Genomic DNA, 72,089 nt, shown 5'->3' with positions numbered 1-72,089 from the left:
TCAGACATGTATATTATACACATATAAAAACGTATGTATGTGTGGTTATATTTATATTTAGACATGTATATTATACACATATAAATACATATGTATGTATGGTTATATTTATATTTAGACATGTATATTATACACATATAAATACATATGTACGTGTGGTTATATTTATATTTAGACATGTATATTATACACATATAAATACGTATGTATGTATGGTTATATTTATATTTAGACATGTATATTATACACATATAAATACGTATGTATGTATGGTTATATTTATATTTAGACGTGTATTATACACATATAAATACATATGTATGTATGTGTGGTTATATTTATATTTAGACGTGTATATTATACAAATATAAATACATATGTATGTGTGGTTATATTTATATTTAGACATGTATATTATAAACATATAAATACGTATGTATGTATGGTTATATTTATATTTAGACATGTATATTATACACATATAAATACATATGTATGTGTGGTTATATTTATATTTAGACATGTATATTATACACATATAAATACATATGTATGTATGGTTATATTTATATTTAGACATGTATATTATACACATATAATTATGTATGTATGTATGGTTATATTTATATTTAGACATGTATATTATACACATATAAATACATATGTATGTATGGTTATATTTATATTTAGACATGTATATTATACACATATAAATACATATGTATGTATGTGTGGTTATATTTATATTTAGACATGTATATTATACACATATAAATACATATGTATGTATGTGTGGTTATATTTATATTTAGACATGTATATTATGCACCTATAAATACATATGTATGTATGTATGGTTATATTTATATTCATACATGTATATTATACACATATAAAAACGTATGTATGTGTGGTTATATTTAGACATGTATATTATACACATATAAATACATATGTATGTGTGGTTATATTTATATTTAGACATGTATATTATACACATATAAATACATATGTATGTGTGGGTATATTTATATTTAGACATGTATATTATACACATATAAATACATATGTATGTGTGGGTATATTTATATTTAGACATATATATTATACACATATAAATACATATGTATGTATGTACAGTATGTGTGGTTATATTTATATTTTAGACATGTATATTATACACATATAAATACATATGTATGTGTGGGTATATTTATATTTAGACATGTATATTATACACATATAAATACGTATGTATGTATGGTTATATTTATATTTAGACATGTATATTATACACATATAAATACGTATGTTTGTATGGGTATATTTATATTTAGACATGTATATTATACACATATAAATATGTATGTATGTGTGGTTATATTTATATTTAGACATGTATATTATACACATATAAATACATATGTATGTGTGGGTATATTTATATTTAGACATGTATATTATACACATATAAAAACATATGTATGTGTGGGTATATTTATATTTAGACATGTATATTATACACATATAAATACATATGTATGTGTGGGTATATTTATATTTAGACATATATATTATACACATATAAATACATATGTATGTATGTACAGTATGTGTGGTTATATTTATATTTTAGACATGTATATTATACACATATAAATACATATGTATGTGTGGGTATATTTATATTTAGACATGTATATTATACACATATAAATACATATGTATGTGTGGGTATATTTATATTTAGACATGTATATTATACACATATAAATACATATGTATGTGTGGTTATATTTATATTTAGACATGTATATTATACACATATAAATACATATGTATGTGTGGTTATATTTATATTTAGACATGTATATTATACACATATAAATACATATGTATGTGTGGGTATATTTATATTTAGACATGTATATTATACACATAGAAATACATATGTATGTGTGGGTATATTTATATTTAGACATGTATATTATACACATATAAATACATATGTATGTGTGGGTATATTTATATTTAGACATGTATATTATACACATATAAATACGTATGTATGTATGGTTATATTTATATTTTGACATGTATATTATACACATATAAATACGTATGTATGTATGTATGTATGGTTATATTTATATTTAGACATGTATATTATACACATATAAATACATATGTATGTGTGGGTATATTTATATTTAGACATGTATATTATACACATATAAATACATATGTATGTATGTGTGGTTATATTTATATTTAGACATGTATATTATACACATATAAATACATATATATGTGTGGGTATATTTAGACATGTATATTATACACATATAAATACATATGTATGTGTGGGTATATTTATATTTAGACATGTATATTATACACATATAAATACATATGTATGTATGTGTGGTTATATTTATATTTAGACATGTATATTATACACATATAAATACATATGTATGTATGGTTATGTTTATATTTAGACATGTATATTATAAACATATAAATACATATGTACGTGTGGTTATATTTATATTTAGACATGTATATTATACACATATAAATACATATGTATGTGTGGGTATATTTATATTTAGACATGTATATTATACACATATAAATACATATGTATGTGTGGGTATATTTATATTTAGACATGTATATTATACACATATAAATACATATGTATGTATGTGTGGTTATATTTATATTTAGACATGTATATTATACACATATAAATACATATGTATGTGTGGGTATATTTAGACATGTATATTATACACATATAAATACATATGTATGTGTGGGTATATTTAGACATGTATATTATACACATATAAATACATATGTATGTGTGGTTATATTTATATTTAGACATGTATATTATACACATATAAATACATATGTATGTGTGGGTATATTTATATTTAGACATGTATATTATACACATAGAAATACATATGTATGTGTGGGTATATTTATATTTAGACATGTATATTATACACATATAAATACATATGTATGTGTGGGTATATTTATATTTAGACATGTATATTATACACATATAAATACATATGTATGTGTGGGTATATTTATATTTAGACATGTATATTATACACATATAAATACATATGTATGTATGTGTGGTTATATTTATATTTAGACATGTATATTATACACATATAAATACATATGTATGTGTGGGTATATTTATATTTAGACGTATATTATACACATATACAGGGAGTGCAGAATTATTAGGCAAATGAGTATTTTGACCGCATCATCCTCTTTATGCATGTTGTCTTACTCCAAGCTGTATAGGCTCGAAAGCCTACTACCAATTAAGTATATTAGGTGATGTGCATCTCTGTAATGAGAAGGGGTGTGGTCTAATGACATCAACACCCTATATCAGGTGTGCATAATTATTAGGCAACTTCCTTTCCTTTGGCAAAATGGGTCAAAAGAAGGACTTGACAGGCTCAGAAAAGTCAAAAATAGTGAGATATCTTGCAGAGGGATGCAGCACTCTTAAAATTGCAAAGCTTCTGAAGCGTGATCATCGAACAATCAAGCGTTTCATTCAAAATAGTCAACAGGGTCGCAAGAAGCGTGTGGAAAAACCAAGGCGCAAAATAACTGCCCATGAACTGAGAAAAGTCAAGCGTGCAGCTGCCAAGATGCCACTTGCCACCAGTTTGGCCATATTTCAGAGCTGCAACATCACTGGAGTGCCCAAAAGCACAAGGTGTGCAATACTCAGAGACATGGCCAAGGTAAGAAAGGCTGAAAGACGACCACCACTGAACAAGACACACAAGCTGAAACGTCAAGACTGGGTCAAGAAATATCAGACTGATTTTTCTAAGGTTTTATGGACTGATGAAATGAGAGTGAGTCTTTATGGGCCAGATGGATGGGCCCGTGGCTGGATTGGTAAAGGGCAGAGAGCTCCAGTCCGACTCAGACGCCAGCAAGGTGGAGGTGGAGTATTGGTTTGGGCTGGTATCATCAAAGATGAGCTTGTGGGGCCTTTTCGGGTTGAGGATGGAGTCAAGCTCAACTCCCAGTCCTACTGCCAGTTTCTGCAAGACACCTTCTTCAAGCAGTGGTACAGGAAGAAGTCTGCATCCTTCAAGAAAAACATGATTTTCATGCAGGACAATGCTCCATCACACGCGTCCAAGTACTCCACAGCGTTGCTGGCAAGAAAGGGTATAAAAGAAGAAAATCTAATGACATGGCCTCCTTGTTCACCTGATCTGAACCCCATTGAGAACCTGTGGTCCATCATCAAATGTGAGATTTACAAGGAGGGAAAACAGTACACCTCTCTGAACAGTGTCTGGGAGGCTGTGGTTGCTGCTGCACGCAATGTTGATGGTGAACAGATCAAAACACTGACAGAATCCATGGATGGCAGGCTTTTGAGTCTCCTTGCAAAGAAAGGTGGCTATATTGGTCACTGATTTGTTTTTGTTTTGTTTTTGAATGTCAGAAATGTATATTTGTGAATGTTGAGATGTTATATTGGTTTCACTGGTAAAAATAAATAATTGAAATGGGTATATATTTGTTTTTTGTTAAGTTGCCTAATAATTATGCACAGTAATAGTCACCTGCACACACAGATATCCCCCTAAAATAGCTAAAACTAAAAACAAACTAAAAACTACTTCCAAAAATATTCAGCTTTGATATTAATGAGTTTTTTGGGTTCATTGAGAACATGGTTGTTGTTCAATAATAAAATTAATCCTCAAAAATACAACTTGCCTAATAATTCTGCACTCCCTGTAAATACATATGTATGTGTGGGTATATTTATATTTAGACATGTATATTATACACATATAAATACATATGTATGTGTGGGTATATATATATTTAGACATGTATATTATACACATATAAATACATATGTATGTATGTGTGGTTATATTTATATTTAGACATGTATATTATGCACCTATAAATACATATGTATGTATGTATGGTTATATTTATATTCAGACATGTATATTATACACATATAAAAACGTATGTATGTGTGGTTATATTTATATTTAGACATGTATATTATACACATATAAATACATATGTATGTATGGTTATATTTATATTTAGACATGTATATTATACACATATAAATACATATGTATGTGTGGGTATATATATATATTTAGACATGTATATTATACACATATAAATACATATGTATGTATGTGTGGTTATATTTATATTTAGACATGTATATTATGCACCTATAAATACATATGTATGTATGTATGGTTATATTTATATTCAGACATGTATATTATACACATATAAAAACGTATGTATGTGTGGTTATATTTATATTTAGACATGTATATTATACACATATAAATACATATGTATGTATGGTTATATTTATATTTAGACATGTATATTATACACATATAAATACATATGTACGTGTGGTTATATTTATATTTAGACATGTATATTATACACATATAAATACGTATGTATGTATGGTTATATTTATATTTAGACATGTATATTATACACATATAAATACGTATGTATGTATGGTTATATTTATATTTAGACGTGTATTATACACATATAAATACATATGTATGTATGTGTGGTTATATTTATATTTAGACGTGTATATTATACAAATATAAATACATATGTATGTGTGGTTATATTTATATTTAGACATGTATATTATAAACATATAAATACGTATGTATGTATGGTTATATTTATATTTAGACATGTATATTATACACATATAAATACATATGTATGTGTGGTTATATTTATATTTAGACATGTATATTATACACATATAAATACATATGTATGTATGGTTATATTTATATTTAGACATGTATATTATACACATATAATTATGTATGTATGTATGGTTATATTTATATTTAGACATGTATATTATACACATATAAATACATATGTATGTATGGTTATATTTATATTTAGACATGTATATTATACACATATAAATACATATGTATGTATGTGTGGTTATATTTATATTTAGACATGTATATTATACACATATAAATACATATGTATGTATGTGTGGTTATATTTATATTTAGACATGTATATTATGCACCTATAAATACATATGTATGTATGTATGGTTATATTTATATTCAGACATGTATATTATACACATATAAAAACGTATGTATGTGTGGTTATATTTATATTTAGACATGTATATTATACACATATAAATACATATGTATGTATGGTTATATTTATATTTAGACATGTATATTATACACATATAAATACATATGTACGTGTGGTTATATTTATATTTAGACATGTATATTATACACATATAAATACGTATGTATGTATGGTTATATTTATATTTCGACATGTATATTATACACATATAAATACGTATGTATGTATGGTTATATTTATATTTAGACGTGTATTATACACATATAAATACATATGTATGTATGTGTGGTTATATTTATATTTAGACGTGTATATTATACAAATATAAATACATATGTATGTGTGGTTATATTTATATTTAGACATGTATATTATAAACATATAAATACGTATGTATGTATGGTTATATTTATATTTAGACATGTATATTATACACATATAAATACATATGTATGTGTGGTTATATTTATATTTAGACATGTATATTATACACATATAAATACATATGTATGTATGGTTATATTTATATTTAGACATGTATATTATACACATATAATTATGTATGTATGTATGGTTATATTTATATTTAGACATGTATATTATACACATATAAATACATATGTATGTGTGGTTATATTTATATTTAGACATGTATATTATACACATATAAATACATATGTATGTATGGTTATATTTATATTTAGACATGTATATAATACACATATAAATACGTATGTATGTATGGTTATATTTAGACATGTATATTATACACATATAAATACGTATGTTTGTATGGTTATATTTATATTTAGACATGTATATTATACACATATATATACGTATGTAAGTATGTATGGTTATATTTATATTTAGACATGTATATTATACACATATAAATACATATGTATGTGTGGGTATATTTATATTTAGACATGTATATTATACACATATAAATACATATGTATGTATGTGTGGTTATATTTATATTTAGACATGTATATTATACACATATAAATACATATGTATGTATGTGTGATTATATTTATATTTAGACATGTATATTATACACATATAAATACATATGTATGTGTGGGTATATTTATATTTAGACATGTATATTATACACATATAAATACATATGTATGTGTGGGTATATTTATATTTAGACATGTATATTATACACATATAAATACATATTACAAAAAATAACTCAGCACACCTCAAATTCAAAAAATACAAATCAATTTTATTGTAAAGTATCTAAATACAATTCTATAGCATGAATCCACAACTTTCAGTCCATCCACACATGCAAGACACGTTCATTCATAAAACAATCAGATTCAACACAGGCGTCCCTGGAAGAATCAACAAAGGCTCTCAAAAAACCGCTATTATAAATATATATCTTAGAAAGTTCATTTAGATGTAGAAATGGACAGTCCCTTAGACATACAGAACTTTCACAGTTATATCCAAATGTATAATCTTTGATGCAATCTATAAGACAAAGCTGCTGTGAGAATTTTTTCTTTTGATTACAAACATATCCTCTTAAGCATGAGGTTTAAATAGCATTTCAAAAGATGTGATCATTCCCTTGTTCAGCATACACCTTTTCATGATAGGTATAAGCACATCTATATGTTAGTGCGAATTTCAACAAAACAGAAGCCGTTAGTTCATCCAGCATATGTGTTAAAGTCAATCTTGTGTTAACTCTCGGTATACTCCAAGGCTCTTTCAAAGTTCCCCTCTTTAAACCACACTTGCGGTAGGGTAATATTCAGCCTGAGTATCGATGCATAACTATTCTAACAGTTCATGTTGTAACATATGCGTAAAGTTTATAACACTTCCCAGCACTAGTATGTTAGTGAATTAGAGCGTCTCTAATGCAGTGGAAGCCGTGAGTTAAGTCAGCATGTGTATCACCAATCATCTGTATTGCGTCTGAGTTAGTATAGAAGCTGGCCAGTTAGAACATGCATGTTAATTAACTTTTATAATACTTGCGATTCCATGTCCTTTCGATCAAATGGAAATACTCCTGACATTTATCCACTTGTGCGGACGGGAGAACAAACACCACTTGATTAGGTCTTGTATCCTTATAGAACAACGGCTCTTTCTGTAATCCTTTGTCTTTAGCATCAAAGTCCTTGTATCGGAAAGCAGTTTAGTGAGCTGCCCTTACACTCCGACGCGCGTTTCGGGACTCCGCCCTTTTTCAAGGAGTATACGTCATCATGGAAACGGCCTCTTTTAGAAGGGCCCAAGCGTGATTCTATTGGTGCATTCACACACACCTCTCTAATACGTCACCCATTCAACTACCATATGAAACATAAACAATGTAACTAAAACTATATTAAAACAAACTAAATGTAATAATCTCACTTCAAGAGATTAATACTTCTTGATGCAGCAACGATGCAACAACATGACGAGGTCACAACATACCAATTAAACCTATGAAGATGAAAATTCATTCGTAACCTACCTGTTTTTTGTTACTTAAATGTATATAGACTTTCATATACGAAACAGACCTCTTTATGAGGGATTAAATTCTCACTCAACTAAAGGGATATTTTATTAAATTCAATCTACCTATATTGTAGCGAACCCAATAAAAGGCCCTATATCACAATTACTGTTTGCTGACTGAATTTATAACAAAGAAAGGGGGACAAAATAAATATCTGCACGGGGATTAATTTATCCAGGCTCTTTAAATGTTATTTTATTATTGTATTCTAAGATCCTATTGGACATTTAATCACCATAGGAAGATCCTATTCATACAAAATGACCCCAAGAGATGTCTCTATTAAGGCCCCTAGGTGACAGTGTGTCCAATTTTCTTATCCATTGGGCTTCTTTCTTAAATAGTACTTTTTGTCTATCCCCTCCTCTCCTAAAAGGAGGGACATCATCTACTATTTGAAACCGCAATTGGCTTTTATTATGGGATGCCATTGTGAAATGATAAGATACTGGAGCATCCCAGTCTGAATTGCCTATGGCTGCTTTATGCTGTCTGATCCTGTCACGGACACATTCAGTGGTCTCTCCCACATAGGCAAATCCACAAGGACACTTAATGACATATATCACATGACTTGAATTGCATGTGTATGTGTTCTTAATTCCTATCTTACGTCCAGTGTGTGGATGTGTCACAATATCCCCTTTTATCATAGAATTGCATTGTGCACAGTTATAACAAGGGAAACAACCTTTCTTTTGTAAAGATGGAGCTGGACTTCTAGTCCCTAAATCGGCTCTAACGAGTACATCTTTCAGGTTTTTATTTCTCATACAAGGTTTTTATTTCTCATACAAGAGAAATAAAAACCTGAAAGATGTACTCGTTAGAGCCGATTTAGGGACTAGAAGTCCAGCTCCATCTTTACAAAAGAAAGGTTGTTTCCCTTGTTATATCTTGTTATTCTTCAGGATTTATCAGTATTAGTTTTAAAATTGGGTTTCTTTCTTTTTGCACACTCTTGTTTTAATACAGCAAGAGAGTTCTGAGTTAAAAATTTAAAGGCCCAGTATAAATTAAAGGGCCAGTTTTGATTTTTTTTATTTTTATTTCATTATTGTCTGTTCTATAATATGGATCTAGAAGCTGTACAAAATGTTACTTGTGCCATGTGTTTGGATGCCAATGTGGAACCTCCAGTTCCTTTTTGTCCCTCATGAGTTGAGAGGGCTCTAAGCTATAGAGAATAAAATGTTCATGATAAAAAATTGTCAGGCGGATGCTTCTCAGGAGTCTAACGATGAGATGCAGAGTATGCCGCAGCTTTCTCCCCAAGCGTCCCAACCTTTAAGCCCGCTCAAGCAGTGCCCTGTACTACTTCTTTAGCTTCTGCCGCAGTTACGTTAAGACATAGCTGCAGTTATGTCTTCTACACTTTCTGATGCGTTATTTGCCTTTCCTATACTTCAACGCAAACGTAAAAGGAACTATGTGGTCAATGAAGTTTCTGATGCTATGGTGGCAATCTCGGATGTACCCTCCATACCTCTGAGGACTGTGACTCCACGGTAGTGGTCATTCCTGAGAAATCGAGTAAGTTGGACAGATACTTCGAAGTTCCTTCTTACTCAGATGTTTTTCCAGTTCCCAAGCAAACTTCGGAGATTATTTCTAAGGAATGGGAGGGACCAGGTATTCCCTTCTCTCCTCCTATCTTCAAGAAGATGTTCCCTATAGCTGACACTGTCGGGGAAACTTGGCAAACAGTTCCTAAGGTGGAGGGGGCTATTTCCACCTTGGCCAACTGAACTACTATTGGTATTGAGGATAGTTGTGCCTTCAAAGACCCTATGGACAAGAAGTTGGAGGGTCTACTTAAAAAGATCTATGTTCACCAGGGTCTGCTATTGCAACCGGCTGCATGCATTGCTACAGTCACCAGTGCGGCAGCTTATTGGTTTGATGCTCTCGCGGAGTCTCTTAAGACTGAGACTTCTTTAGAGGAAATCCAGGATCGGATTAAAGCTCTGAAATTAGCCAACTCTTTCATAACAGATGCTTCTCTGCAAATTACTAAATTGGCGGCTAAGAATTCAGGTTTCTCTATCCTAGCCCGCAGAGCCTTATGGTTGAAGCCTTGGTCTGCGGATGTATCATCCAAATCTAAGCTCCTGGCAATTCCTTACAAGGGAAAGACCTTGTTTGGGCCTGGCTTGAAGGAAATTATCTCTGACATCATGGGAGGCAGGGGTCATCTCCTTTCTCAAGATAAAAGAAACAAACAGAAAGGACAACAAAGTAATTTTCGTTCCTTTCGAAGTTTCAAGGGAAATTCCTTCTCTTCTTCCTCTAAACAGGAAGGAAGCTATTCACAATCTAAGTCTACTTGGAGACCCAACCAATTTTGGAACAAGGGTAAACAATCCAAGAAACCTGCTGCCGATTCCAAGTCAGCATGAAGGGTTTGCCCCCGATCTGGGACCGGATCTGGTAGGGGGCAGACTTTCCTTCTTCATTCAGGCTTGGGTGCGGGATGTTCAGGATCCCTGGGCTATAGAAATAGTGTCTCAGGGATACAAACTGGAGTTCAGAAATTATCCTCCCCAGGAAGATTTCTTCTTTCAAGATTATCTGCAGACCAGATAAAAAGAGAGGCGTTCTTACATTGTGTAAGAGACCTCTCCTCCATGGGAGTAATTTGTCCCGTTCTGTTACAGGAACACGGGCAGGGTTTTTATTCAAATCTGTTTGTAGTTCCCAAAAAGGAGGGAACTTTCAGACCTATCTTAGAACTCAAGAGTCTAAACAAGTTTCTCAGAGTTCCATCATTCAAGATGGAAACTATTCGTTCCATTCTTCCATTGATCCAGGAGGGTCAATTTTTGACGACAGTGGATTTAAAGGACGCATATCTTCATGTTCCTATCCACAGAGATTATCACAAGTTTCTATGGTTTGCCTTTCTGGACGAACACTTTCAGTTCGTGGCTCTTCCTTTCGGTCTGGCCACGGCACCCAGAATTTCCACAAAGGTTCTGGGATCTCTGCTGGCGGTTCTAAGACTGCGGGGCATTGCGGTGGTGCCTTATCTGGACGATATTCTAATCTAATCGTCATCTTGTCAGCAAGCAAGGTCCCATACCGACATTGTGCTATCCTTGCTGAGAACTCACGGGTGGAAGGTAAATCTGGAAAAGAGTTCTTTAATCCCGAAGACAAGGGTGACCTTCTTGGGGACTCTAATCGATTCTATATCCATGAGAATTTTTCTGACAGAGGTCATAAAATCAAGATTCTGGATACATGTCGAGCCCTTCAGTCCACTCCTCAGCCATCAGTGGCCCAGTGCATGGAGGTAATCAGATTGATGGTGGCGGCAATGGACATCATACCGTTTGCTCGGTTTCACCTCAGGCCTCTGCAGTTAAGCATGCTCAGGCAGTGGAATGGAGATTATACGGTTTTGTCTCCTCGAATAACCCTGGATCAGGAGACGAGGGACTCTCTTCAATGGTGGTTGTCTCTGGATCATCTATCCCAGGTGACATGCTTTTGCAGACCTTCATGGGTGATTGTGACAACAGACGCCATCTTTTAGGATGGGGAGCAGTCTGGGGCTCTCTAAAGGCTCAGGGAGTATGGACTCAGGCAGAGTCTCTTCTCCCTATCAACATCCTAGAGCTCTGGGCGATCTTTAATGCTCTTCGGGCTGGCCTCAGTTGGCTTCGGCCCAGTTCATCAGATTCCAGTCAGACAACATAACGACAGTGGCTTACATCAATCATCAGGGGGGAACGAGGAGTTCCTTAGCGATGACCGAAGTAGCCAAGATAATCTGGTGGGCGGAGGCCCATTCTTGCCATCTGTCAGCGATCCACATCCCAGGGGTGGACAACTGGGAGGCGGATTTTCTGCGCAGGCAGACTTTTCATCCGGGGGAGTGGGAATTCCATCCGGAAATATTCTCCAACCTGATTCTCAAATGGGGTCAGCCCGAGTTGGATCTCATGGCATCTCGTCAGAATGCCAAGCTCCCGAGATACGGGTCCAGGTCCAGAGACCCCCAGGCGGAACTGATAGATGCTTTGGCAGTTCCTTGGTCCTTAAGCCTAGCATATCTCTTCCCCACGTTTGCTCTTCTTCCCGGGTTATTGCTCGAATCAAACAGGAGAAGGCATCAGTGAACCTCATCGCTCCTGCGTGGCCTCGCAGGCTTTGATATACCCATCTGGTGGACATGTCATCCCTGCCACCTTGGAAACTTCCATTGAGGAAGGACTTTCTCATTAGAGGACCCTTCCTTCACCCAAATCTAGCTTCTCTGAAGCTGACTGCTTGGAGATTGAACGCTTAATTCTATCCAAGCAGGGTTTCTCTGATACGGTCATAGAAACTTTAATTCAGGCGCGTAAACCTGTAACTAGAAAGATTTACCATAAGATATGGCGTAAATATCTTTATTGGTGTGAATCCAAGGGCTACTCATGGAGTAGAGTTAGGATTCCCAGGATTTTGTCTTTTCTCCAAGAAGGATTGGAGAAGGGTTTATCGGCAAGTTCCCTAAAGGGTCAGATCTCTGCCTTATCTATTTTGTTAAACAAGCATCTGGCAGATGTCCCAGATGTTCAATCCTTTTGTCAGGCTTTGGTTAGAATCAGGCCTGTGTTTAAACCAATTGCTCCTCCATGGAGTTTGAATTTAGTTCTTAAAGTTCTTCAAGGGTCTCCGTTTGAGCCTATGCATTCCTTAGATATTAAGTTGTTATCTTGGAAAGTTTTATTTCTTGTTGCCATTTCTTCAGCTCGAAGAGTGTCTGAGCTTTCGGCATTGCAATATAATTCACCTTACCTTATTTTTCATTCGGATAAGGTGGTTTTACGTACTAAACTTGGTTTTCTTCCTAAGGTTGTTTCAGACAGGAACATTAATCAGGAGATTGTTGTTCCTTCCTTGTGTCCTAATCCTTCTTCTGAAAAGGAACGTCTTTTGCACAATTTGGACGTAGTTCGTGCTCTGAAATTTTATTTACAAGTGACTAAGGACTTTCGTCAGTCTTCTTTGTAATTTTCTCTAGAAAACGTAAGAGTCAGAAAGCTACGGCTACCTCTCTTTCTTTTTGGCTGAAGAGTATCATCTGTTTTGCATATGAGACTGCTGGACAGCAGCCTCCTGAAAGAGTTAAGGCTCATTCCACTAGGGCTGTGGCTTCCTCATGGGCATTCAAAAATGAAGCTTCTGTTGAACAGATTTGCAAGGCTGCAACTTGGTCCTCTCTTCACACTTTTTTCTAAATTTTACAAATTTGATACTTTTGCTTCTGCTGAGGCTGTTTTTGGGAGAAAGGTTCTTCAAGCAGTGGTGCCTTCCATTTAGGTTCCCTGTCTTGTCCCTCCCTTATCATCTGTGTACTCTAGCTTTGGTATTGTATCCCACAAGTAAGGATGAAATCCGTGGACTCATCGTGTCTTTAAAAAGAAAAGAAAATGTATGCTTACCTGATAAATTTGTTTCTTTTTAGACATGATGAGTCCACGGCCCACCCTGTTCTCTGAGACAGGTTATTAATTTTTGTAAACTTCAGACACCTCTGCACCTTGGCTTTTCCTTTCTCTTCCTAACTTTGGTCGAATGACTGGAGTGGGAGGGAAGGGAGGAGCTATATAACAGCTCTGCTGTGTTGCTCTTTGCCTCCTCCTGCTGACCAGGAGGCGTAATCCCACAAGTAAGGATGAAATCCGTGGACTCATCGTGTCTAAAAAGAAACTAATTTATCGGGTAAGCATACATTTTCTTTTTAATCAGACAGTGTTAATATGAGTGTTACTGTACTTTGTAATATATTTCCTTCTTAATATGATAGTCCATGGCATCATTCCTTACTGCTGGGAAATACTGAACCTGGCCACAAGGAGGAGGCAAATACACCCCAGCCCAAAGGCTTAAATACCTCTCCCACTACCCCATCCCCCAGTCATTCTTTGCCTTTCATCACAGAAGGACGGAAGAGAAGTGTCAGAAGATTTTGGAGTAGTTCCTTTGGAGGGGTATATGCCCTTCGATATGGAACTGGAGTTTTTAAGTAGTCTTGTCAGCCTCTCAGTGAGAGCATTGACAAAATGGTGTTGACGAGTTTCACTGCCTGCTTGTTTTCTCACTCAAGTCCATGTCAGGAGCGATGCTACAAGACTGTCACACTTGAGAAGCTGTGCTTCTGTTCCACAGCATGGATTCTGGAAAGATCGTTTCAGTTTTTTCATATGTTGAAAATGCTAGAAGACAGGGTCACAGTGTGGCTCCTTTTATCTTAATAGAATCATGGGTTAATATTTCCTGACGGGGATTATTGAACAGTGGAGTTTAATCATATGTGATGCTTTGATTTTATGCTGCTTTATGTGTGCGATTTTGTTGGGCGCATAGACTGTTTATGTGGCTGGAACGCACAGGTTTTTACTTTCACTTTGAGTGCTGCGCAGCTTGGTGCACTTTTTCTCATAGCAGGGACGGTCCTGCCTTGTGCACCATGCAACTGGGTGTGGTCTCGCTTTCATTTCCTCTTTCCTGACCGAGCTGTCTGTCGGAGAAGACGCTATTTCTCTGTATTATCTGGGTCTAGGAGGTGGTGAGTGTCCCAGCCATTGGGAGTATAAAGGTGCCGTTTTTTGAGAAATTAAGATTGTTTAATTTCTGTGTCCTACTGTTATTAGCTTCAGCTATGGAGGATTCTGAGATACTAGAGGGTACTCCCTCTATTCCAAATAGTAATACCTGTTTATATTGTGAGGAGGCCTTGGTATGCCTGCCCTCTGAACTATGTTCCACATGCCTTGGCAACGTTATTAGGTCAAAGAAGGGTAACCCCTTTAGTACCACTGAGCCATCCACCTCTGAGGACTCGTTGTCCCGTGAGGTGCATACCCAACAGTTATATCCTACACATGCAGCTTCCCGTAGCACGCTTGATCCTCCATCTGGAGGGGGCCTTCTGTCATCAGATTTTACAACGCAGTTAAAAACGGTGGTGTCTAAGGCCCTCAGTGCTTTACCTCACCCTGCTAAGCACAAGCAGAGGGTTAAACATAGCTCTCCTGCCCAGGGGTTATTATGTAATTTATTGGATTTCTCTGCTTTGTCGCAGTTATTGAGGATGAGTTGAACTCTGAGACTTCAAAGGGTGAGCTTTCTGGGATGGAGTCTGCTGTCTCTAGGCCTCCTGCTGCGGAGGAACCAGCCTTTAAATTTAAGATTGAACACTTACGTTTTCTTCTGAAGGAAGTCCTGTCTACATTAGAGGTTCCAGAGGCCAATCTGGCTGATGAACCTTTGATTCCTAAATTAGACAGAGTTTACGAGGACAGCGTAGTGCCTTTAACTTTTCCTGTGCCTGTAAAGATGGTGAACGTTAAGAATGAATGGGTCTTCCTTTAAAAAATGATTCCCTGTTCCCGGACTCTCAATTGGAGTTGGGGTCGCTATCTCCACACTTGCCAAGCGTACTACTATCCTGCTTGAGGATAGCTCGTCATTCAGAGAGCCAATGAATAAGAAAACTCTTCTAAGAGAGATGTTTCAACATACGGGATACTTATTTCAACCGGCAGCAGCCGTTGCCACAGTTTCTGGAGCAGCTACCTACTGGTGCGACTCCTTATCAAAATTGATCGAGGTGGAGGGTCGCTTCAAAATTATCCAGGAAAGAATTAAAGCCTTGAGAATTGCTAATTCTTTTATCTGTGATGCAAACATGCAGATTATTCGCCTAACTGCTAAGGTTTCTGGATTTTCGGTTCAGGCTCGTTGGGCGATCTGGTCTGCGGATATGACTTCTAAGTCCAGACTTCTTTCCCTTCACTTTAAAAGAAAGTTTTTATTTTGGCCAAGGCCTGGATTCCGTTATCTCCACGGTTACGGGGGGCAAGGGTACCTTCCTACCTCAAGAAAAAAAAATCAAGTCTAAGGGACAGAGTTCTAATTTCTTTCATGTAATTGGCAAGAGTCCATGAGCTAGTGACGTATGGGATATACAATCCTACCAGGAGGGGCAAAGTTTCCCAAACCTCAAAATGCCTATAAATACACCCCTCACCACACCCATAATTCAGTTTTACAAACTTTGCCTCCTATGGAGGTGGTGAAGTAAGTTTGTGCTAAGATTTCTACGTTGATATGCGCTTCTCAGCATTTTGAAGCCCAGTTCCTCTCAGAGTACAGCGAATGTCAGAGGGACGTGGAGAGTATCACCTATTGAATGCAATGATTTTTCTAACGGGGGTTTCTTTTTCATAGGTTCTCTGTTATCGGTCATAGAGATTCATCTCCTACCTCCCTTTTCAGATCGACGATATACTCTCATATACCATTACCTCTACTGATAACTGTTTCAGTACTGGTTTGGCTATCTGCTATATGTGGATGGGTGTCTTTTGGTAAGTATGTTTTTTATTACTTAAGACACCTCAGCTATGGTTTGGCACTTTATGCATTTATATAAAGTTCTAAATATATGTATTATACTTATATTTGCCATGAGTCAGGTTCATGTATTTCCTTTTGCAGATTGTCAGTTTCATATTTGGGGAAAGTTAATATTAAGAAATATTTTTCTTACCTGGGGTTTAGTCTTTTTTTCAATTGACTACTTTGTTTCAAATTGCGGGCTGACTTAGGCTCTCGGGTGTGGGCCAAATGCTACACTTTATTGCGTCATTCTTGGCGCGAGAATTTTTGGTGCAAAAGGCACGTCCGTTGACGCATGTTAGTCATTTCTGGCGTCGTAATTGATGCAGAGGTTTCACACAGGGTTGCGTCGTTAGTGACATTTCCGGACATGGTTGGCGGCAAAAAAAATTTCAGTTACGTTGTGCATCATACTTGGCGCCAAACTTTTTTCATTATTTATTGCCCCATTGCTTTTTGCCTCTTGCCTTTTTCTATCTCAGAGGGCTATGCTATTTTCATTTTTTCCCATTCCTGAAACTGTCATATAAGGAAATTGATAATTTTGCTTTATATCTTGTTTTTTCTTTTATATTTTGCAAGATGTCTCAATCTGATCCTGCCTCAGAAGTATCTGTTTGAACTTTGCTGCCTGACATTAGTTCTACCAAAGCTAAGTGCATTTGTTGTAAAATTGTGGAGATTATATCTCCTAATGTCATTTGTATTAGTTGTCATGATAAACTTTTACATGCAGATAGTGTGTCCATCAGTAATAGTGCCGGTTGCAGTTCCTTCAACTTCTAATGTACATGATATACCTATGAATTTTAAAGAATTTGTTACTGATTCTATTCAGAAGGCTTTGTCTGCATTTCCACCTTCTAATAAGCGTAATAGGTCTTTTAAAACTTCTCGTAAAGTTGATGAAATTTCAAATGACCGACAACATAATGAATTATTCACCTCTGATGAGGATCTATCTGATTGGCCACTTCCGTTAAAGCCGGACCTACTGTCTCAAGGTCCGTTTTTCCATCAGGATCTTAAATCATTAAATTTGAAGGTATGGAAATTGAACGCTTAGTACTAGAGATTTCTCTGACTCAGTGATTAATACTATGTTACAAGCTCGTAAATCTGTCTCTAGGAAGATTTATTATCGAGTTTGGAAGACTTAGATTTCATGGTGTTCTTCTCATAAATTCTCTTGGCATTCTTTGCGAATTCCAAGAATTTTACAGTTTCTCCAGGATGGTTTGGATAGGGGTTTGTCTGCAAGTTCCTTGAAGGGACAAATCTCTGCTCTTTCTGTTTTATTTCACAGAAGGATTGCTAATATTCCTGATATTCACTGTTTTGTACAGGCTTTAGTTCGTATTAAGCCTGTCATTAAATCAATTTCTCCTCATTGGAGTCTTAATTTGGTTTTGAGGGCATTACAGGCTCCTCCATTTGAGCCTATGCACTCTTTGGACATTAAACTGCTTTCTTATAAAGTGTTGTTCCTTTTGGCCATCTCTTCTTCTAGAAGAGTTTCTGAGCTTTCTGCTCTTTCTTGTGAATCTCCTTTTCTGATTTTTCATCAGGATAAGGCGGTTTTGCGTACTTCATTTAAGTTTTTACCTAAGGTTGTGAATTCTAACAACATTAGTAGAGAAATTGTTGTCCCTTCCTTGTGTCCTAATCCTAAGAATTCTTTGGAAAGAGCCTTACATTCTTTGGATGTGGTAAGGGCTTTGAAATATTATGTTGAAGCTACTAAAGATTTCAGGAAGACTTCTAGTCTGTTTGTTATATTTTCTGGTCCTAGGAAATGTCAGAAGGCCTCTGCTATTTCCTTGGCTTCGTGGTTAAAGCTTTTGATTCATCAAGCTTATTTGGAATCGGGTCAAGCCCCGCCTCAGAGAATTACAGCTCATTCTACTAGATCAGTCTCCACTTCGTGGGCTTTTAAGAATGAAGCTTCAGTTGATCAGATTTGCAAAGCAGAGACTTGGTCTTCTTTGCATACATTTACTAAATTCTACCGTTTTAATGTATTTGCTTCTTCAGAAGCAGTTTTTGGTAGAAAAGTTCTTCAGGGAGCTGTTTCAGTTTGATTCTTCTGCTGATGTTTTAAGTTTTTCTTTTCTTCATGAGAATAACTTATATTTTGGGTTGTGGATTAATTTTTCAGCATATGGCTGTTTTTATTTTTATCCCTCCCTCTCTAGTGACTCTTGCATGGAGTTTCACATCTTGGGTATCTGCTATCCCATATGTCACTAGCTCATGGACACTTAGAAACATAGAAACATAGATATTGACGGCAGATAAGAGCCATAGGCCCAGCAAGTCTGCCCGACCTTACCTAACAGTATAAACTTATCTAGTTCGTAGGATAGCCTTATGCTTGTCCCATGCATTTTTAAAGTCCCCCACAGTGTTTGTTGCTACTACCTCTTGAGGAAGTTTATTCCATAAATCAATCACTCTTTCTGTAAAGAAGTGCTTCCTCAAATTACTCCTGAATCTACTACCCTTTAGCTTGAGCTCATGACCCCTTGTTCTTGAATTTTCCATTTTATGTAAAATACCCACAGTCTCAGTTTTACTAAACCCTTTAATGTACTTGAAAGTTGCTATCATATCACCTCTTTCCCTTCTCTCCTCTAAGCTATACATATTTAGGTCATTGAGCCTATCCTGGTAAGTTTTATTTTTTAGACCATGTACCATTTTGGTAGCCCTCCTTTGCACAGATTCAAGTTTGTTAATATCCTTCTGAAGATATGGCCTCCAGAACTGCACACAATACTCAAGATGAGGCCTAACTAATGATCTATAAAGTGGCATAAGAACCTTACTATTTCTGCTGCAAATACCTCTACCAATACATCCAAGCATTCTGCTAGCCTTACTCGCTGCATTACTACATTGTTTACTAAGTTTTAAATCATCTGAAATAATAATTCCCAAGTCCTGTTCCTCATCTGTAACAGTCAGTAAAGTGTCATTGAGTCTGTAATTAACATTTGGATTTTTCTTCCCTAAATGCATTATTTTACACTTTGCTGTGTTAAACTTTAGATCCCAGTCGTTTGTCCAATCCTCCAATTGTTGTATATCACTTCTCATTTTGTCTACCCCCCCTGGAACATCCACTCTGTTGCAAATTGTTGTATCATCTGCAAAGAGACATACTTTCCCCTGTAGCCCTTTGCTGATATCGCAGGATTGTATATCCCATACGTCACTAGCTCATGGACTCTTGCCAATATGAAAGAAATAAATTGTTTTTCGTTCCTTTCGTTCTGATTAATCCCAACGACAACAGCCTTCCGCTAAGCCCGAGGAAACCAAGAGTACTTGGAAGCCAGCTTAGTCCTGGAATAAATCCAAGCAGAGCAAGATTCCCGCCGAGACTAAATCAGCATGAAGGGGCGGCCCCCGATCCAGCGCAGGATCGTGTAGGGGGCAGACTGTCGCTCTTTTTAGAAGCTTGGTTCAGGGGTGTGCAGGATCCATGGGTCCTGGAGGTCATAGCTCAGGGATACAAGATAAGTTTCAAGTCTCATCCACCCAAGGGCAGATTTCTCCTCGAGCTTCCAGACCAGAAAAAAGGCAAGCCTTTCTGGGGTGTGTGCAGGATCTGTCCTCCTTAGGGTTCATTGTCCCGGTACCTATCGCAGAAAGAGGCTTGGGATACTATTTAAACCTTTTCGTGGTCCCAAAGAAGGAGGGAACTTTTTGCCCAATTCTGGACATAAAGTGCTAAAACCAGTGGCATATTTAGGTTTTGTGCTGCCCTAGGCACTCGAAATTCTGCTTCCCGACACCCCCCAAAAGGTTTTATGCCTGTTTTTTCCCATAATATTTTTTGGGTCAGTGTGTAAAATGTACTTGCATACAGGTGGGTTGAATTGCATGCATCTCATACCATTTTCTCCCTGAGAGGAGGGAGAGAAAAGGAGAGGGCAGAAAAGGGAGGGAACGGAAAGAAGGGAGGGAGAAATAGAGAAGAGAACAGGGGGAGGGAAAGAATGGAGGGTAAGAAGGGAGCAAGGGAGGGAGTTGAGAAAAAGAAGGGAGGGAGTTGAGAGAAAGAAGGGAGGGAGGGAGGGAAAGAAGGAAGGGATGGAGGGAAAGAAAGAAGAGAGGGAGTTGATGGAGGGAGGGAGTTGAGGGAGGAAGGGTGTTGAGGGTGGAAGGGAGGGAGAAGGGAAAGAAGAGGAAGGGAAGGAAAGGAGAATACACTTTGAAACAATCACTGCCCTTCACATGCAACAACATATAGTAATTACCATCATTCAAGTAATTAAACGTTTTAATTGTCTGTATACTATTTACTCCGTGGGTTCATTAATGCAGAGAAAGCTAGCTATAATAGTTTATGATTAGACATCACAAGTTAATCTAAGCAGTGCTCAGACACATCCAGTCTGTTAGTTACGAGGACCTGGAATAAGCACTGCGCTGGCAGACCCATCACAGCTGACAAGGGGAGGCACAAAGTCTTCCACTGTAAAAATGCCGGCGGCTTTAAATGAAGCAACGGTTTAAAGGAGCACTGCCTGTGAAGAGCGACCTTAATCAGCGCACGTGCCTTGTCTTCTCTGTAAAAGCCTGCACTGTATCGCTCACTGTATTGTGTGCTGTCTTTTAGAGAGAGGATAGGGCAGACGTGCTGCCCCTCCCAAATCTGCTGCCCTAGGCACCGGCCTTGTTGGCCTAGGCCATAATACACCTCTGGCTTAAACACATTTCTAAATGTCCCCCCGTTCAAGATGGAGACAATAAGGTCCATCCTTCTCTTAGTTCAGGAAGGACAGTTCATGACCACTATAGATCTGAAGGATGCTTACCTTCATGTTCTAATCCACAGGGATCACTTCCAGTTCCTAAGGTTTGCGTTCCTGGACCAGCACTTCCAGTTCATTGCACTAGCTACTGCTCTAAGAATTTTTATGAAGGTTCTAGGGGCTCTTCTAGCCGTTGCCAGAACCCAGGGTATAGCAGTAGCGGACGGTATTCTGGTACAAGCACCATCTTTTCGTCTGGCGGAGGACCATTCGGAAACTCTTCTCTCTCTTCTTCAATCTCATGGATGGAAAATAAATCTAGAAAAGACTTCTCTTATTCCAAGCACCAGGGTGGAATTCCTGGGTACTATAATAGACTCCATACTCCATAACAGACTAGAGACGCTGCAAGCTTGCTTCGGCATGTCTTGCCCTCCGGACCTCCTTAAGGCCCTCTATGGCTCAGTGTATGGATGTAATTGGTCTCATGGTGTCCAGCATGGACATCATTCCCATTTCCAGGTTTCCGTCTCAGACCACTGCAACTGTGCATGCTGATGCAGTGGAACGGTGATCATTCAGATCTGTCTCAACAGATCTCTCTGGACAGCCAATTGAAAGAATCGCACTCTTAGTGGCTTTGTCCAAATCATCTGTCCAGATGGACATCCTTCTTAAGACCATCCTGGGAGATTGTGACTACGGACGCAAGTCTATCAGGATGGGGAGCTGTTTGGAGTGCCAGGACGGCACAGGGCCTGTGGTCTCAGGAGGAACGCTCCCTCCCGTTCAACATTCTGGAACTTCGAGCAATCTTCAATGCTTTGAAAGCTTGGCCCCTTCTGGGTTCGTCCCGGTTTATCAGATTCCAATCAGAGAATATAACCTTAGTGGCTTACATCAACCATCAGGGGGGGAACGAGAGGCTCCCTAGCAATGAGGGAGGTATCTTGAATTCTGGAGTGGGCGGAGGCCCACAGCTGTTCACGGTCAGCGATCCACATTCCGGGTGTGGACAACTGGGAAGCGGATTTTCTCAGCAGACAATCCTTTCATCTGGGGGAATGGTCTCTCCATCCCGAAGTGCTTGTGGATATATGCATCAAGTGGGGATGCCAGAGATAGATCTCATGGCGTCTCGTCTCAATACCAAGCTACCTAGATATGGGTTGAGGTCCACGGATCCTCAGGCGGAGCTAATAAATGCATTAGCAGTGCCTTGGAGGTTCCGTCTAACCTTTTTCCCCGCTGTTACCACTTCTTCCTCGTGTAGTGGCCTACATCAAGCAGGAGCAGGTATCAGTGACACTGATTGCTCCATTGTGGCCGCAAAGAATGCGGGTTGCGGATCTAGTGAGGATGTCATCATCTCCTCCGTGGAAGTTACCTTGTCACAGGGATCTGCTGGAACAAGGTCCCTTTGTTCATCAAAATCTAGATTCTCTGAGGCTGACTGCATGGAGATTGAACGTTTAGTCCTAGCCAAGAGAGGTTTTTATGAGAGAGTGATTGATACTCTCATTCAAGCTAGTTAGCCGGTTACTCATCGCATCTATCATAAGGTGTGGAGAACCTACTTATTCTCGTGTTAAGAGCGTCGATTTTCCTGGTGTAAAGTTAAGGTTGCCAGGATACTATCGTTTCTCCAGGATGGACTGGAGAAGAGCCTTTCTACCAGTTCCCTGAGGGGACAGATTTTGGCCCTATCTGTTTTACTGCACAAGAGGCTCTCCGAGCTTCCTGATGTACAAGGATTTGATTAGTATCAGACCTGTGTTTAGATCTAGGGCTCCTCCTTGGAGTCTAAATCTTGTCCTTAAGGTTTTGCAACAGGCTCCATTTAAGCCTATGCATGAGATTGACATTAAATCGTTGTCCTGAAAGGTTCTTTTTCTACTGGCTATTGCTTCTGCGCACAGAGTATCTGAGATTGCCGCCTTGCAATGTGTGCCTCCTTATCTGGTGTTCCATTCGGATAAGTCTGTCCTACGTACTAAGTTAGGTTTCCTGCCTAAAGTCGTGTCAGACCGCAACATCAATCAAGAGATTGTGGTTCCTTCCTTATGTCCAAATCCTTCTTCTGCGAAGGAATGTTTGCTTCATAATCTGGACGTAGTTCGCGCCTTGAAGTTCTACCTTCAGGCTACTAAGGATTTTAGACAGACTTCGTCCTTGTTCGTTGTCTATTCGTGGAAGCGTAAGGGACAGAAGGTCTCTTCGACTTCCTTATCTTTTTGGTTAAGGAGTGTTATCCGCTTGGCTTATGAGATAGCGGGACGTAAACCTCCTCAGAGGATTAAGTCTCATTCTACTAGAGCAGTGGCTTCCTCTTGGGCCTTTAAGAACAAGGCCTCTATGGATCAGAATGTAAGGCGGCTACCTGATCCTCCTTACATACTTTTTCTAAATTTTACAAGTTTGATGTTTTTACTTCGACTGAAGCAGCCTTCGGGAGAAAGGTTTTGCAGGCTGTGGTGCCCTCAGATTAGGGTCCGCCTCTCTTTTTGTCCCTCTCGTTATCATTCAGTGTCCTCTTGAGCTTGGGTATAAGTTTCCCAACAGTAAGGAATGATGCAGTGGACTCTCCTTATATTAAGAAGGAAAACATAAATTATGCTTACCAGATAATTTCATTTCATTCTGTATAAGGAGAGTCCACGGCCCCGCCTGTGTTCTCCGATGGGCGGCCCTTTAAATTATGTTTTTATTCTGGCACCATTTATACTCTGATATTTCTCCTACTGTTCCTTGTTCCCTCAGCAGAATGACTGAGGGATGGGGGAAGTGGGAGAGGTATTTAAGCCTTTGGCTGGGGTGTCTTTGCCTCCTCCTGGTGGCCAGGTTCAGTATTTCCCAACAGTAAGGAATGATGCAGTGGACTCTCCTCATATAGAAGGAAATTAAATTATCTGGTAAGCATAATTTATGTTTTTTGATGTTTTGTGACACTTTTTTGTTTCACAAAGCAGTCAACCAGAACTCTGCAGATGCGCTAGTGATAAAACCCTTATTGCTCACACGTAACTGTTAGTGCTCCACTCGGAATCTGGCCCTATGTGTGTTGAATTGTGAAGTAATATACTTTTGGCCTGGTGCTTTTTAGGATTAGGTTCATCCCTAAACATATTTCCTGCTGGATAAGTTGTTTAGGGTATCTCATTTCTATCAACCTCTGACCAATTTCATCCATTGTTAGGGGCAACTTATAAAAATCACTAACAATTCTATTTACCCTAAGAAGTTGGCTCCTAGCCTATGTAAAGGCTCCTTTAATTTTGGGGGTGGAAACTTTCATATGATAACAGAGTGTTCCTATCTGTTTCTTTTCTGAATAAATCAATGTTCAGTTTACCATTTTCTTTATAAACTCTGGTATCTAAGAAATCAATATGTAATGCTCGTGGTATATTCCACTATCAGACCGAACTCGGGCAGTAGGCTTCTTATCCCGGCGTCGAGCCGGAATGATAGGGAATATCCCAGAGCAGAGAAAGTTTGCAAGATGAGGTAAGCGGCACTCACCACAGGCAGGATAGTCTTCTGCGGCAACAGGTAGGGAATCAGAGAAAGACAGTTCAAAGGTAAACCACTATAATGGTCCAGCAGGCAGGGTTTGGCAACGGTAAAGCAGTCCAGAGGTAAACCACTAAGATAGTGAGGCAGGCAGGGTTTGGCAACAGAGAGGCAATCCAGAGCCATAGGGGTTAATCAAGCAGAGGATTCAGACAGGCAGGGTTCAGCAATAGTATATCAATCCAGCAGCTTAGGGGTAAACAGGCAGAGTGGTCAGACAAGCAGAGTTCAGCAGCAGTAAATCAATCCAGCAGTTTTGGGGTTAACAGGCAGAGTGGTCAGACAAGCAGAGGTCAGCAACAATGTAACAGTCCAGCATATAGCAATAATAACACCACAGAGAACACTAAGTAACACCTATACTTGGGCAGTGAAAGGTAGCAAGTGAGTAACTTACATAGGTGCAGGGTTCGCGCCACAGGAGATCCTGACTGGCTTCAGAACAGAGGAAGCGTGCGGCAATGATGTCACTGCCGCACGCAGAGAGGAGCCGACTCCCCCCTAGGCAATGAGCAGTACAGCAGGCGCCGCATCCCTAGCAACAGCTAGAGTGGTGTGGCGCGACATAGCCCCCCTCTCAAGGGTTCTCTCCGGGAACCAGAGTCAGCCTCAAAGGATGATCAGCATGGAATCTGGAGACCAAAGATGGAGCATGCACATCACGGGCAGGAGCCCAGGAACGAACTGCCACAGAGTAACCCTTACAATTTACCAGACACTGCAGTTGTCTGCGCCTGTATCTGGAGTCCAGGATCTTAGCAACCTGTGGTTTGGCAACAGAGAGGCAATCCAGAGCAATAGGGTTTAATCAAGCAGAGTAGGCAGGCAGGGTTCAGCAGCAGTATATCAATCCAGCAGTTTAGCAGTAAACAGGCAGAGTGGTCAGACAAGCAGAGTTCAGCAGCAGTATATCAATCCAGCAGTTTAGCAGTGAACAGGCAGAGTGGTCAGACAAGCAGAGTTCAGCAGCAGTATATCAATCCAGCAGTTAAGGGGTAAACAGGCAGAGTGGTCAGACAAGCAGAGTTCAGCAGCAGTATATCAATCCAGCAGTTTAGCGGTAAACAGGCAGAGTGGTCAGACAAGCAGAGTTCAGCAGCAGTATATCAATCCAGCAGTTAAGGGGTAAACAGGCAGAGTGGTCAGACAAGCAGAGTTCAGCAGCAGTATATCAATCCAGCAGTTTAGCGGTAAACAGGCAGAGTGGTCAGACAAGCAGAGTTCAGCAGCAGTATATCAATCCAGCAGTTTAGCGGTAAACAGGCAGAGTGGTCAGACGAGCAGAGTTCAGCAGCAGTATATCAATCCAGCAGTTTAGCGGTAAACAGGCAGAGTGGTCAGACGAGCAGAGTTCAGCAGCAGTATATCAATCCAGCAGTTTAGCGGTAAACAGGCAGAGTGGTCAGACAAGCAGAGTTCAGCAGCAGTATATCAATCCAGCAGTTAAGGGGTAAACAGGCAGAGTGGTCAGATAAGCAGAGTTCAGCAGCAGTAAATCAATTCAGCAGTTAAGGGGTAAACAGGCAGAGTGGTCAGACAAGCAGAGTTCAGCAGCAGTAAATCAATCCAGCAGTTTAGCGGTAAACAGGCAGAGTAGTCAGACAAGCAGAGTTCAGCAGCAGTAAATCAATCCAGCAGTTTAGCGGTAAACAGGCAGAGTGGTCACACAAGCAGAGTTCAGAAGCAGTATATCAATCCAGCAGTTTAGCGGTAAACAGGCAGAGTGGTCAGACAAGCAGAGTTCAGCAGCAGTATATCAATCCAGCAGTTTAGGGGTAAACAGGCAGAGTGGTCAGACAAGCAGAGTTCAGCAGCAGTAAATCAATCCAGCAGTTTAGGGGTAAACAAGCAGAGTGGTCAGACAAGCAGAGTTCAGCAGCAGTAAAATGTACTTGCATACAGGTGGGTTGAATTGCATGCATCTCATACCATTTTCTCCCTGAGAGGAGGGAGAGAAAAGGAGAGGGCAGAAAAGGGAGGGAACGGAAAGAAGGGAGGGAGAAATAGAGAAGAGAACAGGGGGAGGGAAAGAATGGAGGGTAAGAAGGGAGCAAGGGAGGGAGTTGAGAAAAAGAAGGGAGGGAGTTGAGAGAAAGAAGGGAGGGAGGGAGGGAAAGAAGGAAGGGATGGAGGGAAAGAAAGAAGAGAGGGAGTTGATGGAGGGAGTGAGTTGAGGGAGGAAGGGTGTTGAGGGTGGAAGGGAGGGAGAAGGGAAAGAAGAGGAAGGAAAGGAGAATACACTTTGAAACAATCACTGCCCTTCACATGCAACAACATATAGTAATTACCATCATTCAAGTAATTAAACGTTTTAATTGTCTGTATACTATTTACTCCGTGGGTTCATTAATGCAGAGAAAGCTAGCTATAATAGTTTATGATTAGACATCACAAGCTAATCTAAGCAGTGCTCAGACACATCCAGTCTGTTAGTTACGAGGACCTGGAATAAGCACTGCGCTGGCAGACCCATCACAGCTGACAAGGGGAGGCACAAAGTCTTCCACTGTAAAAATGCCGGCGGCTTTAAATGAAGCAACGGTTTAAAGGAGCACTGCCTGTGAAGAGCGACCTTAATCAGCGCACGTGCCTTGTCTTCTCTGTAAAAGCCTGCACTGTATCGCTCACTGTATTGTGTGCTGTCTTTTAGAGAGAGGATAGGGCAGACGTGCTGCCCCTCCCAAATCTGCTGCCCTAGGCACCGGCCTTGTTGGCCTAGGCCATAATACACCTCTGGCTTAAACACATTTCTAAATGTCCCCCCGTTCAAGATGGAGACGATAAGGTCCATCCTTCTCTTAGTTCAGGAAGGACAGTTCATGACCACTATAGATCTGAAGGATGCTTACCTTCATGTTCTAATCCACAGGGATCACTTCCAGTTCCTAAGGTTTGCGTTCCTGGACCAGCACTTCCAGTTCATTGCACTAGCTACTGCTCTAAGTATTTTTATGAAGGTTCTAGGGGCTCTTCTAGCCGTTGCCAGAACCCAGGGTATAGCAGTAGCGGACGGTATTCTGGTACAAGCACCATCTTTTCGTCTGGCGGAGGACCATTCGGAAACTCTTCTCTCTCTTCTTCAATCTCATGGATGGAAAATAAATCTAGAAAAGACTTCTCTTATTCCAAGCACCAGGGTGGAATTCCTGGGTACTATAATAGACTCCATACTCCATAACAGACTAGAGACGCTGCAAGCTTGCTTCGGCATGTCTTGCCCTCCGGACCTCCTTAAGGCCCTCTATGGCTCAGTGTATGGATGTAATTGGTCTCATGGTGTCCAGCATGGACATCATTCCCATTTCCAGGTTTCCGTCTCAGACCACTGCAACTGTGCATGCTGAGGCAGTGGAACGGTGATCATTCAGATCTGTCTCAACAGATCTCTCTGGACAGCCAATTGAAAGAATCGCACTCTTAGTGGCTTTGTCCAAATCATCTGTCCAGATGGACATCCTTCTTAAGACCATCCTGGGAGATTGTGACTACGGACGCAAGTCTATCAGGATGGGGAGCTGTTTGGAGTGCCAGGACGGCACAGGGCCTGTGGTCTCAGGAGGAACGCTCCCTCCCGTTCAACATTCTGGAACTTCGAGCAATCTTCAATGCTTTGAAAGCTTGGCCCCTTCTGGGTTCGTCCCGGTTTATCAGATTCCAATCAGAGAATATAACCTTAGTGGCTTACATCAACCATCAGGGGGGGAACGAGAGGCTCCCTAGCAATGAGGGAGGTATCTTGAATTCTGGAGTGGGCGGAGGCCCACAGCTGTTCACGGTCAGTGATCCACATTCCGGGTGTGGACAACTGGGAAGCGGATTTTCTCAGCAGACAATCCTTTCATCTGGGGGAATGGTCTCTCCATCCCGAAGTGCTTGTGGATATATGCATCAAGTGGGGGATGCCAGAGATAGATCTCATGGCGTCTCGTCTCAATACCAAGCTACCTAGATATGGGTTGAGGTCCACGGATCCTCAGGCGGAGCTAATAAATGCATTAGCAGTGCCTTGGAGGTTCCGTCTAACCTTTTTCCCCGCTGTTACCACTTCTTCCTCGTGTAGTGGCCTACATCAAGCAGGAGCAGGTATCAGTGACACTGATTGCTCCATTGTGGCTGCAAAGAATGCGGGTTGCGGATCTAGTGAGGATGTCATCATCTCCTCCGTGGAAGTTACCTTGTCACAGGGATCTGCTGGAACAAGGTCCCTTTGTTCATCAAAATCTAGATTCTCTGAGGCTGACTGCATGGAGATTGAACGTTTAGTCCTAGCCAAGAGAGGTTTTTATGAGAGAGTGATTGATACTCTCATTCAAGCTAGTTAGCCGGTTACTCATCGCATCTATCATAAGGTGTGGAGAACCTACTTATTCTCGTGTTAAGAGCGTCGATTTTCCTGGTGTAAAGTTAAGGTTGCCAGGATACTATCGTTTCTCCAGGATGGACTGGAGAAGAGCCTTTCTACCAGTTCCCTGAGGGGACAGATTTTGGCCCTATCTGTTTTACTGCACAAGAGGCTCTCCGAGCTTCCTGATGTACAGTCCTTTGTTAAGGATTTGATTAGTATCAGACCTGTGTTTAGATCTAGGGCTCCTCCTTGGAGTCTAAATCTTGTCCTTAAGGTTTTGCAACAGGCTCCATTTAAGCCTATGCATGAGATTGACATTAAATCGTTGTCCTGAAAGGTTCTTTTTCTACTGGCTATTGCTTCTGCGCACAGAGTATCTGAGATTGCCGCCTTGCAATGTGTGCCTCCTTATCTGGTGTTCCATTCGGATAAGTCTGTCCTACGTACTAAGTTAGGTTTCCTGCCTAAAGTCGTGTCAGACCGCAACATCAATCAAGAGATTGTGGTTCCTTCCTTATGTCCAAATCCTTCTTCTGCGAAGGAATGTTTGCTTCATAATCTGGACGTAGTTCGCGCCTTGAAGTTCTACCTTCAGGCTACTAAGGATTTTAGACAGACTTCGTCCTTGTTCGTTGTCTATTCGTGGAAGCGTAAGGGACAGAAGGTCTCTTCGACTTCCTTATCTTTTTGGTTAAGGAGTGTTATCCGCTTGGCTTATGAGATAGCGGGACGTAAACCTCCTCAGAGGATTAAGTCTCATTCTACTAGAGCAGTGGCTTCCTCTTGGGCCTTTAAGAACAAGGCCTCTATGGATCAGAATGTAAGGCGGCTACCTGATCCTCCTTACATAATTTTTCTAAATTTTACAAGTTTGATGTTTTTACTTCGACTGAAGCAGCCTTCGGGAGAAAGGTTTTGCAGGCTGTGGTGCCCTCAGATTAGGGTCCGCCTCTCTTTTTGTCCCTCTCGTTATCATTCAGTGTCCTCTTGAGCTTGGGTATAAGTTTCCCAACAGTAAGGAATGATGCAGTGGACTCTCCTTATATTAAGAAGGAAAACATAAATTATGCTTACCAGATAATTTCATTTCCTTCTGTATAAGGAGAGTCCACGGCCCCGCCTGTGTTCTCCGATGGGCGGCCCTTTAAATTATGTTTTTATTCTGGCACTATTTATACTCTGATATTTCTCCTACTGTTCCTTGTTCCCTCAGCAGAATGACTGAGGGATGGGGGAAGTGGGAGAGGTATTTAAGCCTTTGGCTGGGGTGTCTTTGCCTCCTCCTGGTGGCCAGGTTCAGTATTTCCCAACAGTAAGGAATGATGCAGTGGACTCTCCTCATATAGAAGGAAATTAAATTATCTGGTAAGCATAATTTATGTTTTTTGATGTTTTGTGACACTTTTTTGTTTCACGAAGCAGTCAACCAGAACTCTGCAGATGCGCTAGTGATAAAACCCTTATTGCTCACATGTAACTGTTAGTGCTCCACTCGGAATCTGGCCCTATGTGTGTTGAATTGTGAAGTAATATACTTTTGGCCTGGTGCTTTTTAGGATTAGGTTCATCCCTAAACATATTTCCTGCTGGATAAGTTGTTTAGGGTATCTCATTTCTATCAACCTCTGACCAATTTCATCCATTGTTAGGGGCAACTTATAAAAATCACTAACAATTCTATTTACCCTAAGAAGTTGGCTCCTAGCCTATGTAAAGGCTCCTTTAATTTTGGGGGTGGAAACTTTCATATGATAACAGAGTGTTCCTATCTGTTTCTTTTCTGAATAAATCAATGTTCAGTTTACCATTTTCTTTATAAACTCTGGTATCTAAGAAATCAATATGTAATGCTCGTGGTATATTCCACTATCAGACCGAACTCGGGCAGTAGGCTTCTTATCCCGGCGTCGAGCCGGAATGATAGGGAATATCCCAGAGCAGAGAAAGTTTGCAAGATGAGGTAAGCGGCACTCACCACAGGCAGGATAGTCTTCGGCGGCAACAGGTAGGGAATCAGAGAAAGACAGTTCAAAGGTAAACCACTATAATGGTCCAGCAGGCAGGGTTTGGCAACGGTAAAGCAGTCCAGAGGTAAACCACTAAGATAGTGAGGCAGGCAGGGTTTGGCAACAGAGAGGCAATCCAGAGCCATAGGGGTTAATCAAGCAGAGGATTCAGACAGGCAGGGTTCAGCAATAGTATATCAATCCAGCAGCTTAGGGGTAAACAGGCAGAGTGGTCAGACAAGCAGAGTTCAGCAGCAGTAAATCAATCCAGCAGTTTAGGGGTTAACAGGCAGAGTGGTCAGACAAGCAGAGGTCAGCAACAATGTAACAGTCCAGCATATAGCAATAATAACACCACAGAGAACACTAAGTAACACCTATACTTGGGCAGTGAAAGGTAGCAAGTGAGTAACTTACATAGGTGCAGGGTTCGCGCCACAGGAGATCCTGACTGGCTTCAGAACAGAGGAAGCGTGCGGCAATGATGTCACTGCCGCACGCAGAGAGGAGCCGACTCCCCCCTAGGCAATGAGCAGTACAGCAGGCGCCGCATCCCTAGCAACAGCTAGAGCGGTGTGGCGCGACATAGCCCCCCTCTCAAGGGTTCTCTCCGGGAACCAGAGTCAGCCTCAAAGGATGATCAGCATGGAATCTGGAGACCAAAGATGGAGCATGCACATCACGGGCAGGAGCCCAGGAACGAACTGCCACAGAGTAACCCTTACAATTTACCAGACACTGCAGTTGTCTGCGCCTGTATCTGGAGTCCAGGATCTTAGCAACCTGTGGTTTGGCAACAGAGAGGCAATCCAGAGCAATAGGGTTTAATCAAGCAGAGTAGGCAGGCAGGGTTCAGCAGCAGTATATCAATCCAGCAGTTTAGCAGTAAACAGGCAGAGTGGTCAGACAAGCAGAGTTCAGCAGCAGTATATCAATCCAGCAGTTTAGCAGTGAACAGGCAGAGTGGTCAGACAAGCAGAGTTCAGCAGCAGTATATCAATCCAGCAGTTAAGGGGTAAACAGGCAGAGTGGTCAGACAAGCAGAGTTCAGCAGCAGTATATCAATCCAGCAGTTTAGCGGTAAACAGGCAGAGTGGTCAGACAAGCAGAGTTCAGCAGCAGTATATCAATCCAGCAGTTTAGCGGTAAACAGGCAGAGTGGTCAGACGAGCAGAGTTCAGCAGCAGTATATCAATCCAGCAGTTTAGCGGTAAACAGGCAGAGTGGTCAGACGAGCAGAGTTCAGCAGCAGTATATCAATCCAGCAGTTTAGCGGTAAACAGGCAGAGTGGTCAGACAAGCAGAGTTCAGCAGCAGTATATCAATCCAGCAGTTAAGGGGTAAACAGGCAGAGTGGTCAGATAAGCAGAGTTCAGCAGCAGTAAATCAATTCAGCAGTTAAGGGGTAAACAGGCAGAGTGGTCAGACAAGCAGAGTTCAGCAGCAGTAAATCAATCCAGCAGTTTAGCGGTAAACAGGCAGAGTAGTCAGACAAGCAGAGTTCAGCAGCAGTAAATCAATCCAGCAGTTTAGCGGTAAACAGGCAGAGTGGTCAGACAAGCAGAGTTCAGAAGCAGTATATCAATCCAGCAGTTTAGCGGTAAACAGGCAGAGTGGTCAGACAAGCAGAGTTCAGCAGCAGTATATCAATCCAGCAGTTTAGGGGTAAACAGGCAGAGTGGTCAGACAAGCAGAGTTCAGCAGCAGTAAATCAATCCAGCAGTTTAGGGGTAAACAAGCAGAGTGGTCAGACAAGCAGAGTTCAGCAGCAGTAAATCAATTCAGCAGTTAAGGGGTAAACAGGCAGAGTGGTCAGACAAGCAGAGTTCAGCAGCAGTATATCAATCCGGCAGTTTAGCGGTAAACAGGCAGAGTGGTCAGACATGCAGAGTTCAGCAGCAGTAAATCAATCCAGCAGTTTAGGGGTTAACAGGCAGAGTGGTCAGACAAGCAGAGCTCAGCAGCAGTAAATCAATACAGCAGTTTAGTGGTAAACAGGCAGAGTGGTCAGACAAGCAGAGTTCAGCAGCAGTATATCAATCCAGCAGTTTAGCGGTAAACAGGCAGAGTGGTCAGACAAGCAGAGTTCAGCAGCAGTATATCAATCCAGCAGTTTAGCAGTAAACAGGCAGAGTGGTCAGACAAGCAGAGTTCAGCAGCAGTAAATCAATCCAGCAGTTTAGGGGTTAACAGGCAGAGTGGTCAGTAAAGCAGAGTTCAGCAGCAGTATATCAATCCAGCAGTTTAGGGGTTAACAGGCAGAGTGGTCAGACAAGTAGAGGTCAGCAACAATATAACAGTCCAGCATACAGCAATAATAACACCCAGGAGAACACTAAGTAACAACTATACTTGGGCAGTGAAAGTTAGCAAGTGAGAAACTTACATAGGTGCAGGAGATCCTGACCGGCTTCAGAACAGAGGAAGCATGCGGCGGTGACTCCCCCCTAGGCAACGAGCAGAACAGCAGGTGCCGCGTCCCTAGCAACAGCTAGAGCGGTGCGGCGTGACACAATTGTATTTCCTTCTAATGGCAGTGAGGGTTCACAAAACCTTCATAACCTATGGGAAGTACTTCACCTGGCCACTAGGTGGAGGCAAAGACACCCCAAACTAGAAGGATGGCAGAGAGATGTGTTCTGCTGAAGATTCATTTCTTTTTTCCTTAATGAATTGTTTCCTGCAAGAATGTACTGGGGAGTTATTAGTATCCATGTAGTTTTGGTGAATGTTAGCTCTGGATGTTGCAGGGAAGCTTCCCATGACTCCTTCCAGTATATTTATACTATCCTTCCTAAATTATGGGGTCAATATTTATGCACAGGGTAAAGGGACACAAATGTCAAATAGCCTCTGGTGGGGGTGAGCATATCAAGATGTGCAGCTTTAAACTCCTTTATTTGAATGCTCCAAGTTGGAGCAGGAAGGGTGGTTGATGTGGTTTTCCCAGCAGCAGCCAACTATTTCACTAAACACATTGTGTAGTCACTGCGTACTGCATCTTCGAGGTCCGATTGCATGGAGAGATACGTCGTCTATGCAGGTCTAAATTACTAGAGCAGGAGTTTTTACTAAGGGAAATTCCCTATTCTAACGTTCCCCTTTTCAGACTTGTGTCTGAAGATGGGGGCACAGTGTGATGTCAGAGCAGACTTGTTGTACTTGTAGCGCTTGTGTATGGGGTGACCTATAGCTCCTGTCTAAAGCGGGTCCCCAAATGTCCGCGGTGTGCAATATAGTATAGAGAAATAATTAGATAGGAGCGCCAAGGAGGCAAGGCCAAAGGTTAAGGGAATAGATGGTATGAATTAATCGGGATTGGGATTAGTCCTGTGTGAAGATGGACCACAGAGGTTATGTTAGTCCTATCCAATATGTTAGTAGATTTATTGAATGTGTGAAGTCCAAGCGTATATTGCTTTGGACTGGGGGTTATAATAACATTCACTAAAAATGCAGGTTTAAGTACAAGTTTTTGAAATTAAATGTATATTACAGTAGAGAATTGCTCGATAGGAACAATAAATAGCACAGAGCATACGTTTTTCCAAATAAAATATCACAATTTAATACAAGTTACATAAGAAAATATGGATCCATATCGATATTGGAATTATCTTAAAAACAATATTACGGTATAAACCTAAAACATTTAAAATTAGTGAAGTCTATCTGACAAGATCTTCACCTATACAAGAAGGGGGACAATGATATAACAGCTGTATAACAAATACTAAATGTTCTAATAAAATAACAGTATAAATATAGCAGTTAGAAAACAGAATGGTGTGGGAAAATGATGTGATCTCTAGATAACAGTGGTGACAGTCTAAATTAGTGGGAGGTAGTTCAATCCGTGAGAAAACTTAAAATCCAAAGGTAAAGCAAGGAAAAATAAGGAAAAATAAAGTCCACACAATAATGTATTTCCAAAATATATAATTCCTTCAAAAATGGTGATGTTTCAAAAAAGTTGAAAAATATATAAAAATGTAGCTAGTGTGTGCACAAACTAGTGAACGTGATCACTGAGAAAACAAAAAAACTTTAAAACATTTTAAAAAACTTCAAAGAGCCCGTGATTCTCGAAAAATAGTTAACAATCAGCTTCCTGATAGTATATTTTCCTGAGATGGCTATAGCAATAGTTCAGAATAAGAAATCAAATAGAATTAAAAAAATAAAGTTCAAAAAATACAAAAATGGAATTCAAAAATACAATTCAGAAAATAAAACAAAAATAGAAAAAATGTCTTGGGGAATCCTCAAAACCTGTAAACAAAAGATAACAACATAGTGTGATATTGTTATTGATATACAATAGTTAGAAGGGATAATGCTCACCATATACTTGTCAACGCGTTTCGGCCTGCAGTAGAGGCCTTTCTCAAGACTAACATATGGTATGGGTGAGCACCAACCTTTATACATTTATCTATCCAATCGTGATCTTCCGTAATTGCGCCATAATTTTGGCGCCAAATAATCACTATTCCGGGAATTGTGACCCGGCAATGTTAACCCGGAAGTATTTTATGGACCTTACTTTGTTTTTGTCCAAATGAAATATTTTTTGTATTTAGTCATAAAGCCCTATTTGGTGGGGCTAACTTGTGCTATTTAAGCTCTTGTGTATGTCCGTTATAATTTCGATTATATCGGTGTCCCCTTTCACTCGGAAGTCAAATCTGCTTCCTGTTGGTGGGTTTGTTTACACCGCATGTTATGCTATGTTAAACCGGAAGTGTGAGAGTTACACACTTCCGGTTCGGTCATTAGACCTTTGCTGTTGATTTCTTCCGGGTCATGTTATATTTTATGTTTCGAATCGTTGATTGGTTAGAATATAGATCAGAATGCCCTTATGTGGCTAATTCTAACCTCCGCTACAGAGTTGGAGAAAATCCCTTGGAGGGTTGCTCTTTGTGCTTGGGGCGATCAGAATTCCTTTAAAGACATTGGAATTCGCCCTGTACCTACATGCCACAAAAAATCATATAATTAAAATAATGTAGTCTACATCAGACTCTTGCTAAGATCTTAATCATAAGATACTGTGATATGTAGTATTAGGCTTAGTTTATATTAAGCATAAACCCATCCTATGTTACGGGGAGTAGAACAGAAAGTTGTTAAATGGGGAAAATATGACTGTTATGTATGCTAAGTGGAGATTAGAGGATTGAATGGTATGTTGCTGAACAAATGATGAGATGTGTAGTAGAGATTTAGATCTACAGATTGCAGTTTTGTATGTAGGAGGTCTACCATATCATATTTCTAAGTGAGACTTCCTAATATCCCTAGGGCTATGCAGTCAGTATCGGTGTATTGGTCTGGACTGTGATGTAGCTTATTTTGTTTTAGGCTAACATCGTAGTTTCACATGTCCTGTGTATGATGGCCGTTTCAATTGTTGTTGAAACAGTAGACCATGTTTTCTGAATAGGTACCCTGCATGTTTGTGTCGCTTGCTTCTTTAGAGGGGAGCACTTCCATCAGACCTTGGGGAGATATCTTTGTCTCCATGGGTTGTTATTGCCTTAGACTTAGTAGATGGCAGAGGTCTTCCTTATTGTTTAAACCCTTTGGGTGAAGACAGTCCAAGTCAAAAATCCATCTTGATTCAGCAATCAAGAGCTTTCTTTCATAATTGCCTCCCCTCCAATTTGGTTTTATTATCTGTATTCCGTAGAATTTGAGGTCCTTGATGTTCCCTCTATGGTGGATGGAAAAATGGTTGTATAGGGTAGTGTCGGTGTTACCATGTTCGATCTGTAATAGATGTTCTCGTATTCTATCTTTTAGACATCTCGAGGTCTGACCGACGTACTGGAGGCCACAGCTACATTGTATTATGTAGATCACGCCTTTGGTACTGCATCTTATCAAGTTCTTTATCTCATATTTGTTATTGGAATTGTGAGAGAGGAAGTTCTTGGTCTTCAGTCCCCTTTTGCACGCCTTGCAGCTAGGGCAAGGGAAGAATCCTTTGATGTTTCTCCCTAGAACCTCCTTCACTTGGGCCGTTTTTGGACGGGGGATGCTGGGAGATATTATATTCTTGAGGTTGTCCGATTTCCTGTAGATGAATCTGGGTCTGCTGGTCAGTGTTTCTCCTATGATATCATCATTTTTCAGTAGGTGCCAGTGTTTCTCCAGTATCCTTTTGATGGTTCGTCTATTCTCGCTGTATTGTGTGATGAAAGCAACATCTATAGAATTGGTGTTGGTATTGGTTTCCTTCCTCTTGTCTCTATATTTAAGGAGCTCCTTGCGGTCTCTACTTCTGACTTCCTCAATATCCTTATTGAGTTTCTCTTCATCATATCCTCTATCCAAGAAACGTGTTTTTAGTTCTTCCGCCTGGCTCTCCCAAAGGTTGTGATCTGAGCAGTTTTTCTTTAGTCGTAGTAGCTGCCCCTTGGGAATATTTTCCTTCCATCTGGAATGGTGACAACTTTCACTGTGGATGTAGTTGTTGCAATCTACTGGTTTGAAATATGTTGAGGTCTTAAGTTCCCCATTCTGGACTGTTATTCTAAGGTCTAGGAAGGTAATCTCAGTGTCACTTATCTCATGTGTAAATTTCAAGTTGTTGATGTTCTTATTCATGACATTTAAGGTGTGTTCCAAGTCGTCTCTGGAGCCTTTCCATATAATGAGGATGTCATCTATGTACCTGTGATAGGAAACCAGGTCTGCGCCGGCTGGGCAAGAGTCCCAGAAATTTTGTTCCCATTTGCCCATATATAGGTTGGCGTAGCTCAGCGCGAACCTGGTCCCCATTGCTGTTCCGCACAGCTGTTTGTAGAATTTTCCATCATGGGAAAAATAGTTGTGTGTCAGGATGTAGCTTATCCCTGCTAGGATAAATTCTTTTTGTAGATCGGTACTGTCTGATCTTTTCTTAGGAAGTGTTCTACGGCGTCTCGTCCTCCCTCGTGGGGTATGCTGGTATATAGGGAGGTTACGTCGCACGTAACTAATAGGTAACCATCCTTCCATTCTGTTTCCTCCAAGATATTCAGAATCTGTGTGGAGTCTTTCACATAAGATGGTAAATGTGTCACATACTTCTGGAGGTTTCTGTCTAGGTACTCAGACAGATTGCTGGATATGGACCCTATACCTGAGATAATTGGTCTTCCCGGAGGGTTGTGGAGTCTCTTGTGGATTTTAGGGAGGTAATAGAAGACTGGAGTTATTGGATGTTCCACGCTAATGTATCTGAACTCCTTGTGGTTAAGGATCTCTTGTCTGTGGGCCTCACCTAGAAGTCTATCTAGTTCCTTCTTATACTCTCCTACCGGGTTGTTCCTCATAACTTCGTAGGTATCTTTATCTGATAGTATTCTTCTGCACTCTGTGTTGTAGTCTTCTTTGTTTAGTATTACTATACCGCCCCCCTTGTCGGCCGGTTTGATGACTATGTTGCGATTGTTTTCTAGTGTTCTGATGGTTTGCATTTGACCCCTTGATAGGTTATGCTTGTGTCTGGTTAGCTGTTTCTGGCTGATGTTCCTCAGATCGCTACAAACCATTGTCTCAAAAGTTTCAATAGCGTTACCTTTGCTGGATATAGGATAAAAGGATGAGATGGGCTTCAGGTCTGAATGTTGATAAGGATCTGTGCTGCGCTGTGTATCTTGTCTTGCTTCAATTTCCAAAGGGGATTTCATAAAGTGACGTTTTAATGTCAGTTTTCTTGTGAATTGTTTGATTCTTACAAATGTGTCAAACTTATTAAAACTTTTGGATGGAGCAAACGATAAGCCATAGTTGAGAATCGAGTTTTCTTTGTCTGATAGAGTCACAGTGCTAAGATTGTAAATTCCTCTAGGGGTGACCTGCTCCTTTTGATTCTTAGACTTGTCTTTATCTGTTCGGCCATTTATTCTCCTTCCGCCCCTCTTTCCTCTGGGGTTTTTCTTTTTTCGATAGGGTTTTGGAGTTCGTCTATGTTGGAATTCTTCCTTTTCATCGAAGGTCTTTCCAATTCTTTGGTCGTGAAATGATGTTCCTCTAAAAAACGTTGTCCGGAAGCTGAGGCTTTTGTTGTGTCACTGTGATTCTCGACATTGGCTTTATTGGCCTGTGGCAGGTTCATCTGTCTCTTATCCAATTGGATGGACGTCTGGTTCTGTGTTGCCTCTGTGGGTCTCGTCCTTTTCATATTGGGCGTATTTCGGTATCCTTGGTATTCTCTCCTATTGTTAGGAGGATTATGAAAGCTGTACTCTTGATCGTATTGATGTGGTTGATTGTTGAACCTGTTTGGTGTGTATGGTCCTCCCTCATATCCAAAATTATACTGTCTCCTATCATTTTGTTGAGCATAGTCTCTTCCATAGTTTGGTCTCTCGTTGTTCCTCCCTCTTGAGTGATGGTTTTGTCTATAACCAGACTCAACAGTGCGGTTCCAATAGGGTGAGTTGGGACCTCCATTGGGTTGATATTGTCTGTAGGTATTGTATTGATTCTGCTCATTTTCATAGTGGAAGTCTCCATTCCTGTTGTCCCTGTAATTCATTACCCTTCTTTGGCGACGATGGTTTACCCACTGGTTTCTGTAGTTATGTCCATGGTTGTATCTCTCTTTATTCCAACCTTGGTGGTTCATCTGCTGTCTGTAATCATGTCCATTGTTTCTTTCTCTAGGAGTTTGGGGTTCGTACTCAGAGTATCGTTCCCCCCTATCCTGAGGTCTTTGTTGATGTCTATTCTTTTTATAGGTAACTGTTGTCCATTCCTCCTCGTCAGTGGGTGGTCTGCCATCGGGGTTGTGTGGATTAGCGACTTCTCTCTTTGTTTCTTCTGTAGAGCTATTCTCATCTGTGTTTTGGTTTCTGATGAGGTTGAGTTCTCTATTCAATTTTTTGCTCTTCTTACTGATTATATCATCCCTAATTTTGGAGATCTTTTTGTCAAGATTCTCCTTCTCAAGAATCTCTTTCGTTTCTATTATGTGACCCTCTGGTCCAACCAGTTCGTCTTCATTGACCTTTATCTCTATGTCGACCTGGCTCAGGATAGATTCCCTATGCTCAATGATAGCTTCCATGAGGGATCTTGATGCTGTGATGAGTACGTTAGACCATTGTTTAAGAAATTCTGGGTTGTCTGATTGAAAAGCACAGTCCTTCTTGATCATCAGCCCTTTTGGGATAATATTAAGCTCTAAGCTCTTCTTTAGGAATATAACTTCAGCCTTATATTTTGTTTCCTGGATGAATAGTCTCTCTAGGTTTTTGAATATAGATGTATAGTCTAAAGACCCTGATAAGCCTTGATTTGTGGAAGTGGATGTCTCATTAATCTCTAAGGTGATCTCTCTCCTTAATGATTTGGTAAAATCCATCTTAATGTGTTAGCCTTTAATTATTAACCCTTAATTATTAGTTACACTAGCTGCTATAAGATATGGGGGAGAGATTATCAGAGCAGACTTGTTGTACTTGTAGCGCTTGTGTATGGGGTGACCTATAGCTCCTGTCTAAAGCGGGTCCCCAAATGTCCGCGGTGTGCAATATAGTATAGAGAAATAATTAGATAGGAGCGCCAAGGAGGCAAGGCCAAAGGTTAAGGGAATAGATGGTATGATGTAATCGGGATTGGGATTAGTCCTGTGTGAAGATGGACCACAGAGGTTATGTTAGTCCTATCCAACATGTTAGTAGATTTATTGAATGTGTGAAGTCCAAGCGTATATCGCTTTGGACTGGGGGTTATAATAACATTCACTAAAAATGCAGGTTTAAGTGCAAGTTTTTGAAATTAAATGTATATTACAGTAGAGAATTGCTCGATAGGAACAATAAATAGCACAGAGCATACGTTTTTCCAAATAAAATATCACAATTTAATACAAGTTACATAAGAAAATATGGATCCATATCGATATTGGAATTATCTTAAAAACAATATTACGCTATAAACCTAAAACATTTAAAATTAGTGAAGTTCATCTGACAAGATCTTCACCTATACAAGAAGGGGGACAATGATATAACAGCTGTATAACAAATACTAAATGTTCTAATAAAATAACAGTATAAATATAGCAGTTAGAAAACAGAATGGTGTGGGAAAATGATGTGATCTCTAGATAACAGTGGTGACAGTCCAAATTAGTGGGAGGTAGTTCAATCCGTGAGAAAACTTAAAATCCAAAGGTAAAGCAAGGAAAAATAAGGAAAAATAAAGTCCACACAATAATGTATTTCCAAAATATATAATTCCTTCAAAAATGGTGATGTTTCAAAAAAGTTGAAAAATATATAAAAATGTAGCTAGTGTGTGCACAAACTAGTGAACGTGATCACTGAGAAAACAAAAAAACTTTAAAACATTTTTAAAAACTTCAAAGAGCCCGTGATTCTCGAAAAATAGTTAACAATCAGCTTCCTGATAGTATATATTCCTGAGATGGCTATAGCAATAGTTCAGAATAAGAAATCAAATAGAATTCAAAAAATAAAGTTCAAAAAATACGAAAATGGAATTCAAAAATACAATTCAGAAAATAAAACAAAAATAGAAAAAATGTCTTGGGGAATCCTCAAAACCTGTAAACAAAAGATAACAACATAGTGTGATATTGTTATTGATATACAATAGTTAGAAGGGATAATGCTCACCATATACTTGTCAACGCGTTTCGGCCTGCAGTAGAGGCCTTTCTCAAGACTAACATATGGTATGGGTGAGCACCAACCTTTATACATTTATCTATCCAATCGTGATCTTCCGTAATTGCGCCATAATTTTGGCGCCAAATAATCACTATTCCGGGAATTGTGACCCGGCAATGTTAACCCGGAAGTATTTTATGGACCTTACTTTGTTTTTGTCCAAATGAAATATTTTTTGTATTTAGTCATAAAGCCCCATTTGGTGGGGCTAACTTGTGCTATTTAAGCTCTTGTGTATGTCCGTTATAATTTCGATTATATCGGTGTCCCCTTTCACTCGGAAGTCAAATCTGCTTCCTGTTGGTGCGTTTGTTTACACCGGATGTTATGCTATGTTAAACCGGAAGTGTGAGAGTTACACACTTCCGGTTCGGTCATTAGACCTTTGCTGTTGATTTCTTCCGGGTCATGTTATATTTTATGTTTCGAATCGTTGATTGGTTAGAATATAGATCAGAATGCCCTTATGTGGCTAATTCTAACCTCCGCTACAGAGTTGGAGAAAATCCCTTGGAGGGTTGCTCTTTGTGCTTGTGGCGATCAGAATTCCTTTAAAGACATTGGAATTCGCCCTGTACCTACATGCCACAAAAAATCATATAATTAAAATAATGTAGTCTACATCAGACTCTTGCTAAGATCTTAATCATAAGATACTGTGATATGTAGTATTAGGCTTAGTTTATATTAAGCATAAACCCATCCTATGTTACGGGGAGTAGAACAGAAAGTTGTTAAATGGGGAAAATATGACTGTTATGTATGCTAAGTGGAGATTAGAGGATTGAATGGTATGTTGCTGAACAAATGATGAGATGTCTAGTAGAGATTTAGATCTACAGATTGCAGTTTTGTATGTAGGAGGTCTACCATATCATATTTCTAAGTGAGACTTCCTAATATCCCTAGGGCTATGCAGTCAGTATCGGTGTATTGGTCTGGACTGTGATGTAGCTTATTTTGTTTTAGGCTAACATCGTAGTTTCACATGTCCTGTGTATGATGGCCGTTTCAATTAAACATTAAAACGTCACTTTATGAAATCCCCTTTGAAAATTGAAGCAAGACAAGATACACAGCGCAGCACAGATCCTTATCAACATTCAGACCTGAAGCCCATCTCATCCTTTTATCCTATATCCAGCAAAGGTAACGCTATTGAAACTTTTGAGACAATGGTTTGTAGCGATCTGAGGAACATCAGCCAGAAACAGCTAACCAGACACAAGCATAACCTATCAAGGGGTCAAATGCAAACCATCAGAACACTAGAAAACAATCGCAACATAGTCATCAAACCGGCCGACAAGGGGGGCGGTATAGTAATACTAAACAAAGAAGACTACAACACAGAGTGCAGAAGAATACTATCAGATAAAGATACCTACGAAGTTATGAGGAACAACCCGGTAGGAGAGTATAAGAAGGAACTAGATAGACTTCTAGGTGAGGCCCACAGACAAGAGATCCTTAACCACAAGGAGTTCAGATACATTAGCGTGGAACATCCAATAACTCCAGTCTTCTATTATCTCCCTAAAATCCACAAGAGACTCCACAACCTTCCGGGAAGACCAATTATCTCAGGTATAGGGTCCATATCCAGCAATCTGTCTGAGTACCTAGACAGAAACCTCCAGAAGTATGTGACACATTTACCATCTTATGTGAAAGACTCCACACAGATTCTGAATATCTTGGAGGAAACAGAATGGAAGGATGGTTACCTATTAGTTACGTGCAACGTAACCTCCCTATATACCAGCATACCCCACGAGGGAGGACGAGACGCCGTAGAACACTTCCTAAGAAAAGATCAGACAGTACCCGATCTACAAAAAGAATTTATCCTAGCAGGGATAAGCTACATCCTGACACACAACTATTTTTCCCATGATGGAAAATTCTACAAACAGCTGTGCGGAACAGCGATGGGGACCAGGTTCGCGCCGAGCTACGCCAACCTATATATGGGCAAATGGGAACAAATTTTCTGGGACTCTTGCCCAGCCGGCGCGGACCTGGTTTCCTATCACAGGTACATAGATGACATCCTCATTATATGGAAAGGCTCCAGAGACGACTTGGAACACACCTTAAATGTCATGAATAAGAACATCAACAACTTGAAATTTACACATGAGATAAGTGACACTGAGATTACCTTCCTAGACCTTAGAATAACAGTCGAGAATGGGGAACTTAAGACCTCAACATATTTCAAACCAGTAGATTGCAACAACTACATCCACAGTGAAAGTTGTCACCATTCCAGATGGAAGGAAAATATTCCCAAGGGGCAGCTACTACGACTAAAGAAAAACTGCTCAGATCACAACCTTTGGGAGAGCCAGGCGGAAGAACTAAAAACACGTTTCTTGGATAGAGGATATGATGAAGAGAAACTCAATAAGGATATTGAGGAAGTCAGAAGTAGAGACCGCAAGGAGCTCCTTAAATATAGAGACAAGAGGAAGGAAACCAATACCAACACCAATTCTATAGATGTCGCTTTCATCACACAATACAGCGAGAATAGACGAACCATCGAAAGGATACTGGAGAAACACTGGCACCTACTGAAAAATGATGATATCATAGGAGAAACACTGACCAGCAGACCCAGATTCATCTACAGGAAATCGGACAACCTCAAGAATATAATATCTCCCAGCATCCCCCGTCCAAATTGAAGGATGTTCTAGGGAGAAACATCAAAGGATTCTTCCCTTGCCCTAGCTGCAAGGCGTGCAAAAGGGGACTGAAGACTAAGAACTTCCTCTCTCACAATTCCAATAACAAATATGAGATAAAGAACTTGATAAGATGCAGTACCAAAGGCGTGATCTACATAATACAATGTAGCTGTGGCCTCCAGTACGTCGGTCAGACCTCGAGATGTCTAAAAGACAGAATACGAGAACATCTATTACAGATCGAACATGGTAACACCGACACTACCCTATACAACCATTTTTCCATCCACCATAGAGGGAACATCAAGGACCTCAAATTCTACCGAATACAGATAATAAAACCAAATTGGAGGGGAGGCAATTATGAAAGAAAGCTCTTGATTGCTGAATCAAGATGGATTTTTGACTTGGACTGTCTTCACCCAAAGGGTTTAAACAATAAGGAAGACCTCTGCCATCTACTAAGTCTAAGGCAATAACAACCCATGGAGACAAAGATATCTCCCCAAGGTCTGATGGAAGTCCTCCCCTCTAAAGAAGCAAGCGACACAAACATGCAGGGTACCTATTCAGAAAACATGGTCTACTGTTTCAACAACAATTGAAACGGCCATCATACACAGGACATGTGAAACTACGATGTTAGCCTAAAACAAAATAAGCTACATCACAGTCCAGACCAATACACCGATACTGACTGCATAGCCCTAGGGATATTAGGAAGTCTCACTTAGAAATATGATATGGTAGACCTCCTACATACAAAACTGCAATCTGTAGATCTAAATCTCTACTAGACATCTCATCATTTGTTCAGCAACATACCATTCAATCCTCTAATCTCCACTTAGCATACATAACAGTCATATTTTCCCCATTTAACAACTTTCTGTTCTACTCCCCGTAACATAGGATGGGTTTATGCTTAATATAAACTAAGCCTAATACTGCATATCTCAGTATCTTATGATTAAGATCTTAGCAAGAGTTTGATGTAGACTACATTATTTTAATTATATGATTTTTGTGGCATGTAGGTACAGGGCGAATTCCAATGTCTTTAAAGGAATTCTGATCGCCACAAGCACAAAGAGCAACCCTCCAAGGGATTTTCTCCAACTCTGTAGCGGAGGTTAGAATTAGCCACATAAGGGCATTCTGATCTATATTCTAACCAATCAACGATTCGAAACATAAAATATAACATGACCCGGAAGAAATCAACAGCAAAGGTCTAATGACCGAACCGGAATTGTGTAACTCTCACACTTCCGGTTTAACATAGCATAACATCCGGTGTAAACAAACCCACCAACAGGAAGCAGATTTGACCTCCGAGTGAAAGGGGACACCGATATAATCGAAATTATAACGGACATACACAAGAGCTTAAATAGCACAAGTTAGCCCCACCAAATAGGGCTTTATGACTAAATACAAAAAATATTTCATTTGGACAAAAACAAAGTAAGGTCCATAAAATACTTCCGGGTTAACATTGCCGGGTCACAATTCCCGGAATAGTGATTATTTGGCGCCAAAATTATGGCGCAATTACGGAAGATCACGATTGGATAGATAAATGTATAAAGGTTGGTGCTCACCCATACCATATGTTAGTCTTGAGAAAGGCCTCTACTGCAGGCCGAAACGCGTTGACAAGTATATGGTGAGCATTATCCCTTCTAACTATTGTATATCAATAACAATATCACACTATGTTGTTATCTTTTGTTTACAGGTTTTGAGGATTCCCCAAGACATTTTTTCTATTTTTGTTTTATTTTCTGAATTGTATTTTTGAATTCCATTTTTGTATTTTTTGAACTTTATTTTTTGAATTCTATTTGATTTCTTATTCTGAACTATTGCTATAGCCATCTCAGGAATATATACTATCAGGAAGCTGATTGTTAACTATTTTTCGAGAATCACGGGCTCTTTGAAGTTTTTTAAAATGTTTTAAAGTTTTTTTGTTTTCTCAGTGATCACGTTCACTAGTTTGTGCACACACTAGCTACATTTTTATATATTTTTCAACTTTTTTGAAACATCACCATTTTTGAAGGAATTATATATTTTGGAAATACATTATTGTGTGGACTTTATTTTTCCTTATTTTTCCTTGCTTTACCTTTGGATTTTAAGTTTTCTCACGGATTGAACTACCTCCCACTAATTTGGACTGTCACCACTGTTATCTAGAGATCACATCATTTTCCCACACCATTCTGTTTTCTAACTGCTATATTTATACTGTTATTTTATTAGAACATTTAGTATTTGTTATACAGCTGTTATATCATTGTCCCCCTTCTTGTATAGGTGAAGATCTTGTCAGATAGACTTCACTAATTTTAAATGTTTTAGGTTTATACCGTAATATTGTTTTTAAGATAATTCCAATATCGATATGGATCCATATTTTCTTATGTAACTTAAATTGTGATATTTTATTTGGAAAAACGTATGCTCTGTGCTATTTATTGTTCCTATCGAGCAAATTCTCTACTGTAATATACATTTAATTTCAAAAACTTGCACTTAAACCTGCATTTTTAGTGAATGTTATTATAACCCCCAGTCCAAAGCGATATACGCTTGGACTTCACACATTCAATAAATCTACTAACATATTGGATAGGACTAACATAACCTCTGTGGTCCATCTTCACACAGGACTAATCCCAATCCCGATTACATCATACCATCTATTCCCTTAACCTTTGGCCTTGCCTCCTTGGCGCTCCTATCTAATTATTTCTCTATACTATATTGCACAGTGTGATGTCATAATGAAACTGCATGGATATTGAGCCCGGATCGATTTTCAATGGCTAGTGCCTTTATTAATCTCCGGTAGCCTGTGTATGGGAATGCTGCATTTTACTTGTCAGTGATAGTGTGGATTATGATAGCCTTGGTGACTCTATAGTCCCAATTTTATTAAAGACAGGAGGCGAGTATTTTGCTTAACTTTCTTTACTTTAAAACCCCAGCAGTAATACAAGTACAGAAAAAAGCAACATATCTTAGTTCAACCAATCAGAACATAGTAATAAAGGAGGACTCTTGACAATCCCCTTCCTCTTTCTTTACTGGTCCCAAAATGGCAACCGGAACAAGATGAACCATGTAAACGGATATTCCAAGTATAAGCTCTCACAGAGCGAAGTCAGCTGATTCACACTGTACTAAAAACAAATAATGCGTAATAGCAAATCATGATAACCAATTTTCTTTTTTTATACTTAGTTATTTCCTTAATTTTTGTGTGGGTAGAAGAACAAAAAAGTGTGTGTGGGGGGGAATACTCGCCTCCTGTATTTAATAAAATTGGGACTATAGAGTCACCAAGACTACCATAATCCACATTTTATGGCAAGACAGTAGGCTCCTATTTTCCTTTTTTAAAGCTTAATTATCTAACAATGACAAAACAGCTTGAGAAATAGGTTTAATAGAATTTATGAAAGACAGAGCCTGAAGACCAGTCTGCCGCAGCCAGTAGGTCTTGCAGAGAGCATCCCTTCCTAAAGGCACAAGATGCCGCTGAACCTCTAACAGAATGAGCCCCAAAGGAAGGAGGAATCCGAGCATGAGACATAATCCAGCAAACCCACATAATCGAAAATACTAAATTATGATAATGTTATGCAAACAATCACTATGACATCATCGCATTATACACATTCCATAAAAACATATGTGCATTTAGAAACTCAATATGAGCATGCGCTTTAAACAACTACTTCACATTGCACACATACAAATCTTCACTAAAGCACACCTGGACCTCGTTTACTTTGTAAACCGGTACATCATTAACCATTTACATAGGGTATATAAGCAAGCTCTAAACATAGCTTCCTTGACTGTATTGCTTTTTAGAGACAGGTACAGGTCTAGGCGTTGGCGGTTAGAGAAAGTCAGAGATAGCGAGTTAGTGAGAGAGAGAGTTAGTGAGAGAGTTTACATACCCTCATTTAGTCCTTTTTTATACATTTGCCTGTTTATTACTACCCCTTACCCTATTTTATAAATCCCATTCACACTTTGAGCACTTTTTACTTTTATTTCATTATTTTGACCCTCTTTCATTTGTGCACTTTCACTTTCTGAAAGGGTATTGCGGGAAGGAGGACTAGGGAAGAGCCGAGGCAGATGATGAGGGAGGAGATTAGGCAGCAGATTAGGTAGGAGATGAGGCAGGAGAGTGGGACAGGAAGGGGGAGAGGTCAGGGTGGGTGGGCACAGCCAGATTGTTGAAGATGAACGAGTGGCTGGGCCCAGTGGGGCAGGTCAGGAGCACAGATAGGGCGCAATATAGTCCGTAGAACAGAGGCTTACATTATATGAGAAGCCCAGGAAGAGGGAGAAGAGGTATACTAGGGAGGAGAAGGGAGGCCCTTATAGCGGCCTATATGGAGAGGGCTACGAGGCTGCAGGCACCAAAGGCCACCCCTTCAGTGAAGAAAAAGTTGTGGCTGGAGATAACAGATGCTGTCAATCCAGTGGGGGAGTTCAGGAGGGACGTAAAATCCATACAGCACCGCTACCGGGACTGCAAAACGGAGCTCAAGAAAAAAAATGTCGAGGGAGAGGCAATACAATACCGGGACCGGTGGCAGGCCGGAGCAGACATTAGTCTACAGCCGCTGGGAGGAAATGCTGCGTCCTAACATCTCCGTGGTGGCCCTAGGGATCGAAGGAGGAATCAGTACCGGGAACCTGTACTTCTCATCTCCTGGTAAGCTTATTTACTAATCTCTTTCCATCTACCTCATAACCCATTCACACACAAAATAAATTATGGATATGACTAAAAATGGATTTGAAGAAAAGCTATCACATTAGTATTTAGTCTACAGATTATGTGTGCATTTAAACATATTTAAGACGCACACAAAAATACATTCATATTGACCATCTAGATATCCGAAAAACGCGTTTGCAAATACGGAAATCATATTGATTGCTTTTGGTTACAATTGAATTACGAAGGCAGCCTCATTAATACACTTTCAAATATAACATTTACATATTTATTTGGAACTGTGCCAATATCTCTTATTTCTTTAATTTTCAAATATAAAGAGTCTGAGGCCGGAGGAGGAAACACAGCAGGAACATGCTCCTCCTTCACCCAGGCATGAGAGTGGTGCAGAAGGTGACACGCAACCTTGAAGAGAACTGGAGGATAACCCTGCAGAAGATATCCCTGCCATCCAGCAGCCCCCAGTGCAGCAGCTCCACCTCAGGGGAACATCCACCCACGAAAATCTCCAAGGTGGAGCAGATGAGGGTCTTCCTGAAGGAAATGCAGACCTCCGGAGGGCACAACAGGCACACACACAGTTTATGACCAACACAGTGAACAGCCTGATAGAAGGACAAACAAATATTGTCAATGTTCTACATAATATATTTCAGGTCCTCCGGGAGGTGGCAAGCAGACCATATCCAGAAATATGAAGACCACAAGAGCTTGGACCATCAACTCCTGTGCCTCCTCCATCTCCTACTCTGCCTGGTCAATCCCCAATCACGCTCATTACTCCTCCTCCCCTTCTTCAACAACCGTCTCCAATGAGGACACGTTGGAGGGGGCATTTGGCGACCCCAAAGACTCATTCTCGTGGGAAGAAGGAAGAAGTAATTATGTTTATATATTAGTGTTTTTAATTTAAAGTTAATGTGTAAAGGATAATTATGTGATGATGTTGTCTTCTTACACTTGTGGAGCAGACTCTGTATTTAATAGGCTTCTATGGAACTGGGTCCATGGAGGCAGATTGTTTGCAGAGTGTGTTTTACAAGTGTGTTGAGACAACATCATCACATGCTGTCCTTGTTGATTAGATTGTTTTTTGTGATGTGATGTCCAAACGTGTTCTCCTAATACAAACCAACGAACATTACAATTATACATGATGGCATATCACTGTGTTGATGCCAGCAACATAGCTTAAACAAGAACATATGCTAACATATACAAATGCTTATGGGACATTGGTATATCTACATGTGCTTGTTAAATAAAGCAAATATTGGTATTTCTTAATAAGCCTGTATGCCATATTTCTCTCGATGAGTTGACAACATTGAATACGTTAAATAAAGTGTAATTTTTTTAAAGCTAGATTAAAGTGTTTTACTTATTTGGGTAATCTATTTAATTTAAAAGGTGCATGAAAGCAAAAAAATTGTTTACATGATTTTGACAGAGCATAACATTTTAAACAACATTCATGTTTACTCATATTATTTGATTTATTATCTTGTTATCCTTTGCTGAAAGGTTAATCTAGGAAAGCTCAGGAGCAGTAAAGAACCTAGCTTCGATCTGCTGATTGGTGGCTGCATATATCTACCGGTTGTCATTGCCTCACCCATGTGTTCATCCAAAAACTAGTAGTGTATTGATGCTCCTTCAACACATTATACCAAGAGAACGAAGCACATTTGAGAATAGAAGTTAATTGGAAACCAGGTTAAAATTATATGTTCAACATAACTAATGAAAGATACATTTAGGGTTTCATGTCCCTTCATTCTCACAGTACTATATATGGATAACAACAATGTGTAATCGATACATGACACGATATTGAACATTAACATTAAGAATAAATATCAGGACATAACATCTATAAAAAGTATACATCTCATATATATATCATGATATAGGTGAATGCATATTGAGAAATGGCTTCAAATACAAATGCACATGTTTAGGAATTTACAATGTAGACAATTAAACACAACACAAATTATTTGTTAATGAGAAAATATTGTTGACAAACATATTAAACAAGATGGAGTATATTCATTGATGAACATTCATGGATTAGCACTTGCCTCAAAATATATGTGGGATCAACAACACATTGCCTTCATTGGTTTCTTCCATGAGACAGACATCGATATTTATTTGCTCTTTATCATCTATGTTTCAACAATATACATGATTGACACAATCCATAAACCTAGAAAATTGTGGTTTTAAACTTGTGTTCTTATTCGCAAACATGGCGTATCCAATATCGCGAAACAACATAATCGAAACCAATTTTTTGGATATTGTACTCAGGGGTGATCCCCTATCTGGCAATATTAACACTAAGCTCTATCGTAAACCGATAGCGGGAAATACTCTCCTGCACAATAAAAGTGCACACCCAAAACATGTCTTCAAAGGCATTGTTATGGGACAATTGCTACGAGCTAAGAGAATATGTAACAGGGAATCAGACTTCCTTGAGGAGAGTAATGACATTGAGCACAAGCTACAAGAGAGAGGGTGCCCCCGAAAAATGGTGAAAAATATGACCAAAGAAATAGCCTTAATACAAAGAAGAGATACACGCCATAAAATACCTCACACAAATACAGACAAGAGAACCCTTTTTATAACACAATATTCATCTGACTTCTATGAAATCTATGAGATTATAAAGAAATATTTTCCGATCTTGAATGGGGACAAACAACTTAAATCAATTGTTGAATAAGGATTTAAATGTGTTTATTCCAGGAACAAAACTCTAAGTAACATCCTTTCTCCTAGCCAATTACTGCAGAAACAAAGAGCCACCACATGGTTAAGTGTAAATGGCACATATAAATGTGTTTATTCCAGGAACAAAACTCTAAGTAACATCCTTTCTCCTAGCCAATTAGCGCAGAAACAAAGAGCCACCACATGGTTAAGTGTAAATGGCACAAATAAATGTGTTTATTCAGGGAACAAAACTCTAAGTAACATCCTTTCTCCTAGCCAATTACTGCAGAAACAAAGAGCCACCACATGGTTAAGTGTAAATGGCACAAATAAATGTGTTTATTCCAGGAACAAAACTCTAAGTAACATCCTTTCTCCTAGCCAATTACCGCAGAAACAAAGAGCCACCACATGGTTAAGTGTAAATGGCACATATAAATGTGTTTATTCCAGGAACAAAACTGTAAGTAACATCCTTTCTCCTAGCCAATTACCGCAGAAACAAAGAGCCACCACATGGTTAAGTGTAAATGGCACATATAAATGTGTTTATTCCAGGAACAAAACTCTAAGTAACATCCTTTCTCCTAGCCAATTACCGCAGAAACAAAGAGCCACCACATGGTTAAGTGTAAATGGCACATATAAATGTGTTTATTCCAGGAACAAAACTGTAAGTAACATCCTTTCTCCTAGCCAATTACCGCAGAAACAAAGAGCCACCACATGGTTAAGTGTAAATGGCACATATAAATGTGTTTATTCCAGGAACAAAACTGTAAGTAACATCCTTTCTCCTAGCCAATTACTGCAGAAACAAAGAGCCACCACATGGTTAAGTGTAAATGGCACATATAAATGTGTTTATTCCAGGAACAAAACTCTAAGTAACATCCTTTCTCCTAGCCAATTACTGCAGAAACAAAGAGCCACCACATGGTTAAGTGTAAATGGCACATATAAATGTGTTTATTCCAGGAACAAAACTGTAAGTAACATCCTTTCTCCTAGCCAATTACTGCAGAAACAAAGAGCCACCACATGGTTAAGTGTAAATGGCACATATAAATGTGTTTATTCCAGGAACAAAACTGTAAGTAACATCCTTTCTCCTAACCAATTACCGTAAAAACAAAGAGCCACCACATGGTTAAGTGTAAATGGCACAAATAAATGTGTTTATTCAGGGAACAAAACTGTAAGTAACATCCTTTCTCCTAGCCAATTACTGCAAAAACAAAGAGCCACCACATGGTTAAGTGTAAATGGCACATATAAATGTGTTTATTCCAGGAACAAAACTCTAAGTAACATCCTTTCTCCTAGCCAATTACCGTAAAAACAAAGAGCCACCACATAGTTAAGTGTAAATGGCACATATAAATGTGTTTATTCAGGGAACAAAACTGTAAGTAATATCCTTTCTCCTAGCCAATTACTGCAGAAACAAAGAGCCACCACATGGTTAAGTGTAAATGGCACATATAAATGTGTTTATTCAGGGAACAAAACTCTAAGTAACATCCTTTCTCCTAGCCAATTACCGTAAAAACAAAGAGCCACCACATGGTTAAGTGTAAATGGCACATATAAATGTGTTTATTCAGGGAACAAAACTGTAAGTAACATCCTTTCTCCTAGCCAATTACCGCAGAAACAAAGAGCCACCACATGGTTAAGTGTAAATGGCACATATAAATGTGTTTATTCCAGGAACAAAACTGTAAGTAACATCCTTTCTCCTAGCCAATTACCGCAGAAACAAAGAGCCACCACATGGTTAAGTGTAAATGGCACATATAAATGTGTTTATTCAGGGAACAAAACTCTAAGTAACATCCTTTCTCCTAGCCAATTACTGCAGAAACAAAGACCCACCACATGGTTAAGTGTAAATGGCACATATAAATGTGTTTATTCAGGGAACAAAGCTGTAAGTAACATCCTTTCTCCTAGCCAATTACCGTAAAAACAAAGAGCCACCACATGGTTAAGTGTAAATGGCACATATAAATGTGTTTATTCCAGGAACAAAACTGTAAGTAACATCCTTTCTCCTAGCCAATTACTGCAGAAACAAAGACCCACCACATGGTTAAGTGTAAATGGCACATATAAATGTGTTTATTCAGGGAACAAAACTGTAAGTAACATCCTTTCTCCTAGCCAATTACCGCAGAAACAAAGAGCCACCACATGGTTAAGTGTAAACGGCACATATAAATGTGTTTATTCCAGGAACAAAACTCTAAGTAACATCATTTCTCCTAGCCAATTACTGCAGAAACAAAGAGCCACCACATGGTTAAGTGTAAATGGCACATATAAATGTGTTTATTCAGGGAACAAAACTCTAAGTAACATCCTTTCTCCTAGCCAATTACTGCAGAAACAAAGAGCCACCACATGGTTAAGTGTAAATGGCACATATAAATGTGTTTATTCAGGGATCAAAACTCTAAGTAACATCCTTTCTCCTAGCCAATTACTGCAGAAACAAAGAGCCACCACATGGTTAAGTGTAAATGGCACATATAAATGTGTTTATTCCAGGAACAAAACTGTAAGTAACATCCTTTCTCCTAGCCAATTACCGTAAAAACAAAGAGCCACCACATGGTTAAGTGTAAATGGCACATATAAATGTGTTTATTCAGGGATCAAAACTCTAAGTAACATCCTTTCTCCTAGCCAATTACTGCAGAAACAAAGAGCCACCACATGGTTAAGTGTAAATGGCACATATAAATGTGTTTATTCCAGGAACAAAACTGTAAGTAACATCCTTTCTCCTAGCCAATTACTGCAGAAACAAAGACCCACCACATGGTTAAGTGTAAATGGCACATATAAATGTGTTTATTCAGGGAACAAAACTGTAAGTAACATCCTTTCTCCTAGCCAATTACCGCAGAAACAAAGAGCCACCACATGGTTAAGTGTAAACGGCACATATAAATGTGTTTATTCCAGGAACAAAACTCTAAGTAACATCATTTCTCCTAGCCAATTACTGCAGAAACAAAGAGCCACCACATGGTTAAGTGTAAATGGCACATATAAATGTGTTTATTCAGGGAACAAAACTCTAAGTAACATCCTTTCTCCTAGCCAATTACTGCAGAAACAAAGAGCCACCACATGGTTAAGTGTAAATGGCACATATAAATGTGTTTATTCAGGGATCAAAACTCTAAGTAACATCCTTTCTCCTAGCCAATTACTGCAGAAACAAAGAGCCACCACATGGTTAAGTGTAAATGGCACATATAAATGTGTTTATTCCAGGAACAAAACTGTAAGTAACATCCTTTCTCCTAGCCAATTACCGTAAAAACAAAGAGCCACCACATGGTTAAGTGTAAATGGCACATATAAATGTGTTTATTCAGGGATCAAAACTCTAAGTAACATCCTTTCTCCTAGCCAATTACTGCAGAAACAAAGAGCCACCACATGGTTAAGTGTAAATGGCACATATAAATGTGTTTATTCCAGGAACAAAACTGTAAGTAACATCCTTTCTCCTAGCCAATTACCGTAAAAACAAAGAGCCACCACATGGTTAAGTGTAAATGGCACATATAAATGTGTTTATTCCAGGAACAAAACTGTAAGTAACATCCTTTCTCCTAGCCAATTACCGTAAAAACAAAGAGCCACCACATGGTTAAGTGTAAATGGCACAAATAAATGTGTTTATTCAGGGAACAAAACTGTAAGTAACATCCTTTCTCCTAGCCAATTACCGCAGAAACAAAGAGCCACCACATGGTTAAGTGTAAATGGCACATATAAATGTGTTTATTCAGGGAACAAAACTGTAAGTAACATCCTTTCTCCTAGCCAATTACCGTAAAAACAAAGAGCCACCACATGGTTAAGTGTAAATGGCACATATAAATGTGTTTATTCCAGGAACAAAACGGTAAGTAACATCCTTTCTCCTAGCCAATTACTGCAGAAACAAAGAGCCACCACATGGTTAAGTGTAAATGGCACATATAAATGTGTTTATTCCAGGAACAAAACTGTAAGTAACATCCTTTCTCCTAGCCAATTACCGTAAAAACAAAGAGCCACCACATGGTTAAGTGTAAATGGCACATATAAATGTGTTTATTCAGGGAACAAAACTCTAAGTAATATCCTTTCTCCTAGCCAATTACTGCAGAAACAAAGAGCCACCACATGGTTAAGTGTAAATGGCACATATAAATGTGTTTATTCAGGGAACAAAACTGTAAGTAACATCCTTTCTCCTAGCCAATTACTGCAGAAACAAAGAGCCACCACATGGTTAAGTGTAAATGGCACATATAAATGTGTTTATTCAGGGAACAAAACTGTAAGTAACATCCTTTCTCCTAGCCAATTACTGCAGAAACAAAGAGCCACCACATGGTTAAGTGTAAATGGCACAAATAAATGTGTTTATTCCAGGAACAAAACTGTAAGTAACATCCTTTCTCCTAGCCAATTACCGTAAAAACAAAGAGCCACCACATGGTTAAGTGTAAATGGCACATATAAATGTGTTTATTCAGGGATCAAAACTCTAAGTAACATCCTTTCTCCTAGCCAATTACTGCAGAAACAAAGAGCCACCACATGGTTAAGTGTAAACGGCACATATAAATGTGTTTATTCCAGGAACAAAACTGTAAGTAACATCCTTTCTCCTAGCCAATTACCGTAAAAACAAAGAGCCACCACATGGTTAAGTGTAAATGGCACATATAAATGTGTTTATTCAGGGATCAAAACTCTAAGTAATATCCTTTCTCCTAGCCAATTACTGCAGAAACAAAGAGCCACCACATGGTTAAGTGTAAATGGCACATATAAATGTGTTTATTCAGGGAACAAAACTCTAAGTAACATCCTTTCTCCTAGCCAATTACCGTAAAAACAAAGAGCCACCACATGGTTAAGTGTAAATGGCACATATAAATGTGTTTATTCAGGGAACAAAACTGTAAGTAACATCCTTTCTCCTAGCCAATTACTGCAGAAACAAAGAGCCACCACATGGTTAAGTGTAAATGGCACAAATAAATGTGTTTATTCCAGGAACAAAACTCTAAATAACATCCTTTCTCCTAGCCAATTACTGCAGAAACAAAGAGCCACCACATGGTTAAGTGTAAATGGCACATATAAATGTGTTTATTCCAGGAACAAAACTCTAAGTAACATCCTTTCTCCTAGCCAATTACTGCAGAAACAAAGAGCCACCACATGGTTAAGTGTAAATGGCACATATAAATGTGTTTATTCCAGGAACAAAACTGTAAGTAACATCCTTTCTCCTAGCCAATTACTGCAGAAACAAAGAGCCACCACATGGTTAAGTGTAAATGGCACATATAAATGTGTTTATTCCAGGAACAAAACTCTAAGTAACATCCTTTCTCCTAGCCAATTACTGCAGAAACAAAGAGCCACCACATGGTTAAGTGTAAATGGCACATATAAATGTGTTTATTCCAGGAACAAAACTCTAAGTAACATCCTTTCTCCTAGCCAATTACCGTAAAAACAAAGAGCCACCACATGGTTAAGTGTAAATGGCACATATAAATGTGTTTATTCCAGGAACAAAACTCTAAATAACATCCTTTCTCCTAGCCAATTACTGCAGAAACAAAGAGCCACCACATGGTTAAGTGTAAATGGCACATATAAATGTGTTTATTCCAGGAACAAAACTCTAAGTAACATCCTTTCTCCTAGCCAATTACCGTAAAAACAAAGAGCCACCACATGGTTAAGTGTAAATGGCACATATAAATGTGTTTATTCCAGGAACAAAACGGTAAGTAACATCCTTTCTCCTAGCCAATTACTGCAGAAACAAAGAGCCACCACATGGTTAAGTGTAAATGGCACATATAAATGTGTTTATTCAGGGAACAAAACTCTAAGTAACATCCTTTCTCCTAGCCAATTACCGTAAAAACAAAGAGCCACCACATGGTTAAGTGTAAATGGCACATATAAATGTGTTTATTCCAGGAACAAAACTGTAAGTAACATCCTTTCTCCTAGCCAATTACCGCAGAAACAAAGAGCCACCACATGGTTAAGTGTAAATGGCACAAATAAATGTGTTTATTCAGGGAACAAAACTGTAAGTAACATCCTTTCTCCTAGCCAATTACTGCAGAAACAAAGAGCCACCACATGGTTAAGTGTAAATGGCACATATAAATGTGTTTATTCAGGGAACAAAACTGTAAGTAACATCCTTTCTCCTAGCCAATTACTGCAGAAACAAAGAGCCACCACATGGTTAAGTGTAAATGGCACATATAAATGTGTTTATTCAGGGAACAAAACTCTAAGTAACATCCTTTCTCCTAGCCAATTACTGCAGAAACAAAGAGCCACCACATGGTTAAGTGTAAATGGCACATATAAATGTGTTTATTCAGGGAACAAAACTCTAAGTAACATCCTTTCTCCTAGCCAATTACCGTAAAAACAAAGAGCCACCACATGGTTAAGTGTAAATGGCACATATAAATGTGTTTATTCCAGGAACAAAACTCTAAATAACATCCTTTCTCCTAGCCAATTACTGCAGAAACAAAGAGCCACCACATGGTTAAGTGTAAATGGCACATATAAATGTGTTTATTCCAGGAACAAAACTGTAAGTAACATCCTTTCTCCTAGCCAATTACCGTAAAAACAAAGAGCCACCACATGGTTAAGTGTAAATGGCACATATAAATGTGTTTATTCCAGGAACAAAACAGTAAGTAACATCCTTTCTCCTAGCCAATTACTGCAGAAACAAAGAGCCACCACATGGTTAAGTGTAAATGGCACATATAAATGTGTTTATTCCAGGAACAAAACTGTAAGTAACATCCTTTCTCCTAGCCAATTACCGTAAAAACAAAGAGCCACCACATGGTTAAGTGTAAATGGCACATATAAATGTGTTTATTCAGGGAACAAAACTCTAAGTAATATCCTTTCTCCTAGCCAATTACTGCAGAAACAAAGAGCCACCACATGGTTAAGTGTAAATGGCACATATAAATGTGTTTATTCAGGGAACAAAACTGTAAGTAACATCCTTTCTCCTAGCCAATTACTGCAGAAACAAAGAGCCACCACATGGTTAAGTGTAAATGGCACAAATAAATGTGTTTATTCCAGGAACAAAACTGTAAGTAACATCCTTTCTCCTAGCCAATTACCGTAAAAACAAAGAGCCACCACATGGTTAAGTGTAAATGGCACATATAAATGTGTTTATTCAGGGATCAAAACTCTAAGTAACATCCTTTCTCCTAGCCAATTACTGCAGAAACAAAGAGCCACCACATGGTTAAGTGTAAATGGCACATATAAATGTGTTTATTCCAGGAACAAAACTGTAAGTAACATCCTTTCTCCTAGCCAATTACCGTAAAAACAAAGAGCCACCACATGGTTAAGTGTAAATGGCACATATAAATGTGTTTATTCCAGGAACAAAACTGTAAGTAACATCCTTTCTCCTAGCCAATTACCGTAAAAACAAAGAGCCACCACATGGTTAAGTGTAAATGGCACAAATAAATGTGTTTATTCAGGGAACAAAACTGTAAGTAACATCCTTTCTCCTAGCCAATTACCGCAGAAACAAAGAGCCACCACATGGTTAAGTGTAAATGGCACATATAAATGTGTTTATTCAGGGAACAAAACTGTAAGTAACATCCTTTCTCCTAGCCAATTACCGTAAAAACAAAGAGCCACCACATGGTTAAGTGTAAATGGCACATATAAATGTGTTTATTCCAGGAACAAAACGGTAAGTAACATCCTTTCTCCTAGCCAATTACTGCAGAAACAAAGAGCCACCACATGGTTAAGTGTAAATGGCACATATAAATGTGTTTATTCCAGGAACAAAACGGTAAGTAACATCCTTTCTCCTAGCCAATTACCGTAAAAACAAAGAGCCACCACATGGTTAAGTGTAAATGGCACATATAAATGTGTTTATTCCAGGAACAAAACGGTAAGTAACATCCTTTCTCCTAGCCAATTACCGTAAAAACAAAGAGCCACCACATGGTTAAGTGTAAATGGCACATATAAATGTGTTTATTCAGGGAACAAAACTGTAAGTAACATCCTTTCTCCTAGCCAATTACTGCAGAAACAAAGAGCCACCACATGGTTAAGTGTAAATGGCACAAATAAATGTGTTTATTCCAGGAACAAAACTCTAAATAACATCCTTTCTCCTAGCCAATTACTGCAGAAACAAAGAGCCACCACATGGTTAAGTGTAAATGGCACATATAAATGTGTTTATTCCAGGAACAAAACTCTAAGTAACATCCTTTCTCCTAGCCAATTACCGTAAAAACAAAGAGCCACCACATGGTTAAGTGTAAATGGCACATATAAATGTGTTTATTCCAGGAACAAAACTCTAAATAACATCCTTTCTCCTAGCCAATTACTGCAGAAACAAAGAGCCACCACATGGTTAAGTGTAAATGGCACATATAAATGTGTTTATTCCAGGAACAAAACTCTAAGTAACATCCTTTCTCCTAGCCAATTACCGTAAAAACAAAGAGCCACCACATGGTTAAGTGTAAATGGCACATATAAATGTGTTTATTCAGGGAACAAAACTCTAAGTAACATCCTTTCTCCTAGCCAATTACTGCAGAAACAAAGAGCCACCACATGGTTAAGTGTAAATGGCACATATAAATGTGTTTATTCAGGGAACAAAACTCTAAGTAACATCCTTTCTCCTAGCCAATTACCGTAAAAACAAAGAGCCACCACATGGTTAAGTGTAAATGGCACATATAAATGTGTTTATTCCAGGAACAAAACTGTAAGTAACATCCTTTCTCCTAGCCAATTACCGCAGAAACAAAGAGCCACCACATGGTTAAGTGTAAACGGCACATATAAATGTGTTTATTCCAGGAACAAAACTGTAAGTAACATCCTTTCTCCTAGCCAATTACTGCAGAAACAAAGAGCCACCACATGGTTAAGTGTAAATGGCACATATAAATGTGTTTATTCCAGGAACAAAACTCTAAGTAACATCCTTTCTCCTAGCCAATTACTGCAGAAACAAAGAGCCACCACATGGTTAAGTGTAAATGGCACATATAAATGTGTTTATTCCAGGAACAAAACTGTAAGTAACATCCTTTCTCCTAGCCAATTACTGCAGAAACAAAGAGCCACCACATGGTTAAGTGTAAATGGCACATATAAATGTGTTTATTCAGGGAACAAAACTGTAAGTAACATCCTTTATCCTAGCCAATTACCGCAGAAACAAAGAGCCACCACATGGTTAAGTGTAAATGGCACATATAAATGTGTTTATTCAGGGATCAAAACTGTAAGTAACATCCTTTCTCCTAGCCAATTACTGCAGAAACAAAGAGCCACCACATGGTTAAGTGTAAATGGCACATATAAATGTGTTTATTCAGGGAACAAAACTGTAAGTAACATCCTTTCTCCTAGCCAATTACTGCAGAAACAAAGAGCCACCACATGGTTAAGTGTAAATGGCACATATAAATGTGTTTATTCCAGGAACAAAACTGTAAGTAACATCCTTTCTCCTAGCCAATTACCGTAAAAACAAAGAGCCACCACATGGTTAAGTGTAAATGGCACATATAAATGTGTTTATTCAGGGAACAAAACTCTAAGTAACATCCTTTCTCCTAGCCAATTACTGCAGAAACAAAGAGCCACCACATGGTTAAGTGTAAAAGGCACATATAAATGTGTTTATTCAGGGAACAAAACTCTAAGTAACATCCTTTCTCCTAGCCAATTACCGTAAAAACAAAGAGCCACCACATGGTTAAGTGTAAATGGCACATATAAATGTGTTTATTCCAGGAACAAAACTGTAAGTAACATCCTTTCTCCTAGCCAATTACCGCAGAAACAAAGAGCCACCACATGGTTAAGTGTAAATGGCACAAATAAATGTGTTTATTCAGGGAACAAAACTGTAAGTAACATCCTTTCTCCTAGCCAATTACTGCAGAAACAAAGAGCCACCACATGGTTAAGTGTAAATGGCACATATAAATGTGTTTATTCAGGGAACAAAACTGTAAGTAACATCCTTTCTCCTAGCCAATTACTGCAGAAACAAAGAGCCACCACATGGTTAAGTGTAAATGGCACATATAAATGTGTTTATTCAGGGAACAAAACTGTAAGTAACATCCTTTCTCCTAGCCAATTACTGCAGAAACAAAGAGCCACCACATGGTTAAGTGTAAATGGCACATATATATGTGTTTATTCAGGGAACAAAACTCTAAGTAACATCCTTTCTCCTAGCCAATTACTGCAGAAACAAAGAGCCACCACATGGTTAAGTGTAAATGGCACATATAAATGTGTTTATTCAGGGAACAAAACTGTAAGTAACATCCTTTCTCCTAGCCAATTACTGCAGAAACAAAGAGCCACCACATGGTTAAGTGTAAATGGCACATATAAATGTGTTTATTCCAGGAACAAAACTGTAAGTAACATCCTTTCTCCTAGCCAATTACTGCAGAAACAAAGAGACACCACATGGTTAAGTGTAAATGGCACATATAAATGTGTTTATTCCAGGAACAAAACTGTAAGTAACATCCTTTCTCCTAGCCAATTACTGCAGAAACAAAGAGCCACCACATGGTTAAGTGTAAATGGCACATATAAATGTGTTTATTCAGGGAACAAAACTGTAAGTAACATCCTTTCTCCTAGCCAATTACTGCAAAAACAAAGAGCCACCACATGGTTAAGTGTAAATGGCACATATAAATGTGTTTATTCCAGGAACAAAACTCTAAGTAACATCCTTTCTCCTAGCCAATTACTGCAGAAACAAAGAGCCACCACATGGTTAAGTGTAAATGGCACATATAAATGTGTTTATTCAGGGAACAAAACTGTAAGTAACATCCTTTCTCCTAGCCAATTACCGTAAAAACAAAGAGCCACCACATAGTTAAGTGTAAATGGCACATATAAATGTGTTTATTCCAGGAACAAAACTGTAAGTAACATCCTTTCTCCTAGCCAATTACTGCAAAAACAAAGAGCCACCACATGGTTAAGTGTAAATGGCACATATAAATGTGTTTATTCAGGGAACAAAACTGTAAGTAACATCCTTTCTCCTAGCCAATTACCGTAAAAACAAAGAGCCACCACATAGTTAAGTGTAAATGGCACATATAAATGTGTTTATTCAGGGAACAAAACTGTAAGTAATATCCTTTCTCCTAGCCAATTACTGCAGAAACAAAGAGCCACCACATGGTTAAGTGTAAATGGCACATATAAATGTGTTTATTCCAGGAACAAAACTGTAAGTAACATCCTTTCTCCTAGCCAATTACCGCAGAAACAAAGAGCCACCACATGGTTAAGTGTAAATGGCACATATAAATGTGTTTATTCAGGGAACAAAACTGTAAGTTACATCCTTTCTCCTAGCCAATTACCGTAAAAACAAAGAGCCACCACATGGTTAAGTGTAAATGGCACATATAAATGTGTTTATTCCAGGAACAAAACTGTAAGTAACATCCTTTCTCCTAGCCAATTACTGCAGAAACAAAGACCCACCACATGGTTAAGTGTAAATGGCACATATAAATGTGTTTATTCCAGGAACAAAACTGTAAGTAACATCCTTTCTCCTAGCCAATTACCGCAGAAACAAAGAGCCACCACATGGTTAAGTGTAAATGGCACATATAAATGTGTTTATTCAGGGAACAAAACTGTAAGTAACATCCTTTCTCCTAGCCAATTACCGCAGAAACAAAGAGCCACCACATGGTTAAGTGTAAACGGCACATATAAATGTGTTTATTCCAGGAACAAAACTCTAAGTAACATCCTTTCTCCTAGCCAATTACTGCAGAAACAAAGAGCCACCACATGGTTAAGTGTAAATGGCACATATAAATGTGTTTATTCAGGGATCAAAACTCTAAGTAACATCCTTTCTCCTAGCCAATTACTGCAGAAACAAAGAGCCACCACATGGTTAAGTGTAAATGGCACATATAAATGTGTTTATTCAGGGATCAAAACTCTAAGTAACATCCTTTCTCCTAGCCAATTACTGCAGAAACAAAGAGCCACCACATGGTTAAGTGTAAATGGCACATATAAATGTGTTTATTCCAGGAACAAAACTGTAAGTAACATCCTTTCTCCTAGCCAATTACTGCAGAAACAAAGAGCCACCACATGGTTAAGTGTAAATGGCACATATAAATGTGTTTATTCAGGGAACAAAACTGTAAGTAACATCCTTTCTCCTAGCCAATTACCGCAGAAACAAAGAGCCACCACATGGTTAAGTGTAAATGGCACATATAAATGTGTTTATTCCAGGAACAAAACTGTAAGTAACATTTTTTTCTCCTAGCCAATTACCGTAAAAACAAAGAGCCACCACATGGTTAAGTGTAAATGGCACAAATAAATGTGTTTATTCAGGGAACAAAACTGTAAGTAACATCCTTTCTCCTAGCCAATTACTGCAGAAACAAAGAGCCACCACATGGTTAAGTGTAAATGGCACATATAAATGTGTTTATTCAGGGATCAAAACTGTAAGTAACATCCTTTCTCCTAGCCAATTACCGTAAAAACAAAGAGCCACCACATGGTTAAGTGTAAATGGCACATATAAATGTGTTTATTCAGGGAACAAAACTCTAAGTAATATCCTTTCTCCTAGCCAATTACTGCAGAAACAAAGAGCCACCACATGGTTAAGTGTAAATGGCACATATAAATGTGTTTATTCAGGGAACAAAACTGTAAGTAACATCCTTTCTCCTAGCCAATTACTGCAGAAACAAAGAGCCACCACATGGTTAAGTGTAAATGGCACATATAAATGTGTTTATTCCAGGAACAAAACTTTAAGTAACATCCTTTCTCCTAGCCAATTACCGTAAAAACAAAGAGCCACCACATGGTTAAGTGTAAATGGCACATATAAATGTGTTTATTCCAGGAACAAAACTGTAAGTAACATCCTTTCTCCTAGCCAATTACCGTAAAAACAAAGAGCCACCACATGGTTAAGTGTAAATGGCACATATAAATGTGTTTATTCAGGGAACAAAACTCTAAGTAACATCCTTTCTCCTAGCCAATTACTGCAGAAACAAAGAGCCACCACATGGTTAAGTGTAAATGGCACATATAAATGTGTTTATTCCAGGAACAAAACTGTAAGTAACATCCTTTCTCCTAGCCAATTACCGCAGAAACAAAGAGCCACCACATGGTTAAGTGTAAATGGCACAAATAAATGTGTTTATTCAGGGAACAAAACTGTAAGTAACATCCTTTCTCCTAGCCAATTACTGCAGAAACAAAGAGCCACCACATGGTTAAGTGTAAATGGCACATATAAATGTGTTTATTCAGGGAACAAAACTCTAAGTAACATCCTTTCTCCTAGCCAATTACTGCAGAAACAAAGAGCCACCACATGGTTAAGTGTAAATGGCACATATAAATGTGGGGTGTCTAGGTGTAAGGCATGTGATTACCTCATAGAAGGAAAAAGGTTTTATTCTTGTGTTATCAATAGTACTTATGAAACCAAGGGCTGTATAAAATGCTCTACCTCATATGTAGTCTATATTATAGAATGCATGGTCCATCATCACCAATACATAGGCATGACTACAAGGGATGTACGCACAAGAATTAGAGAACATCTTGGCTACATTAAGAACAAAAAACCTTGCTCTGAGCTATCTAGACATTTTCTGGAGATACACAGTGGTGGTGTTAGGGTATTCAGATGGCGAGCAATTGAAGCCATTGGGTGACCGCCAAGAGGAGGAGATAAGAGTGCCATTTTAGCACGACAGGAGGCCATTTGGATTTTCAAGCTGGGCACTTAGGTCCCCAATGGCTTCAATTCCGAGTTTGATCTGATTAACCATTGGTGTTAAGAGGTGGAGTTTAAGTGTACATATAGTAACCTTAATATATGTTTGCCCATATAAGCTTTAACCAGGTTTTGTTTCTCCATTGTTGTTATATTGTACATTATATGCTTACCCAATCAGCATCTTTCTTAATTTAAGTCTAGACAATGTTATTCACTATTCACTTCTTGATCATGCCTATGCAAATGGTTATGAGTATGATTATTATTAACTACACGGTATTATCCTCTGGTTTATCCTTTATGTATGGTTATACTTTATTATCAACATGACCTCTTTTGTAAATGTGTATATTGGAGACTATTGAAATAACCATATGTATGTGACTACTCCAACCATACAGGGCACCTATGGTATATACCAATGATGTTATATATAACCATAATATAATAGCATGCCAGAAATCTGTACGTATTGTGCTATTATCATGGTGTTGGATACACTAAAATAGTGTTTCCTTCATTCACTAGCGACTCTGCCTATATTGCTTAATTGATTACTGACAACCTATTATCGCTTCATGTTTATTATTAAGTTTCGCAATGTGTATGAATTATAATCATATACAATTTTTTTTCATAATGATGACAATTATAAATCTAATAAACACATAATAGTGATAGGTCTAGGTATTTGCAACATAGGTTGTTATTTCTTAATAGTCCAAGCCTTATATGAATTTGGACATATGAAGGAGTTTACACCAATAATATAATAGCACAATATCCAGGGTGTTTATAACAATGTCTCGCACAATGATTTTTCTTTTCTTTTAGACTCCTATGTATGTAAATAGGTCCCTTTAAATACTCACTTTAGCCATATTGGGGGTTAAATGGGAGGGTGGTTCAAACTCCCAACCAATGACTGTGAAAAGGTATACTTTTAAGAACGCCCCTTCCAAGTATCCAGCAGGTCTATGATTACCGCACAATGCCGAAACTAGTAAGGCCAGCTGTTTTTTGTGCTGGAGGTTTTGGAATTTTATCCAATTGAATTAAATAAAGTTGCTTTTGATTTTCTACTTGTCAAGAGATCCGACCTTCTTCTTTGTTCTTTATGTGCTATATTGTTATCTGTCAAGTGTGTCTGTTTTATGTATTGCACAGCTTCACATAATGTAACACTAGATAACATAATGATCCATTGTTGTTAATACAAATATATTTTATTAGAATAGTAAGATTAGGAAATATTTAGGAAGCATCAGGGTTTAACATAGAAATAAATGCTACTATATACATCACGAAAATGTGTATTGTTTATACATTATATGTTACCTATAGCAATATATATAGTTTGATAAGTAAATAATAGAAAGAGATTAATCATCTACATGTGCATTAGACACAGTGATTTCTTATGTTATACTACTACAATAAAATGTAATGAAAATTGGAATATACTGAATGTGCTGGCAACCTTCAGATTAAATATATTATTTGTATAATTTAATAACTGTTATCAGCATCCCTTAAGGATTATCAACATAAAATCAATTTTATTAGAAATGACATTAATAAATAAAGAAGAAATATAACATTTTAATGACATTATTTTTATTATAATAAATATGATTTATGAAAGTCATAAAACATAAATAAGATAATAGGAGAAATAAGTCAGAATGATAACATAGCCCCTTTGGAGCCATCTGACAAGGTGACATAGTGCATCACAGTCCTTGGAGGCAGTTGACAAGGGCAAACAAAGGCCAGCATTGCCCCTGTAGAGCCATCTGACAAGGTGACATAGTGCATCACAGTCCTTTCAGGGAGTTGACAAGGGTAAACAAAGGCCAACATAGCCCCTTTGGAGCCATCTGACAAGGTGACATAATGCATCACAGTCCTTTCAGGGAGTTGACAAGGGTAAACAAAGGCCAACATAGCCCCTTTGGAGCCATCTGACAAGGTGACATAGTGCATCACAGTCCTTTCAGGGAGTTGACAAGGGTAAACAGAGGCCAACATAGCCCCTTTGGAGCCATCTGACAAGGTGACATAGTGCATCACAGTCCTTTCAGGGAGTTGACAAGGGTAAACAGAGGCCAACATAGCCCCTTTGGAGCCATCTGACAAGGTGACATAGTGCATCACAGTCCTTTCAGGGAGTTGACAAGGGTAAACAGACGCCAACATAGCCCCTTTGGAGCCATCTGACAAGGTGACATAGTGCATCACAGTCCTTTCAGGGAGTTGACAAGGGTAAACAGAGGCCAACATAGCCCCTTTGGAGCCATCTGACAAGGTGACATAGTGCATCACAGTCCTTTCATGGAGTTGACTAGGGTAAACAGAGGCCAACATAGCCCCTTTGGAATCATCTAACAAGGGGACATAGTGCATCACAGTCCTTTCAGGGAGTTGACAAGGGTAAACAGAGGCCAACATAGCCCCGTTGGGGACATATGACAAGGTGACATAGTGCATCACAGTCCTTTCAGGGAGTTGACAAGGGTAAACAGAGGCCAACATAGCCCCTTAGTATAAATCTGACAAGGTGACATAGTGCATCACAGTCCTTTCAGGGAGTTGACAAGGGCAAACAAAGGCCAGCATAGCCCCTGTAGAGCCATCTGACAAGGTGACATAGTGCATCACAGTCCTTTCAGTGAGTTGAAAAGGGTAAATAGAGGCCAACATAGCTCCTTTGGGGCCATCTGACAAGGTGACATAGTGCATCACAGTCCTTGGAGGGAGTTGACAAGGGTAAATAAAGGCCAACATAGCCCCTTTGGGGACATCTGACAAGGTGACATAGTGCATCACAGTCCTTGGAGGGAGTTGACAAGGGTAAACAAAGGCCAACATAGCCCCTTTGGAGCCATCTGACAAGGTGACAAAATGCATCACAGTCCTTTCAGGGAGTTGACAAGGGTAAGCAAAGGCGAACATAGCCCCTTTGGGGACATCTGACAAGGTGACATAGTGCATCACAGTCCTTTCAGGGAGTTGACAAGGGTAAACAAAGGCCAACATAGCCCCTTTGGGGACATCTGACAAGGTGACATAGTGCATCACAGTCCTTGGAGGGAGTTGACAAGGGTAAACAGAGGCCAACATAGCCCCTTTGGGGACATCTGACAAGGTGACATAGTGCATCAGAGTCCTTTCAGGGAGTTGACAAGGGTAAACAGAGTCCAACATAGCCCCTTTGGGGCCATCTGACAAGGTGACATAGTGCATCACAGTCCTTTCAGGGAGTTGACAAGGGTAAACAAAGGCCAACATAGCCACTTTGGGGACATATGACAAGGTGACATAGTGCATCACAGTCCTTTCAGAGAAGTTGACAAGGGTAAACAGAGGCCAACATGGCCCCTTTGGGGACATCTGACAAGGTGACATAGTGCATCACAGTCCTTTCAAGGAGTTAACAAGGGTAAACAAATGCCAGCATAGCCCATTTGGAGCCATCTGACAAGGTGACATAGTATAAATGTCCTGAAAAACAGAAAAAAGAAGAGGCGCTCTTTGTGCAGCAAGTTCCAAACAGCTGAATATATACCAATAGTGCTCAAGGTGATATACTCACAAACATGGGTGCACATGCAGTGCAATAGTAGACAGGCCGAAACTTCAGAGCCGTTCGGCTGACTCCTCAATGGCGACTCTGCCAAGAAACTACAGATACCCAGGTGCTGGTAACGATGGTCCGGTTTCTCCAAACAACCCAGGTGCTGGTAACGATGCTCCGGTTTCTCCAAACAACCTCCGTAATGGGCTGCAATGAACAGCTTAATGTAGGATCCAATAGCTGTCAGTATAGGGTAATCACAAAACCCACAGGAGCAAGGAAGAGTGATAAAAAGTCAGTTTTATTAAAAACATTTAAAAGTTGCTGTGCAACGCGTTTCTCGGCTAACAATGCCATTTCATCAGGCTTTACAATTTGTTACACTCTACCTTGCTACTTTATAACTGAACTAACAACCAATCTCCTGTGTAGAATGAGAACAACGCCCAAATGGCTTGGAAAAAATCAGAGGTTCTATTTTACACACATCGTAGATACGGATTATCCACTCTCAGTGACGTTCTCTAAGTTGAAGTAATGTGCGTAATCATAGTATCCCCGATTTTACTAAACACAACATACTGAGTGAATACAACATCAATATGATCCTATTTAAAAATTAATAAAGTTTCTGCATGTCAAGATCTTAAAATATTAGTAACCCGATGTGGCTACGGACAAATCTGAGGTACATATACGCCCACATGATTGTGGACCAATCCGGGACTTAACCAGCTACACACCTTTTTTTGATTTGTCAACAATTCTGTATATTAGAATAACGGGTGCAGCCAGCAAAGTGCTCCAACTATACCACAATGAGGTTAATAATAACAAGCAATACTTGTTAAGGAATATACGTAACGCTAATGTCAATCTGATATTCATAGATTTCCCTATTTGCGTTCAAGTTCTTTCTAATAAGATCGATTTACTCATGTATCCCGCATCTCCTAAAGCTAAGCTTTTTATAATATTAAGGCTTTTAACAAGACATGGCGCTACAATGTGAAACATTATATTTGATCAACTGAACATTGCGTGCCTATATATTTATTTATTTATTTAGTGATCCCGTGTCACTACAAATAGATCTAAATTCTATGCACGCCCACATCAATATGGACCAATAAGATATTCTGCTAACCACACACCTCTCATCTCTCGTAAATGATTTTCTGTGTTGTATAGCAGGTGCAGCAAGCAGAATACTCCGGCTACACCATATTGGGGTTTACCATACTAAGTCGTAAAGGGCTACAAATTTGAATAATACTTGTAAATGAATTACTTCAAACCTCACAAAAATGCCCAACAAATGACCCCAACATCCACATCTCCCCAGACGACTCCGTAGTTTTCAGCCTCCAAACGAAATTATACCAATGTAATAGTAATGATAATGGACAGTAGAGCAATTGAAAACTATTACAAAAAATCTATATAAGACTCCCATGAATTAACAATCAGTAATAGTGCCATTACCTCCAAATGGGTACAACATGATGTGTATGAAAGAACAGTGTATATACGACCATTTATAATGTGATATAATCTATATATACCTGTAAACTAAATGTGTTAATAATAGTGCCCAGTGTAAAACTTATTTGTGTGGTGTTTATAATTATATTAACAATTCTTAAGCTAAAACTAACTTCATAAAATTTGTGTTGATTGTAAACTAATACTACTATTAATATAAAATTACTAAATATATGGAAATAAAATTAATAATATATTCTAATATAATATTAACCTATTAATAGTCCCTCTAAGTATTCAATAACTAATAATG

Source organism: Bombina bombina, chromosome 5 (genome assembly GCF_027579735.1).
Source record: "Bombina bombina isolate aBomBom1 chromosome 5, aBomBom1.pri, whole genome shotgun sequence".
Classification (NCBI taxonomy): Eukaryota; Metazoa; Chordata; class Amphibia; order Anura; family Bombinatoridae; genus Bombina; species Bombina bombina.
This window is presented reverse-complemented; position numbering follows the sequence as displayed.